The sequence below is a fragment of the Euphorbia lathyris genome, chromosome 2, assembly GCF_963576675.1.
Source record: "Euphorbia lathyris chromosome 2, ddEupLath1.1, whole genome shotgun sequence".
NCBI classification, from domain to species: domain Eukaryota; kingdom Viridiplantae; phylum Streptophyta; class Magnoliopsida; order Malpighiales; family Euphorbiaceae; genus Euphorbia; species Euphorbia lathyris.
The window spans coordinates 127,401,940-127,474,028 of NC_088911.1; the positions used below are offsets into that span (position 1 = coordinate 127,401,940).

General features: G+C 38.3%; 2 protein-coding genes and 2 non-coding genes across 6 annotated transcripts; 2 read left to right on the top strand and 2 right to left on the bottom strand.

Moving 5' to 3' along the window:
- Window positions 1–9,583: 9,583 nt before the first annotated feature.
- Window positions 9,584–17,254, top strand: LOC136219891 (uncharacterized). The gene is made up of 8 exons (XM_066007472.1): window positions 9,584–9,939; window positions 11,772–12,191; window positions 13,448–13,568; window positions 14,655–14,961; window positions 15,412–15,484; window positions 16,081–16,171; window positions 16,414–16,493; window positions 16,964–17,254. The coding sequence occupies exons 1-8, from the start codon at window positions 9,889–9,891 to the stop codon at window positions 17,096–17,098; spliced, it is 1,278 nt and encodes a 425-aa protein (XP_065863544.1). The 5' UTR covers window positions 9,584–9,888; the 3' UTR covers window positions 17,099–17,254.
- Window positions 17,255–18,032: 778 nt separating this feature from the next.
- On the bottom strand, window positions 18,033–24,758 carry LOC136219890 (uncharacterized). Of its 3 annotated transcripts, none has more exons than XM_066007471.1 (9): window positions 24,431–24,758; window positions 23,633–23,920; window positions 23,295–23,351; window positions 20,621–22,920; window positions 20,269–20,538; window positions 19,638–19,718; window positions 19,432–19,543; window positions 19,272–19,338; window positions 18,033–18,417 (listed from the first exon to the last, which is right to left on the bottom strand). In XM_066007471.1, exons 1-9 carry the CDS (start codon window positions 24,546–24,548, stop codon window positions 18,321–18,323), a joined length of 3,390 nt encoding a protein of 1,129 aa, XP_065863543.1. In that variant the 5' UTR covers window positions 24,549–24,758; the 3' UTR covers window positions 18,033–18,320. The 3 variants fall into 3 exon arrangements, with proteins under 3 accessions (XP_065863543.1, XP_065863541.1, XP_065863542.1); XM_066007469.1 differs by having other exon boundaries at window positions 23,633–23,992; XM_066007470.1 differs by lacking the exon at window positions 23,295–23,351 and having other exon boundaries at window positions 23,633–23,992.
- A 101-nt stretch (window positions 24,759–24,859) lies between these two features.
- On the top strand, window positions 24,860–24,931 carry TRNAP-AGG (transfer RNA proline (anticodon AGG)). The gene has a single exon. It is a non-coding gene; the product is annotated as a tRNA-Pro (tRNA).
- A 5,574-nt stretch (window positions 24,932–30,505) lies between these two features.
- On the bottom strand, window positions 30,506–30,612 carry LOC136221390 (small nucleolar RNA R71). The gene has a single exon (XR_010685155.1). It is a non-coding gene; the product is annotated as a small nucleolar RNA R71 (small nucleolar RNA).
- Window positions 30,613–72,089: the final 41,477 nt, after the last annotated feature.

Consider the following 72,089-nt stretch of genomic DNA (forward strand, 5'->3'; position numbering starts at 1 on the left):
TTAAATCGGATTTGGTTTTGAAATTGCTAGAATAAGAATTAGATTAGAGTATTACAAATGTTAGAAAATACTTCTGATTTAGGGATAAATTTACAAAACAGGAATGTTTAGTTCTTTTAGAAAAGTAAACAAATGTATTCGTTTGCATTAAGCAAAGAAAACAACTTTAAACTTTGTATAAATTATAACGATGAAATAAATGACGGTTCTTCTAATTTTAGGGCTTTGAACTGCAGTCAATCCTCCTACGGTCGGGTTAGATCGCTACCTTAACCAAATTGATACTCTACTGATGATATCAATTTGCCTAAGTGTTCAACAAAGTTTCCTTGTAAAGATTTTGAATTTAACTACGTTTTAATGAAAACACCAACATCCACTTCGGATCCTTTACCAAAGTGCTGCATAAAAATCTATCGAATGGAATGGACTTTATTAGATGAAATATAAATTTGATACAAGTTTACAGAGAACAAGGAGCATGAAAACATTCGACGGCGTGCAAGTGAACGGGTTGTCAATCCTTTCCTTGGGTTTCGTTAGAGTTTGTCAGACTCAGGGGCGGATTCTCTACTCAATCTTCTCGCTGTAACTTCGTAATAGGGATGCGGTCAGCCTCTACCAAAATGTAAACTAATATGAACAAATCTAAACACTACTGTGTTTGTAATTATTGAATAAACAATGTGTGTACATCATATTGCTTTTTACAGAAATGAAATCTAAATTATGAATCACTTGACTCGGAATTTCTGCATTAATTCTATACTAATCTCTTTCTTCTATATATTTCCAACTCTCCACCAACTCTTTATTTATAGATGTTGAAGAGTCGTGTCCGTTGTGAAGGGACGTATCCTCTGCGAAGAGATGTCTTTATCCACCCGAACGAACGCGTTTTGTCGAAAACGAAAGTGTGCGAATGGCTCTCCAGGAATTGCTGAACTTACCGAGAATAATTAATTCTCAGCCGAGAATGGGGGAGCAATTATTTGGTCTTCGGACGAAAGGAAGGAGCATTGGAAAACGCGTGTCGCGACCGAGAATTTGAGATTCTCGGTCGCGGCTTCACAAATTCTCTACCGAGAATTTGGCATTTTCTTCTGTTTCTGACTTCGTCTTTGTCCTCGTTTTGGTGTAATTGATCTTTGTCGTTTTTTATTCATTTTGTAGGGTTTTTATTCTGTTTTTAACCTCTTTTGTTCCTATTTGGATTTTACCAAATATTTAGGTACCTTACAAGAAAGAAACATATTCGAAAGTAAAAGTACTCAAAATAGATATAATTAGCACAAATTCGTAACAATACTGATGTAATTATTGATGATATATTAGGTATATTTTAGGCTTAACATATATCTTCTCTTTCCGCAGAAGTCACATTGGACATTCTGCTGAGTATTCCACCTTCACTGACTGGTACCTGAGTACACAGCTTTTGGATGGAACCTCTTCTTAGTCGATGTATTCAGCTGGTTCTGTATTGATGTGATATCCTTCCTCAGTTTCTTAGAATCTGATTGGACTTCAGAGACAAACCTATGCATGATTTTTAGATTTTCATCTTGCCTAGTGTTGTCCTGAAGGAGATGTCGGAGGTCACTGAGTTTGACCTCTTCAATCTCATCACATCGCCTGTTGAGTGCTCTTACTTTCTTATTACACTTTTTGATTAGTGTATAGAGATCACTCAGGGCATTAATCATTTCATTTCTGAGCAAGGGTAGAGATATTACCTCAGTTGTAGGTTCCTCATGATCAGATTCATCAGAGAGGTCAGCTTGCTCAGAGAGACAGTGGTCAGCAGATTCGTTAGCCATGAAACAGATGTTTGCTGACTTGGTGGCATCAGCTTCTGACGAGGTTGACTCATCACTATCACTCCATGTGGCCACCATTGCCTTCCTGCTTCCTTTCGTATCCCTCTTTAAGGTAGGACATATTGATTTGATGTGCCCAACTTGATGGCATTCAAAGCAAGTAACAGGCTTCGAGCTGTCCTTTTTGTGTCTGCTGTCGCTAGACTCAGCTTTGTATTTATCGTTTCTTTTGAATGGCCTTTTGTTGTTCTTGTCATTTTTCCTAAACAGCTTCTTCATCTTTTTGGTAAACATGGCCATCTCCTCATCATCTGATGAGTCAGCTTCGGTTGAGTCAGCTTTCATGACAAGAGATTTTTGTTTCTTGTCCTCAGTTTTTTCTTTAGCCTCAAAATTTTTCATAGAGATCTCATGGGTCAGCAGAGATCCGATGAGCTCATCATACTTGTACGTGGTCAGGTCCTGAGTGTTGAAACACCTTTCCACATGATTTTGATTTGACAAAATCATTTAAGTTAATCCATGATTAAGGGACAATTAAATTTAAGTGCTTTGATTTAATTGTACTAATATGTTTGTTCAATGTTGAGTATAAATATAAATACAAATAGAAATAAAAAGTAAGACAGGACGAAGTCAGCATGAGATCACAGCACAAGCTGAGTAGAGTGGAACTCAGCGTAAGAGAAGTTAAGTCATCTTCAGAACAGAAGCTTAAAGATCAAGAAGCTGAGTGGAACGGAACTCAGCATCAAGAGTAGAAAAGTCTGTCTGAGAACCATGTCTCGAAGAACGAAGCTGACCATGGAAGCTGAGTAAAAGAGAACTCAGTATCTGAATTGGCAACAATCAAAAGACAACGAATAACAAAGTCATGCCAAATGATCTTCAGGACAGCACCAATGATCTGTTAGCTAAAAGACAAGTCCAACAAACTGTCTGAACCAATAATAGGAACCTCGGAATTACGCACAGAAATGATTTCGAGATGCATGGGTCAAACGTCCGTTAGCTAAAAGACGAAACCTGTACAAGAAGACAAAACTGCAAGAAAAGGACAAGCCTGACACCTGAGGAAATTAGACGATAAGATTGGCCTGCAAGCCTGAAGCTGACCAGGGCCTTGTCTAAATTGATATTGAGTAAATAAGAGTGCTGAGTTGGAAGCTGACCACAAAAGTGTCAATTCCCAACTCATATGTAAAATAGTTCTAGTTAATATCTGACTAAAGATATCTTACGTTACAATCGGCCGTGCTGACCAAAGCTGAGTTGACAAACTTAAGAAAATAAATTAAGTCAGCTTAATTAAATTACGAAAAAGTTATATTAGTTCCTAACCCCCCCCCTCCCTTGGAACTAATCACACGGGACCAACACTGAGCTTCTTCAACGGCTGTCTTCTTTGCTTGCCAGCTCTTGGGGAGACTTCTTAGAATCTTCTTCATTTGCTCTTCTTCAGTGAAGTTCTTGCCAAGTCTCTTAAGCTCATTGATAATGTTGGTGAATCTTGCATTCATTTCCGAGATGTCTTCATTATCATTCATCTCGAACAGCTCGTACAGCTGCATATGTTGATTCACTTTGGACTCATTGACCTTACTAGTTCCTTTGTAGGTAACCTCCAGCTTCTTCCAGATTTCCTGTGCTGACTCGCAACCTGAAATCTTATTGTATTCTGCAGCATCTAACGCACAATGAAGCATATTGATAGCCGAAGCATTATTTTGTAATTTCTTAAGGTCATCATCTGACCACTTAGCCTCGCTTTTGACAGTTTTCACACCGTCAATGGTTTCATAGGGAACAAACGGGCCTTGGACTATAGCTAGCCATGCACTCATGTTTGTTTCCTGAATGAAGTTGTTCATCCTGTTCTTCCAAAATGTATAATTATATCCAAAGAACAGAGGAGGCCGACTAATAGATACTCCCTCAGGGAGTATTTGGGTTGTTTGATTTCCTGGAAGGAAACGAGTGCTGTTCTCAGCCATTTCAGGGATCAGCTCAAGATAGTTTTATCTTGAATAGTGAGCTACGGAGCTCTAATACCACTTGTTGGTCCGGTGTAACGTAGTAGGATTAGTTCCAAGGGGGGGGGGTTAGGAACTAATATAACTTTTTCACTTAATAATGCTGACTTAATTGAATGTTAGATATTTTAACTCAGCTTTTGGTCAGCAAGGATGAGTGAGATGTAAGGCAGCTTTAATCAGATACTGACTAGAGCTGTTTTAATATTGAGTTGGGAAATAACACTTTAAGTTAGTTTCCAACTTAGCACTCTTGTTACTCACCGTTGGATTTTACAGATTATTTACTGAGCAATTTTAAGCAAGCAACACATACATATATATATATATATATCAAGAGAAAGGGTTAGAGATTACTCAGCAGACTTATCCTGGTTCGGCCTCACCGCCTACATCCAGTCCCCAGAATCCTTCCGAGCTTTTTCAATCCTCTACTGAGCTCTTTAAAGGTAGAGCACAAACCGTTTACAATAGCAACTGAGTATGTAAGAGTACCATCCTCTATTCGTCTACTCAATCCTATCTACCACTAAACATTATAACCGAGTATTCAGATTTTCTCTACCATTGAGTACTATAACCGAGTACTCAGCTTCACTCTTCTAACCTTTTACAAATGATAAGAAATTGTTCTTAATATAACAAAGAACACTTTAGATGACAGAGTCAATCTAGACTTTTACACAATGATTGGAGTTTGGTGTAAGAGCTTACTTTTTCTATTCAGACAGCTTCTCTTTTGGATTTTCGACTTGGTGAAGATTTTGCTTGTCTGTATATCTCTTGTATGTGTCGTGTGTTTATCCAAGTGATGATTTGGCCTATTTATAGCAATCTTTGTGGCTTCAATCATTTGAATTCTGATATAGCCGTTGTATGATAAACGGTCTTCTTCGTCATCACATGGTCAGCTTCCAGAGCTGCAGGCCAATCCTGTCTTCTGTTTTCACCAGATGCCAGGTTTGCCAGTTTCGTTTTCTTGCACCAGGTTTGTCTTCTTGCGCCAGGTTTTGTCTTCTTGTCAAAAGTCAGACGTCCCATGCATCTTGAAAAGGTCTTTAAAACGGATTTCCAAGACTTCTGATTTGTGTCAGACCTTGTCTGTTAAGTTGACGGATCATTGACGCTGACTTGGTTGTTACTCAGCTTGACTCAGGGGCTTCACCTTCAAGCTTCTCTGAAGAAGACATTTCTTTCGTAAAGCTGAGTTGCGTTCTACTCAGCTTCTGCTATGTGACTTGCTCATGCTGACTTTGTCCTGTCTTTCTTTTATAGACCTTCAGTTCCTGTTCTCGTTAGTCAACTTACTCAACATTGAACAAACTCATTAGTACAATTAAGTCAAAGCACTTAAATTTAATTGTTTTAATCATGGGAATAATTTTGTTAAATCAAAATCATGTGGAAATGTGTTTCAACAGCATTGTCTCTTTTCTCCAATCACCGTCTCTCAGCAATAATAGCACAATTGGGGCATCCAATTTTATTTCACAACTTCTCTCTTAATAATAATTGGGATAAATTACAAATTTAGTGTTATGGTTATTCTAAGGGAGTAGATTTAGTCTTTACGTATAAAAAGTACAACTTTAAACCAAACATTTACTAGACAGCGTAATTTCAAACTTCTTTAACGAAATGTGTTCTTTTTTTCATTAATATAGGATGTGCAATTTCAAACCTTTTGGTGGTCAAAATGCTAGAAGTTTGAAGGCTAACCAGAACATAAAAAAACTCATCTTTCATTAATTAGATTCGAAATTGCACCGTCTGCTAAATATTTGACTTAGAGGCTAAATGTATTCTTTTTCAATAATCATAAGCTAAATTTGTTCTTTTCCAATGACCATTGCAGAATCAGGGCTGGGCCTAGCTAGGAGTGCGTCGGCCCTAGGGCCTGAGACTGGAGGAGGCCAAAAATATTTAATAGGTTTGTATATATAAATTAGGATGTATATACTTTATTTGTGATATATATAAAATAGTTACATATTTATAATTAATTTTTGTAATGCGATTTATTGTAATTTTATAACTAATTATATAAGCTAAAGCCACAATAGTTACATAAAAAGGCAAGTTTGTAAGTTACATAAGCTTCTATATGGTTTGAAGCAAACTGGAAGGCAATGGTACAAAGAATTCAACTGAGTTGATTTTAGAAGTCTTATCATAACTATGTCTTCTTCACTAAAGCCACAATTATATGTGATTTTTTTGTTATAGTTATATATCTGGATCATGCTTTAGCAACGGGTATATCAAAGTTTCTAATTATTGTAGTTAAGAATGAGCTTGATAAGGGTTTTACCATAAAATATCTAGGATATGTAAACTATTTCTTAGGTGTGCAACTTGCACGTTCTGCTGGTGGATTCTTTTTGTCACAGCAGAAATATATCTTGAAATGGTATATGATATGATGTTGGTTTACATACAATAAAAGAGGTCAATAGTCTTATGCCTAGTAGCATTCAGTTGAATGAGCAGTCCTCCCTAGATTCTTATCTTGAGAAATATAGAAGAATCATTGGTAGATTATTATATCTAGGATTTACACGACCATACATTTCATTCATAACACATCAACTAAAGTCAATTTATGATTGCTCCTACTAAGGTTCGTATGAATGTGACTTTACATGTCCTTAAGTACTTAAACGGAACATCTAAAATTAGGCTTCTTGTATCCTTCAAATAGTACTTTCAAGCTCAGTAACTATTGTGATTTATACTAGGGTAGATGTAAGAAAACTAGAAAATCAGTAACAATATATTATATGCTAATTAGGGATGTTTTGAGCTATTGGAATCAAAGAAGCAATCAATTGTTAGTCGGTCGTCAGCTGAAGCTGAATACAGAGCAATGGCAACAACAATCTATATGTTAACAAAGTCATTGTCAAGTTCACTGATGAAACCAGTTGTATGTAAGCATGGTCTATGCTATACTTCTACTCAAACTTAGTGTTGAAGTTAGATTTTAGTTTCATCGGTAAGAATAGCTAGTAGAAAGTTTGTATTTATTTTAGTGGGAGAGTTTGTTAATTGTTGTGGTATACTATGATCTACAGTGTGTTATAGTTTTCTGTTATTATAAATATCTCTATCTTAGTTTTTATGAGACAAACATGCTTAAGGTGTCGTTTGGTTCATAGAATAGAATGGAATGGAATAGAATAGTTATTTCAAAGGAATGGAATATCAAAGAATGTAATAGATGTTCCTTAAGAATGACTTTTCCTATATTTGATTGGTGGAATAAGATAGAATGGAATAGATAATTTTTTTATCCAAAAGACAACATTACCCTCAAATATAATTTTTTATTTCTTTTAAAATTTTAATTATTACTATAAATTATTCAAATATTTAATATATATTATTTTTAAAAATATAAAAAAAAACAGAAAAATGGGAAACATGAAACACGGAAAAAACGTTAAAAACACGAAAACCTGTAAAATATGGAAAACGTGAAAAAATGCAAAAAAAAATGTGAAAATTGTTAAAAACATGAAAACGTGTAAATACGGAAAAAACACGAAAACGTGAAAACACAAAAAGTGGAAAAATCTGAAAATCATGATGAGTAAAAAAATGTTAAAAACATAAAAACATGAAAAAAGTGAAAATCGCGAAAAGTAAAAAAATGTTAAAAGCGGAAAAATATGAAAAAAGCGGAAAAACACAAAAAACGTGAGGAAAAGCGAAAAACACGAAAAAGTGGAAAAAACATTAAAAACACAAAAATATCCAAATATTTTAAATGTTAAAAAACGAAAAATGTAAAAAAATACGTTTACAATGTTTGTTCATATTTTCGTATTTTTCTCGTTTTATCATGTTTTCGTATTATTCACGTTATTGTGTTTTTTTTTTGCGTTTTGTTTTTTAGTTTTTTCCCTTTTTTGTGTTTTGTGTTTTCTCACGTTATCGTCTTTTTTTGTGTTGTTCACATTTTCATGTTTATCTTGTTTTTCATGTTTTTTCACGTCTTTTTGTTTTTTGTTTTTTTACGTTTTTACTTTTTTTCGTGTTTTTGTATTTTTTTTTTGTATTTTGTCGTTTTTTCATGCTTTTCGATTTTTTGCGTTTTTTGCATTTTCATGTTTATTGCGTTTTTCACGTTTTGTCACATTTGTATTGTCGTTTTTTGTTACATTTTTGTATTTTTTGTTTTATTCACGTTTTTGTGTTTTCGTATTTTTTCATATTTTTGGGGTTTTCGTGTTTTTTGCATTTATTCACGTTTTCGTGTTATTCACGCTTTTTTCATGTTTTTTACGTTTTCGTGTTTTTTTACGTTTCCTCACCTTTTCGTTTTTTTGTATTTCTCTCATTTTCATGTTTATCGTGTTTTTCATGTCTTTTCACGTTTTTTTTCGATTTTTTCATATTCTCGTGTTTTTTTGCTTATTTTTGCGTTTTTCATGTTTGTCACATTTTTGTGTTGTCGTGTTTTTCACGTGTTTGTATTTTTTTCGTGTTATTCACATTTTGCGTTTTTCATATTTTTGCGTTTTTTGGGTTTTCGTGTTTGCTCATGTTTTCTTGTTATTCATGTTTTTTACATTTTTTTGTTTTTTTGCGTTTTCTTACGTTTCATTTTTTTTAGTTTTTTTTTATTTTCATGTTTATTGCGTTTTTCACGTTTTTGTGTTTTCATGTTTTTGCATTTTTTTTGTTTTTGTGTTTTTCGCGTTTGTTCATGTTTTTCACGTTTTTTATTTTGTGTTTTTTTTTTATTTTTTAACGTTTGTGCTATTCATATTTTTTTTGCATTTATAAAGTTTTCTCCATTTTTTCACATTTTTTAGGATATAAATTATATTTGAAAAAAAAATTAGGATTTAAGAAATTGGCTAGAGGGTAATTTTGGAAATAAATGATGATATTGATTAGGAATAGCTTATTCCTAAGTTAAATCAAGGAATTCCTATTCCTTAATTTATGGAATACACATTCCACGGAATAGTTATTCCGCATAAAAAAAGTTGAACCAAATGTTGGAATAGGAATGTTTAAGGAATAGTTATTCTATTCCCTCCCTATTCCATGAACCAAACAAGCCTTAAAAATGTATTTAATTAGAATTGAAAAACAAACTATTTTAAAAAGAAAAATGACTAATATTTAACTTTTTATTAGCAACAACTAACAATAACAATACATAATAAACAACGATAACGTAAACACAACCATTAATCATCAAATTTTAAATTAATGTAAATTTAATAATTATTATCTATAAGTAATGATGAACTAGGTGCAATAGACCTATAAGATGTATACCACTCAATTGGTGTAAAAAATAAGCAATTGCCATTTTTTCATTGGTAAAAATCCATTAGACCATAACACAATAAAAAGTTTCCTTAACTCTCTCTGGAAATAATACTCCCGATCAATAAAAATTATTTTAAATACCACTATATGAACATGATTGATGGAAAATATATATATATATATACACATGTGTCCTAAATTCATTGGTCAGGAGTATTATTGCAAGAGTAATCTAAAAAATTTATGAGCACCATTGACAAAAATAAATAAGCATGAAAATGGGCTTCCTAACAAAAGAAAAAAAAAAAAAAAGAAGCATGAAAATGGCCAAAAAAGAAATGCATACCAAAATAAGAAAGGTAGTACTGTAATTAATAATTTACAATAGATGAGAAAGTATGGCTGAGAAGGTAGATCCGTGCGGGGATGACAAAAGAAAACCTCAAGTGGTGAAGTGTATCGTAGACAAGGCAGCAACCAAGAAACTTCAATTGTCGTCATCTTACAGGCGACTTGTCTTGACTCTCCCACTCCAATTACCTCATGCCTTTATACCCATTAATTATTCTTCTTTATTCTTTGTACTAAACCATAGACGCCAAAATAGTCCCAATTTACCACAATAATACTCAAACAACCTGCGGCGTTTAATCACTGTCCTTTTCTCTCAATCTTTGCCTTCTTCCTCCTCTTGATTTTGCTCTCTTGAGATTTTGCAGCAGCGTCTTTGAGATTCCCCCTTAATTATGCAAGCAACTCAAGCAGTTACCATTGGAGTTTCAGAGGTTTCTTCGCAGGTTAGTCTTCAATTGAGATTGTTCATCTTTTTTTATTGGCTTGTCTTTTCTGGGTAAATGAAATTATGTTGCTTTTCTGGGTAAACATAGCTCAAAATCTCTAACTTTATCTACATTTACTTATTTTACTGCTGATATTATCTTTTCAGTCATGTTTGAGTATGGGTTCATGGAAAAGATCCGGGTTTTTTCGTGTATTTGTTTATTAGTTTGTAGAGCGAATCAGGGTTTTAGGATATTTTGAAGAATTGTGATCGATCACTATTGTGGAGTATTTTTTTGAACTCAAACCCCTATTCCTTGAACTTTATATCTATGAAGAATTTGCTTATGTTATGGTAGCATAAATTGAATTTGAGATTTGTTGATGATGACATATCAATAATACAGAACAATATTTCAATTGGTTTTGTTGGTTTCTATCTCAATTTCTGACCCTTAATCTGAACTATATATTATGTATCATGCACAAAAGGTTTTGTTTTTTCGTCTCGTGGTGTAAAAACGGGTTGTTGCGTCATAATCGTGTTATTTGATCAAACGTATTGTATATGCTATTAATGATACAAAAATAATAATCATGTCAAATGGGTGGTGTTAAGTGGATTGTCTCTGTGTCTGTAATTCGTGTTGTCGTGTCCGAATTTGATAACTTAGTGTTGATAAATGGTGAGGGCGAGCCTTGGCGCAACGGTAAACGTTGTTGTTGTGTGACCTCAAGTCTTGGAGTGGCTTCTTGCCAAATACACCCTTGTGGTGGGACCCTCCCCGGACCCTCGCTTAGCGGGGACGCGTAGTGCACCGGGCCGCCCTTTTAGTGTTGATAAATGGTCTTGGTGTGTATAATAATACACTGATGAACATTTGGTCAGTACTTTAGCACTTCTAAATTTAGAAGCGGACTGGTTTCTATGTGCAGCAGCTTAGTGTGAACTAATTGCAGTTAGGAATATCTTAATGTTTGTCATGGGTTAAGATTTGTTACAGAAAGTACTATTTCATGGCTTGAAACTTAGGAAAAGAACTTAGAGAGGGGAGAGAAGATAAGAGTAGCCTAATTTTTGAAGCCCCCTAAACTATAGTGCTGCTAACATTAACTTTATTTTTTGACATAAAAGTACTTTAACTTTACATACTTGACATTAATGAAAACCCGTTAAATTAACGAAAATATGAGGGTTATATAGATATTTGACCATAATTTTTAGTGACAGAGATAAAAAAGAGAGTAAATGATGTAGTCAAGCTTGTTCAAATCATCATTCCGTTAATTTCTTTAACAGATTCTTGTTGATTTGGCCTTTAATGTTACGCAAGTTAAAGTTTAAAGACTTTTATACAATAAATGAAATTTATGGACCGTAATATTAGTAGCGCTATAGCTCATAAGCCATGGATGTATTTTACTTGCGTGTTTTGGCATGCCGAGTTCTTGAATCTCATTGACCAGGTTGCTGATGCTTTTTCACTGACAGGGTGAGCTGAAACTTTGTGTCCTTTGACATAAAATCCTTAAACTTTACATTATTATTCAACATTAAAGTCCAATCAACAAAAACTCATTAAAAAGTTTAACGAAAATGATGAGGAGAAAATAGGTATTTGATCATAATTTTAGGTGATTGATATGGATAAAAAAAAGTCCATGATATTCAAACTTATCCAAATCACCATTTCATAAAAAAATTTAATGGATTTTTGTTCATTTGAACTTAATGTTCAGTATAAAGTTTAAGTATTTCTATGCAAGAAATGAAGTTTAGAGGTTAGTAGCGTTATAGTTCAGTAGCTATGGATACATTGACCAGACTACTGATGGTTTTCACTTACAGGGTGAGCTAAAACATGGGGAATCTTCAAGTGGAGAAGCTTCAATTCTAGGACCAAACGGAAGACGATTAGATCTTTCAGTTCAAATACCTCCTCGGCCTGTAGGTTTTGGCCCTAATCGAAGCGGAAAAGGTCCAATTCAGTCCCAGAATTCAAGTAAAGTTACTAATTCATCATCTGGTGGTCTGTTACGAGGTTTAAGCTTCAAGAAAAAAGCTGCTTTACCCGATGGTGAGAGAAGCTTTCTTCTCAATTCAGACTCTGAGATGCCTCCAAAAAGTCCTGTTATGGCCACTTTGAAATCTACATTTTCCTGGCAAAGATGTACTTCTCTTCCTCCTGCTAGACATGCATCAAACTTTTCTCCTTCAGTTTCCACACCTATCTCTGCAAGAATGCCTGGCGAATCTACTAAAACAACTGTAAGTTAAATCATACCCTTCCAGGTGCCTGCTATAGGCTAAAAAATCAAGGCTTACAGCATAGAATAGAGGTAGCAATTATCAGGTTAGTGTCGTGTCAATTATCGGGTTAGTGTGAAATGAGTAACTGTAACACAACCTAAAAAATGCCATGCCATAATCGTGTCAACTCAATCGGGTTAGTGTTGATTATGTGTCGTGTTTGCGGGTCATATATATATTAAATGTAACATTAAAAAAATAAGAGGATATAGTAATACTTCTAATTATTTATGTCATTATTAGCCGGTTAACCTTGACAACCTAAAGTTTGACCCAAAATCTTTTTATCAAAACCTTACTACCAATGAATCAATTGAACCAAAAGCTAAGTTGAGAGTTAAGGCCCAATAATAACTTTTATTATAATCTTTGACACTTACGAGTCACATGTAATTTTACTATCTTTATTAAGGACGACATGTAAAAACATGGGAGATGTGAGTCATGTCCTCAAGTGATAATTGTATTATTGTTACCTTTATTAAATAGGGTGATATGTAATAATTTTAAGGGTTAATTACAAGTACATGCCCTGTGGTTACACGGATTTACAGATGGACACCTGTAGTATTTTTCTTTGCAAAAGCAACACTGTGGTTGCAATATTTTGTATTTTGTTTTACTTTGCCAAATTTGGTCGATAACGACCTCAGAATGAAAATTTTGTATTTTTGTTTTACTGCGTAACCATATTTTTAATTTTTCAAAATCATCATTTTTGGAGTTTTCCCTCTCTAAACATTAGCTTTCTCTCTCATAAAAAACAACACCTAAATGACCTCAAATCTAAAAAGTTCAAGAATTAAATTTGGTTAAAATATCATTTAACTCTTGAAATTCTTTATTTCGAGGTCGTTATCGGCCAAATCCTGACAAAGTGAACCCAAATACAAAATTTTGCAAACCACATGGCTGATTTTGAAAAAAAAAAAAATACCGCAGGTACTCATCTGCAAATCGGCGAAACCATAGGGTATCTATATGTAATTAATCCTAATTTTAAATATTCGTGTCATTTTTTAGTTAACAAGACTAACACCCAACTTAAAAATTTACATGTCAATTTTGCATCAACCCAAAAATTACCTATTATATGTTCAATAAAATGTTAACCTACTAAATTCATGTCGTATTTTCGGATCGTGTACATAATTGCCACTTAGAGATGTTAATAAATGATAATACTAACTTTATGGGGCTAACCTCTTGTTCAGAAAGGAGCAATGCAGGAAACTGTTTCAAGGTCCCTCTCAGTATCCGGGAGAAATTTAGTAATTGTACGGTCTTTATCTTTCGCTACTCGCAATGAGGATATCGAGACAAATACTAATGATGGTATATAGTTCATACCTTTCACAACTCCATTATATATGTCAGTTTTTACTTTGCACACTTTTTTAGCATGTAATATTGGAAGTTTATATGAAAATCACTGATTATATCTTGTTATTTTCGGGAGAGAACTACTCGGATAAAAAGTTTATATACAAGAATGATGATAGGAAGTGGAGAAATAAACTAATTCCTGTAATTGTTTGTAAAATTATTCTATTACAATTAGTTACATTCACATTTGTTCATACCATAACACTTCTCTTCAAGCTGGAGCAAAGATAACACTTATGCCCAACTTGTTACAAATATAGGTAACTTGGCGTAGCTTTAGTGAAGACATCAACTAGTTGTTAGGAGAGATGAGACCATATGAAACGTCCGGAGATTATCACAAGACCACAAGTGATTGAAGGCTCAGATGTGGTGAGACAAAACACCATCTCTAGAAAAGGCGGAGTTAGTGTGGCCGCTCTCTGGGGCAGATTTGAAACTGCCTACCCAAATGTGGCTGCTTTCTAGAGAAGACCCGAAGTAGGATGTTGTCTGAGGCAAACCTGAAAAAGAAAATTAGATTAGATATCTCAAAATTGCTAAATTAGGAAGCTATGCGGCTCCTTGTATATATGAGGTAATCTTCCTTCTTTGAGGTATCTTTTGGGGGTGAGTTAGGTCTTTGTTTACATGATATCATAGCCTTATATTCAATGTTAGCTCACCTATGGATGGTTCTAGGAGTGAGGAAGGGTGTGTTAGATATCTCTCGTTGCTTGTGTATATGAGGAAATCCTCCAATTTTGAGGTACGTTCTGAGATAAATTAGGCCTTTGTTTACAGAAACTCAGCTCATACATCCAAAACATGAACCAAAATCCAAAAGCTCGACTAGGCTATGATACTGTCATTAAATTACACATGTTGGTCCGAATGAATTATATGACTAATTCCTAATATTTCTCCTCTAATTGCTCCCTTGTGATTGCTCCGTTATTTTCTCCCATTGCAGCTTAGTATGTTCACGCATATAGTCTACTGCTAGCCATGTATACATTAGGAGACTGATACATAAATTACTTTTTCCAAAAACAGATGAAATATCTTCTGCTCCACAAGTTGATGATGAAGAAATTCCTGAAGAGGAAGCTGTATGTAGGATTTGTCTTGATGAATGTGAAGAAAGAAACACATTAAAAATGGAGTGCAGTTGTAAAGGTGCCCTCCGACTTGTACACGAAGAATGTGCTATTAAGTGGTTTAGCACAAAGGGAAACAAGAATTGTGATGTTTGTGGCCTAGAGGTTAAAAACTTACCAGTAACTTTGCTTAGAGTGACAAGCTTTGCTCAAAGAAATAACAGGAATGATCAGAGGCAGCGTTTGAGTGCAGAATCAGTAAGGTAATACATCAATCATGTTTGAACAATTTGGGAGAACCGTCCATTTTGGAAACTACAACTCTGGGAAACTTGTACAAAATGTTTGGAGTCGTGTTTCTGTACTTCTAAAAAAAATTGGAAACTTGTTCCTAGAATGTAATGTGTTTTAAAAGAAGTGGATCAATGCTAATGGCAGCATGGCAGGGGAAGGCTTGCTCCCAACACACCCTTGTGGTGGGACCCCTCCCCAGACCCTCGCTTAGCGGAGACGCGTAGTGTACCGGGCCGCGCCAATGCTAATGGCAGCATGTTCATTAAATCTCTAATATTTTTAAGATCGCCTTATACAAATTTTCAAAATGAACTTTTTTTTTTCTTCCAAGTTATCCTGACATTCAGTTGCTTATAAAATGTTTGATTTTCTAATTTCTTCCAGTTTTGACCCTATTGCTTCATTTATATGTGATGCAGTGCCTGGCAGGACTTTGTTGTGCTCGTCTTAATTAGCACCATATGCTATTTCTTCTTCCTGGAGCAGCTATTGGTATGTTTTCCTGCTTCTATAAGCCTATTAACAGATTTAATTTTATACTACAGGTTACAATTGATATATATATATATGGTGTAAAGTACAAAAATGCCCTTATTGTTGTTAGTTTTCTTCCTAACGTTATAAATGTACAATTGAGAACCTAATGTTGGCAAACTAGGCCAACATCAAACTTCATTAAAAAAACTCAAATATTTTATTCACATGTTCTGCACCAGTTGCGTTTCAGGTTGATTCAGAAAGCAAGAGTTATGTAGTTTTTGCAATTTCAGAATAGGTTTGACGATGGAACGCCTTTACACTCTGAAAGAATATTTGAGTTTTCTTTTTATTTGTTTGTCCAATACGTGATAAGAATCCGGACAAGGTGGGATACACACAATACCACCTAAGTTTGTATAGGTGTCTTTGATTTGTTACTGGGAAGTAATAACATGGTGCACATGTGAACTAGAATACTAGGATTCATAACTGAGGAAAGATCTCCATTAATGATATCTGAAATCGGTCCAACTTCTAACGTTGGACCCTCAATTGTATTTCAGTGCAATTTAGCATAGAAATATTAACTCTGTTGGTAAATTTTGTAGATTGGTGATATGAAGAGTGATGCAATCATAATCTCTGCACCATTTGCGTTTACTTTGGGTCTTTTAGCATCTACCTTCTCTGTCATCCTAGGTAAGCTTAGTTTCACAGAATTTACAAGCTGTTTTGATTTGGATTGCCCTCTTTAACTGTTAATTTCCGACATGATAACACAATTTACAAAACACAATCTGCCTGACACAATCCGTTTCATACGATTACCATTTTTGTGACATTTATATCATATATAATTATGCATAGTATATAGATCATATAACACGATTATGACCAGACAATTCCTTTCGAGAATCCTAACTATATGCAATGACTTGCAGCAATCAGAGAGTACATATGGACATATGCTGCTCTTGAGTTTGCACTTGTGGCCATCTTTGTCCACCTACTATATAGCTTGGTGAGTGACATATCTGCCTTTTCATGAATCATACATAATATTATGCATAAATGGCACTGAATGATCAAAGTAGAGAAGCTGCTAGTTACTGTATCATATCTGCCTTTTCATGAATCATACATAATATTATGCATAAATGGCACTGAATGATCAAAGTAGAGAAGCTGCTAGTTACTGTATCATATCATTTTCGGGTAAATCATACTGACGATGACTCAAGTTTGGATAATGTTTCAATAAGGTTACAAAAAGTCCATTATGTATCAATAAAATAACTGATGTTTGCATTTTGAAATAATAAAACGGTAATGGTCCCTTAACTTTAGTCTTATTTTCTGTTGACCTTTAGTCTTAATACAGATTCTTTTTTATGAGTAATAGTGCATTGAAGGGTTTTAACTGGAAAACTGAAATGAGTTATTCATCATTCATTTAATTGATGAAATCCCGTATCGTATATGTTTTTGCAGCTTCAAATGAAGGCGATTTACGCTATCGTGATCTCATCCGTTTTGGGTTTTGGGATAGCTATGATCCTCAACTCATTGTACATTCAATATTATGCTTGGCGAGTTGAGGTTGCTCAGAATACAAGTCCGGTATAAAGGTCTGCAATTCATATTTAAGCATTTGCAGGTGGATTCATATGGTGTACATATTTCTTTTCTCAAATGTATTATCAAATCAACTTGAATATGGATAATGTAATTAATACCATTAACATTTTTGTTCTCCATGAGGAAATTATCTCGTTTCGCTTACTTCAGCTCTTGCTCAGCACACTGACCACTTCCACAGCAGCGGCAGAACCAGAGCCAAATGATTGGGGTTTGATTGATGGATAAAAATTAATAAGAAACAGTTTTTGGGGGGAATTAAGATCCAATTATGTACAATTCAGTCGCCAATTCCCATTAATATCAAATTTGGCACTTATTCTGGATATAAAGAAATTATAGATGGGACTTTTATGTTTAGCGACAGAAACTTCCGTTGGTAAGTTGTCACCTGTAAAGATATTATACTGTAAAGATATTAACATTAGTATTCTTCTCTTGAATCTAATGGAAGACATAAAGACTAGCAATCTCAACCATCAATTGCTTGTAACCTTGAACTGCGCAAAACATTAAACAATCTAACACACTCCAAATTTCAGCCTTGGCACCTGAAAGCGAACTAATATTTTGCAAATAGCCCCCCCATCTAATGACCATGAATATCATGAATTAACCTCCCCGAAAGAGCAGCCCGATTTGAGTCTCTTGTTGAACTTTATCAGCTCCATGGTTCCTATGGGTTAGGCTTTAAATATCAGCAGCAAAAATCTTGATCTTAGATGCTCAATCCTTAATAGAGATAGTTTCGCCTGCCAAAACAGCAGAGTTTCAAATATTTCTATTGAGGCCAACATCCAACTGTAAAAAACAATACCCCAGTTCTCAAGCACATGGCATTGAATTTTAGACTCAGTACTCAACTCTTCTAACTAGTTAAATGGAAGAAAAGAAAAAGGGGAGCGAGGTAACATGGCAAAGAAATCTACAAATCAAGTGCTTTTATTATATAAGCTTAAATATTTACACAAAGGACACACTAGGAAATTCATTAAAAATCACATAAAAAAATGCAAGGGAGAAATTCTTCCATACTCTCGGAGCAATACACCCGATTAATCAATTGATGGCACTTGTGCACACTTATTTTTTTAACAGCAATTATTTCACATGAAATGGCATATATCCTTCTTATAATTGGTCGGGTGTGTTGCTTTAGGAATATAGCAGAAATTCTCAAGGAAAGGTCGATGGAGACGAAAAACTATCTCTATCTCGGCTTTGTGACAGGAGTAAAACTGCCTCCACCTCTCTTTAGCCATATTGTTGAACGAGTCCTCTTCACTTGATCTGCAAAGAGCTGATACCTGTCATCCAAGAAGTCTGTTAGAAAAGCTAACCATATTATAGGTACTTTAATATGCAATCGATGAGGATCCTATGGTGGTTTTCGCAGCAACCAAGGCCACAAGTCTGGGTTGAAAATTAGATTCAATTAAGAGGTATCATTCAGCAAGAGCAAACATGCATAATAGCAGTTAGACAAGTCACCTATTCTGGAGTGAGCATGGACCGGTTCACTTCAAAAATCGAACTAGGCTGAACAAAAACGAACCAAATAAAGAGGAATTTATGAAACTGAACTAAAATGAATCACATTTCGGTTCAGTTTGGTCCAAACCGAACTAAATCGGTTTGGTTCGGATATAAATCCAACAGATTTTGTTTCTTCTTTAATAAATTTGATCTTAGAGTTTTGTAGTCCAATTTTAATACTCCCTCTGTTCCACAATAGATGTCTTTAAGGTTAATACACAATAATTAAGAAAAGTAATTAATTTTAACTAAAAGACTTTGTTACCCTTGTATTAATTGCATCAACTAATAAGTTTTTATCTATTCCCAAAATAATAAAAAAGGCAACTTAAATAAGGGTGTATTTGGTAAAAAGCAATTAATGTGCATGAATTGAATAAAAAGTCATGTATTATGAAACAAAAAAAAAATTCTCTAGAAACTTTTCTATTAAAAATGGTGAATTGAGTTCTGTTTTTATTTTTGTCGGCTTAAAACCGAACCGAAAACTGACCTACATGAAAAATACAAAGCGAACCAAACTATAAATTGGTTAGGTTTCGTTTTTCTTGTTTTCAGTTTTTGGTTCGAAGCTAACCCGAAAGTAGAATTCCAGCAGTACTACTCCAGTAAAGGCAGAACCTACCTTTCATATTCCAACTTCTGAGTAACAATTCCATTCAGTAGCAGCTCTGAACTGTAAACAGTTGCCCCTGATAGATGAAAGGTATAAAATCCCATTAAAAGTCTATCTATTACTTATATGGATATTGAGACGAGAAAAAAAGTAGTAGAAGTGTTAGAACCTTTTTTAAGAAAAGGTACACAAACTTCATAATCTTCTTCGCAAGATAAAATCAACATATCATCTGGCATTGTCTCATCCTTTAGAGCAGATCTGCCAACTCTCTCTACTGCCTGACAAGCATTTCACCAGACATTATATTACACAAGACAAAATCAAAAAACATAATTAAAAGTTAAATCAACCAACATATATAACAGTAAATACCTGGCCACAAACTGTTTTGACCAAACCTGCAATTATTTCTTTACTAGGCTTCGTATTAGGAGTGATCAGAACTTTTCGACCCTGCAGAAACATTATTTAGCACTAATTTGGCCTAAGGAACCAAGTTTAAATAGGAAAAGGAAAGAGAAAAAAAATTAGTAGGCCCAATATGTTGCACGGACATGGACACGGAAATGCACATGGACACGGAATCGGACACGGGAAACGTTATTTCTAAAACATAACCTTCATAAAATAGCCTACAAACAAAAATAAACATGGACACGAAATGGACACGGACACGGGTACGAAATGCAGAAACGCTACTAACTAGAAGTGTCCGTGCAACATAGGGCCCAATACATCCCTAGCCCCTCCAAGTTGGCCAAAAAAGCTTATTGCTCCCCAAATTTTGAAAACAACTAATTAGCCTCTTGAAGTTGCTTAAAGTAACATGATTAACCCCCTAAGTCCTACATGGCAGAGCAAAGTGGAGATTCAGAGACCAATATGTCATTTTAACAAGTTCAAAGGGTCAATAGCTCACTTTAAGCAAGTTCAGGGGCTAATGATATATCTCCAGAGTTCAAGGGGCTAATCAAATTATTTGGCCAAGTATCCAAAAAAGTACCTGCAGAAGTGGATGCTGACATGCGTGTGCTAATGAAACTTGCATGTTAAATCCAAGCTCCTTTTCCTTTTTCATGTCCCTCAATATGTATTTTTGCTCATCAATGTAATAGTTAGCACATCCAACATTCTCAAGCCATAAATGTGTTATCACTGGTTTGCCAGAAGCAATTGCTTCTAACATATTTCTTGTCCGCACAAATTTATCAGCGATGAAGTGTGTTGCATCTGTTATAGAGGATGCAATGGAAACTTTAAGCCGGTCTGCAATCTGCAAGACGATCCATAATACAATGTATAGTTAAAACAGCTTAAATCATCATACCTAAGTGCTTGAGCAAATAGGGAACTACCTTAGTCTGCTGCTTAATTATATCATCATCCAAGTGCTGGCTGAATAAGATTCGAACAGTAGCTAAATCTCGTCTTTTCCTTGTGTCTTTTGGAACAGAAACAGGTCCTTGCCTTGTGTCATATAAGCTACTAATTTCTTTCCTGACGAAAGAGTTTGACAGGCTTCTCTTACATGATCGCTTCAAATATTCATCGCCAACACAGACAGGTGATGCAGCATTCACAGGGGTCATGAACTCAACGGGGGAAGTACATGTTGATTTCGATGGTTCAGTTGCCTTCCTTGGTGATTTAACTGAACTTGCCTTCGCTTCATCTTGAGCAGATGGTGATAAGGATGCATCTTTCGTTCTACCGTGTATTTGTACTTCCTTTGATCTCCTTTGAACTTGAGAAATCTTTGTCCCATTCTCCTTTGATGCACGACGGTCCTCTACAGTTTGTGCTGTCGGTTCACCTTTGGAATTTGAGTACGCAGAAGAGAAGTCTGGACAAGCTGTTGCAGAGGAGCGTGTATACCTTTTTGTGTTTAAATCGCCAGACCTGGTTGATTTAGCACTCCACTGTGACCTTGTGTGCATACTCACAGACTTCCCCACATTCCCCAGGTGATCGGATGGCTTAGACTGAGCATCAAAGTTATCAGAATCATTAGGCTGACCTGACAACATTCGACAAGATCTTCTTCGTTTTGGACAACTGATGCCATCAGTAGTAGTTATTGATTTTGATTTCAACTTTTCAATGGAAAACAAATCAGAAGATTTCCCTTTAGTATCCAACACCTCAGCAGCCTCACTGTGCACAATTTCAGCACTTTTTAATTTAGAAACAACCGAAGTTTGCCTTGTTTGATAAGCAACAGGAGCAAATTCTTCTGGCAAGTTCCGTTTTCTAACAGACGCTCCAACTAAAGCAGTTCCTTCATGTCCACCAACATCATCAAGTGTGCTGCTTTCAAGCGGTCCTGCCATTTTAGGTGGCAGTTTATCCACCATCTTTATCCTATGGTTTTCTGCATCTGCTTTCGCCCTTTTTCTTCTAGTCATAACCCCATTCATACAGAACTTGTAGTTAACTTTCTCAGATTGGTTCTGACTATAAATTAAAGGTTGTTTTCTTGTCTTTGCTCCAACCACTTTTCTCCTAGATTGCCTTGTAGCAACCCCAATATCTCCATCTTCAGTAGAAGGCCGTTTTTTCTCATAACTCCTTTTAGCTTTGGTTCCCGTGTATCCTTTTTTTAAGTTCTTCGTATTTCCTGCCACACAATTAGCATCAGAATTGGCAATTCCATCCCCATACATCAAGGCTTCCATGGCTTCAGCAGCCATTTGAGTGTCCAAGCCCACAGTAAGCTCTTCTACAGCATCCAACTGCCCCACTGAAGTTGTTCTGTTACATTCTTCGCCGAACTCATCAACAAGATTCTTTGTAACGGTCAGTTTATCTTCTGATGCTTTCTTGTCATTCAGCTTTAAACTATCCACTGATATCTTTGAATCAGAATGAACATTTATCTCATCCTGGACATACGATTTTTCTTTACTATCTCTACATCCATCTGCTTGATTTCCTGCGGCCTTCAGTCGTTTTGTGACTGATTTTTTACCAACACTTTTACTGCCAAAAAATTCTTCCTTCCTTCTACAAAAGATATCTCCTCCTCCTTCATCTTCTCGTCCATCATCCCAGTCAAAAACTGTTGATTTGACATATGTTCCTCTTTGGTTGGATTTCCTGGCCAAACTTAGCGGCCCTTTTGCAGTAAATGGAAGATTTGATTTTCCCTTGTTACTATTTCCCAAACCGTATTCATCAAACAAAACCTTGTTCTCTTCGATCAACCTTTCTACACAGGCAAGTGCGTTGTCCTGTGTTAACTCTCCGGGTTCTTGGGAGTCAATATAGCTCAACCCTGCCACTTCAATATCAGAAGTTGGCATTTCAAGCATTTCATTCCCGCCCACATTAGTATCATCCATGGAAGGAAGCATCTCTTTTTCAACAAAGCAATCCCCAGAAAAGAGTTTTCCCACTGTAGGATTGCCAATCTCAGTGGTTTTCCCATTAATCAGTCCCTTTACTTCATCATTGTATCCTCCTGTATCACATACTTGATCGGCTTCCTCCAAGATTTCTGTCCCATTACTTTTGACAGCTTGTTTTTCTGAATTCTGATTATCAGTGAGAACAGAACAAGTTCCACTGTTGGTTTTCCCGGAAGCGGCTTTCCGAGCTGCTAAACCAGAGGCCCGGAAAGATGCTGCACGAACTGCTGTAAATCTTTGAACAGAACCTGAAGGACAAAACTTCAGAATGAACAGACAAGTATTGCATAAAAAGATTATTAAATAAATTCAAAACTTCCCCACTAAACTATAAAGAAACAATTAAAGAAAAAGAAGAGAAAATAAACAAACATTGTACATGCCACTAGCTACCAGTCATTTGGACCTATAGTTCTTAATGAGCAAACTTATTTTTGTTCCAATTAAAAAATTTAATTCCTTGTGTACAAAATAACAAATGATCTCTTAGTCAATGCTCCACCGAAAAACTGAAGTCCTTGGATGGGCAGCAACAGATGGTAGCAAAAATTAAACTAAAATCTCATAACAATATACAAGAAAAGACAAGATAGAATGATAAATGACAGGAAAGAAGACAAACCACGTTTTGGTGATTGGCTGACTTCAATTGTTTGAGTTTCAGTAGAAACATGAAGTCCTGAAATGCAAGGAGGGCATCACAGTTTTAGATTCCAAGGATGATAAACTCAATAACTTATTGTTGCAATCCCTACTTCAGTTCAACTATAACATTTTCAATGAATTCAAACTAAGAATTTCACAACGACACAACCCACTGAAAAAACTCACAATTACTCAGGAAAATAGAACAAACAAGTGTTTCCTTGCAAATCCTGCTTTCATACCAAACCATAATTAATGTAATTCTTTTGACTCCTATGCTGAATTTAACTTGCAAATGTTAAGAAGAATACTCACTGGAAGAACAATTTTCTTCACCGTCCTCGACCATTTTGTTCTTCTCAAGCTCCAAAGAAGTCTGCCTAATCATCTCCACATCTGATGATTCAGAATTGCCTCGTCTACAAGTATCAACATCTGCGAGCCCCTCATCACCATCCACAACTGCCGTTGTATCTGATCCTTCACCATCACTGTTAAACTCATCTAACAATTGAGTATCCATATGTTCAATCCAATCTGGATAATCCAACAATTGTGTTTCACCATCAAGATCTAACGCTTGGGTCTCAAATGCATCTTCAACTGGAACAGTATCATCAAGAAGTACATTACTTTGCCAAAATTGCATGTGGTTATAGTCCCCTTCTTTTTCCCCTATTTATGATCGTTATAGAAAATACACACACAAAAAAAGTGTTCGATGTTAATGAACATATTTGACCATAAAAGCACACAAATTTGCAAGCATATATTAGTACATTTAAACAACTACTTTAAAAAAAAAATATATGAGAAAGCAATATGAATGAACAAAGACTAGAAGTATGAGCCAAAATTCTTTGCCAATTGAAATGAACATGCTAAGACCTGAAAATTGGAAGATACTATAAAGAACAACACTTAATTAGATGCACATCTCAACTCTTCCGTAAGAATCATTTTATTACAATCGATTAGTACACTTATACATGCCTACTGCACGCTATAAGATCCACTAAATACGTATCAAATATTCGAGTTCAATAAAAATAAATATATAAATAAAAGAACTTCCTAAATCGAACACAATGCCCTGAAAAACCAGAACTTTACCAGGTAACGAAGTGTGAAAATTCTGAGAATCGATTGGCTGAGTATCGGTTAGATTGAAATTGTAATTCCAGTTATCCTCGGTTGGTTTAATTTCTGCATCATCGTCTCCAGTATCCATCGCCCAAATTCGTCAACAGAAAGAAGTGAAAAACCAAGCTAATTAAACCCTACAGAGGCCGCGAATATCAACAGAATATAAGAACTCAGAATTAAATTGATGGAATTGAAGCGAAAACATCAAAATCGCCAATTTGTCTCAGAAAGGGTGGCAGACAGAGTTAATTTAGGGTAGAGAAAGTGAGGGAAATTTTTGGAGGGAAAATTGACACAACTTAGTTACAGATGTTGCTGATGACTGATGGATGCTCGGACTCTACTTTGACTATTGTTAGAGTATATAAAATACAAATTGTAACCATTAACAAACGAGGGCATTTGGTCTAGTGGTATGATTCTCGCTTAGGGTGCGAGAGGTCCCGAGTTCAATTCTCGGAATGCCCCAAATTTTTTTTTTATCTATTTTTTTTCTCACGAAAATTACTGAGATCCTGTCCAAGTTACTCAACAAATATCTTTCCAGCTTTTACATTATTATCAAAATGGGACTCATCAAATAATTGAAAAAGACAGAAATTAATGATTAGAAGATTAATTAGGGTTTAAAAAATCACAGATTAATTAGAATTTAAAAAATCATGTGAAAAATATATTTTTATTCGTATTCTCATAACATGCTACAATATTAATAATATTAATAAAAATTATACTAATAATATTTTTTTAACATCAATTTTTATGATATTATTAATTTAATATGATAAAATTAAAAATTATTTAAAATTCAATATGTATAAAAAGTATTTATTTTTTTTAATAGTTATTTATTATCCAGTGAGGATTTTCTCTTGAAAAGATATCCATTAAAGATTGAATCATGAATTGTAATTTTATTTTTATTCGTATTCTCATAACATGCTACAATATTAATAATATTAATAAAAATTATACTAATAATATTTTTTTAACATCAATTTTTATGATATTATTAATTTAATATGATAAAATTAAAAATTATTTAAAATTCAATATGTATAAAAAGTATTTATTTTTTTTAATAGTTATTTATTATCCAGTGAGGATTTTCTCTTGAAAAGATATCCATTAAAGATTGAATCATGAATTGTAATTTTTATTTATGCATATATTTTCTTTTGAAAAGATATCCATTGACGATTGAATATATGAATTGTAGTTTTTATTTATGTATATATTTATTGGTTTTCTCTCTTATTAATTAACCATTTATGTTTCATTTCCATTACTCTCTTTTGAAAAATTGGTTTTTTTAAAGAATTTAGAGCTGCTTATAAACTTTCCACTGAAAAAATATTACAAGCAAAATTGGGTGGGTGTCCAAACCAGGACCCCCTATCAGACTCTAAAGCCACCACTCTTGCAAACACATGAGCATAGTGATTCACTGACCGACGAACAAAGAAAACCTCACAGTTACCTATATCACTAATAAGTGATTTGCAATCCCCTATTATATTGTCCAAAACCGAACTATTATTAGAGTGTCGCTTCAAGGCGTAAACCACTAATTAAGAGTCCAGCTCCACCAACGTACCATTCCATCTGCGGTCCTTGATCCAGCTTAATGCTTCACGGCAAGACAGTGCTTCAACGAGGGCCGGATCCAAGAGGCAGAAGAGTTGGCCATTTTTTGCTGCAACAAACCGACCAGAATCGTCACGAACTGTAGTGCCAAACCTGCGTACCATGCACTTCCAAAAATAGCACCATCAACATTAATCTTCAGTACACCATGAGGCGGAGAAAGCCAACTTGTTACCACCGTAGGGGCTAGGAACCCCTCTAAATCTCTGTGACTGTGTCGACTTCCAGCTCGTGAGAGAGGAGGCAGTCGAATTAAACACAACAGCAGCAGAAGACGAAGCCTGATTCCAAACCTTGTTATTTCTGTTCAGCCAGATACCCCCAACAAACAGCTGCTACCAGTTCGATTGCTTCCTGCTGCTGATTCTGCAGTGTAGATGCCCAGAAGGTCTGAAATGAATTAAAACTCAAGCCCCATCTGTCGATACGCGAGAGATCCCATACTCGTTGCACGCACGGGCACTCGACTAGAGCGTGGAAGGTGGTTTCCTCCATATGAAAGCATAACAGACAGTTAGAGCAAATCGAAACATGAGTGCGTTCCAGGTCGACAGACAGATGTTAGAGCTCTTCATAGGAAGTTGCAGACTTTAGGTGGGATTTTTAATTTCCAGATGCGATTCCAACCAACTGCATTATTTAGCACAAGGGGGGGATACACAGCCCGCTTCTAGGGATCTGTAACAAGCACGCACACTAAATCGGCTCGACCTCCCGTCAGACCAGCACCAGGCATCATCCACTTGTCTAAAGCTTAACGGGATTTCAGAGATCAGAGTCGCATCATGATCACAGAACAATCCACGAATCATATCCATATCACACATCGTTCTTCCAAGCACGCGGAGCATGTTAACAGTATCAAACATTATTCCCATCAACTTTACACTTTCGATAAAGGGATTATTATGGTCCAGTAGCCAGGGGTCCTCCCAAATATTAATGTCCGCTCCACTTCCTACCACCCTCCTAGCACGAGATCGAATAATTGTTTGAGATTCCAGCAGGCTACGCCATACAAAACCGGGATTCGAGTCTATATCAGCTTCTAGAAAGGAGCAATGAGGGTAGTACCTAGCTTTTAGGACCCGAGCTGTCAGTGAGGTTGGGCAAGTGAGAAGCTGCCACCCCTGCTTTGCGAGTAATGCAATGTTAAAATGATGAAGATTTTGGAACCCCAATCCTCCTGCCTCTTTTGGACTACACAGCCGCTCCCAAAACTTCTAGTGGATACCGCCACCCTGGTTACCACCCGAACCCCACCAGAAAGAATTCATCATCTTTTCTAACTCATTACACAGTGATTTAGGAAGGATAAATAGACTCATTCCATATGAAGAATTGTCTTTATAAGAACCTCCTTTCCTGCCCGTGATAAGAATTTTGCCTTCCAACTCCTGAGTCTTTATGCCACCCTGTCACGAATGAAGCTAAACACTTGGTTTCTGTTACGACCAACAATAGAGGGAAGTGTTGAAACACCTTTCCACATAATTTTGATTTGACAAAATTATTTAAGTATAATTAAAAACATATTCTAAACACACTAAGTTTAAATGCTTTGATTTATTCTACTAATGTGTTTGTTCAATGTTGAGTTAAATTGTTTATAAGACACAAGGATTAAAAGGCCCAAGCCCAATACAAGAGTCAAAGCCCAAGTCAAATGGTTCAATACAACTCGGCCCGCGTTTGTCAAAACGTTGTCGTTATGGACAAAACGCAACTCAGCGGAAGAAGGATCTAGAAGACCTTCAAGGAACAACTTCGGAACGAAGCTGCTGAGTTGATTCGACAAAGCGTACAAGACAGCAGTTGGCTAAGGAAAACTTCCAGATAAAGTGTTTCCACTTTGGGTAAAGTTCAGACGACACAGTATGCTGTCCAGTTGACTTTACCATAAAAGGAGAGACATTCTGTTGAGCTGACCGAGGATAGAAGATACTCAAATCTGATTGGCCGAGAGCTCTGAGCAAGTCAGGATGACAACGACAGGAAGCCGTTTCCCTCCAACGGTTATTTCGAAATTCAAAATGACCGATGCCTCAAGACGTCTCTATAAATAGTGCCATCAGAAGCTTCATTATACACAGAACTTGATCAAGCCATTACGCTGACCAAATTTCTACGCAAGTTCTGCAAGCAAGAAGCAAAGCAATCTTACACTAAATTTCATATTGTTAAGCCCAAAATATACCTAAAATATCATATATAAATACGTTAAATTTACATTAAAATCATGCTAATTATATTCATTTGGAATACTTTTACGTCTTTATTTACTTCTTTGATGCAAGGTACCTAAATATTTGGTAAAATCCAAATAGGAGCGAAAACGGAGCTAAAACGGAGCTAAAATGGAGGAAAAACCTTAAAAACGTACCGAGAATGCATATCAGCCAGAAGAACGCTCGAGGAGGACGAAAAACAGTCGAACACCAGGGAGGAAAACTCTTTGTCGTGACTGAGATTCTCAAAATCTCAGTCGCGACTTACGGAGGCCAGACTGGGGGAAAACAACGTATTCAAGCTCGCCCCTATATCCCCTATCGCGACTGAGATTTTCGGAATCTCAGTCGCGACAGCAAGTCTTCCTGCACACAAAACACATGCTTAATTCAGAAAAACGCGTCTGTTCGTTCGGATAAAAGCAACCCTTCACCAGCAGACACGACCCGTCATTTACAACCCTTCACCAACTATAAATAAGTGATCCATTTCAGAAATCAAGGTTGGTTAAGTTGGAAAAGTTAGAGAAATTAGAGAAGAAAGTTATTATGTTGAGTTTCTGATTCAGAAAAGAATCAGAAAGTTAGATTTCATTTCTGTAAGCAATCGTGTTGTACACGAATTGTATTTAGATTAGTTATAAACACAGTATTAGTTTAGTTTTCATTCTGATAGTGGACGAGACCAGTCTCTATTCCAAAGATCCAGCGAGAAGAATTGACGGCTGAAGCGCATATGGTTTGACGAGCCTACGAAGTTTGAGAGAAAGATTGACGACCTGGATCTCAAAGTCTTCGTTACAATGCTATCCAAGTTTCTACTTCTCTGTTAACTTGTGAAAATTCACATTTCAATTAATGATATACTTATTTATTCAATATATTCTTACTGTTGTTATTTTGATATTGTTCTGACAAAATGATTTTCAAAATGATATATTGGTGTTTTTATTAAAACGTTCTATTCCATCTTATTCTTATAAGAACTTTGTTGAACACTTAACAAATTTAGTTTTTATGGATGACATGATCGCTGATCGCGGCTTATCAGAAGTAAAACACTAGTTTGATTAAGGTAGGAATCGTCTCTACGCTAGAAGGATTTCTATGGTTCGAAGCCATTTAATTGAGTAAATTATTATATTGTTACATCTCCATAATCTCACAAAGTTAAAGTTGTTTACTTTGCTTTATGAAAATAAGATCTATTTCATTCCGATTACGGAAGTATCTGTTTTGTAATCAAAATTCCAAACGGAATTGTTCTCTAAACTCGATATAATCTTTCTATCTAATCCTAATTTACCAAAACCTATCCCATCAACTAAACGTATTTCTTTTATTAAACCTAAACACGTGATTAAACCGAATTAAATAAAGTTTTAGTTAAAAAGCATTCCCTGTGGGTTCGATATCTTTTATTAGTACAAGCGTATACCGTGCACTTGCGGAAATCGCTCAACAAGTTTTTGGCGCCGCTGCCGGGGAACGCCAAATTTTTCGACAAAATTTTAAATTTTTCGTGTTTTATTTCGAATCTAGGTTTAAACATACTTATTTAACTTTTATAATTTAATAATTTTCATATACTAATTTATTTATTTATCAAATTCTGTTGTGTAGGTAGTTTCGGTTCGTGCAAGATTTCAGGTTCATGCGCAGTTCTCGAAATTCAGGCATTGCACCAGACCCTATAGACCTAGAAATTGAGAAAACCATTAGGAAGAACAAGAAAAATAAGAAAAACAAAAATAAGACCCCAGTAAAAACACATACCGAGCCAGAAAAAATGACAGACCCACCAACACTTATGGAATACGTTAGGCCAGGTGTGGCCGGTGTAACCAATAGTATCGTTAGACCCAGAATCACCGCAAATCAATTTGAAATCAAGCCAGCTTTGCTTAATATGTTGCAAAATAATGTAACATTTTACGGGTTACCTAACGAAAATCCTAACACCCATTTAACAAATTTCCTAAAAATTTGTGACACTTTTAAAATTCCAGATGTGACTACAGAAGCAATCAAACTTCGCCTCTTTCCTTTCACTTTGAAGGATAGAGCCAAAGAATGGTTAACTTCTATGCCAGCCGCAACTTTTGCCACTTGGGAACAATTAGCCCAAGCGTTTTTATCTAAATATTTTCCTTTAGCAAAAACCGCAAGAGTCATAAATGAGTTAACATCTTTTTCTCAAAATGATAATGAGACCATTTATGAAACTTGGGAACGTTTTAAAGAACTTCAACGTTTATGCCCACACCACCAATTACCCGCTGAACTTTTAATGCAAACATTTTACAATGGACTGAATCATACAACTAGGGGTTCATTAGATGCTATGTCGGGAGGGCTATTTATGAAGAAAACATCAGCACAAGCGAGAGAACTTTTGGAGGAAATGGCAATCAACAGCAGTATGTGGCCCGCGGAACGTGGACATATGCTGGTGGCAAAACCATCATCCTCAACCTCATCGTCAGTTAAAGGTATAGTTGAACTTTATCCAGTCGCGATGCTACAAGCCCAATTTTATGCTTTATCACATAAAATTGACCAGTTTATGGCACCACGCGACACCAATGGTAATCCAATCCAAACGGATGTGGATTACGAAAATATGAGTGAGATTGAACTGGTAAATTTTGTCCAAGGGCAAAACCAAACTAATAATCCTTATTCTAATACTTATAATTCTGGATGGAGGAATCATCCTAACTTTAATTGGAAAGATAACAGTAACAATAATATCAGTGCTAATCAAAATCGTACCACTAATTATTAAAATCAGTCAAGAGATACGATTAGCACTTTATCTTCTAAAATCGACAAGTTTATAGATGCTATCAGTGGAAAAATAAGTAATCACGATGATGGTTTTAAACGGATCGAAAATAAATTCGATCAGCTTATTAAAAACCACTCATCTAGCATCCATAATTTGGAGGTTCAAATTGGTCAACTTGCTAAATCAATTCCATCCCGAAAAGAGGGAAGTCTTCCCAGCCATACGGAAGAAAATCCGAAAGAGCAGGTGAAGGCTATTACTCTTCGTTCAGGAAAAAATTATCAAGGGCCTGAAATGCCAAAAGATGCAACATTACAAGGAACTGATTTACCGAAGTCCAAAGAAGATATCTTAAACACAAATATACCATTTGACACAGGTACTAAAACTTTTGTACCCAAACCACCTTTTCCACACAAAGTCCGAAATAAGGACTATGATAAACAACTTCTAACGTTTTTGGATAAACTTAAAAATTTGCATATCAATTTAACGTTTATGGATGCAATAACACAAATTCCTAAGTATGGTAAGTTTTTAAAGGATTTGATTTCAAAGAAAATCAGTTGGGAAGGAATTTCATCTATTTCGTTAACTGAAGACTGTAGTTCAATAGTATCAAGTAATTTTCCCACTAAACTCAAGGATCCCAGATGTTTTACTATTCCGTGTAAGTTGGGAGATATTGAATTCCCAAGCTGTCTTTGTGATTTAGGAGCAAGTATAAACTTAATGCCATTGTCTATTTTTAACAAGTTAGGTTTAGAAGAAGATATCAAACGTACCAATATGGTTTTGCAATTAGCGGATCAAACCACTAAGAGGCCATATGGTATAATTGAAGATGTTTTAGTCAAAGTCGATAAATTTATTTTTCCTACCGATTTTGTTATCTTAGACTTTGCATATGATGTAAATTGCCCTTTAATTTTTGGCAGACCGTTTATGAACACGGGACGCGCTCTAGTAGATGTGTCGGAAGGGAAGGTAGTTTCAAGGATAGGAGAAGATAAGGTCGAGTTTAACATGAACAAAGCGATGAAATACCCTATGGAGGAATTCGCTTGTATGAAACTTGATTTAGTCGAGGAATGTGTCAATGATATAATTCAAAGTGAAGAAATAATTGAACCTATAATAGATGAGGAATTAGATGATAAGGACCCAGAGCCTTTGATTCGAGAAGATGGACCAGTTCCACCTTCAATTGTAACACCCCCTAAATTAGAACTTAAAGAGTTACCCAGTCATTTAAGGTACGCTTTCTTAGGCGAAGGCGATTCTCTACCTATAATTATTTCTAACAAATTAACAAGCGATCAAGAAGAAAAATTGAAGCATGTTGTTAGAAATAGGATAAGAAGTATGGGATGGAAAATTTCAGACTTAAAAGGAATTAATCCTAGTATAGTAATGCATAGAATTCATTTAGAAGAAGATAAGCCACCTAAAGCGGATAGGCAAAGACGCTTAAATCCGAACATGAAGGAAGTAGTCAAAAATGAGATTACTAAACTTTTAGACAATGGAATCATTTATCTGATCTCGGATAGTGAGTGGGTTAGTCCAATCCATTGTGTACCTAAAAAGGGAGGCATAACTGTTGTAAGAAATGATGAAGGTGAACTGATACCTACACGAACCACCACTGGTTGGAGGGTTTGTATAGACTATAGGAACCTAAACAAAGCAACCAGGAAAGATCATTTTCCTCTACCTTTCATTGATCAAATGATCGAAAGGATAGCCGGTCATGCATTTTACTGTTTTCTAGACGGTTATTCCGGATTCTTTCAAATTTACATTTACCCGGATGACCAAGACAAAACAACCTTCACATGTCCTTACGGAACATTTGCATATAGGAGAATGCCTTTTGGTCTATGTAATGCACCAGCAACTTTTCAACGATGTATGACAGCAATATTTAATGACTTCATTGAAGACATAATGGAAGTTTTCATGGATGATTTTTCAGTTTATGGAGATTCTTTCGATGCATGTTTACAAAACTTAGATAAAGTATTGTCTAGATGTGAGGAAACGAATTTAGTTTTAAATTGGGAAAATTGTCATTTCATGGTAGATGAAGGAATTGTTTTAGGTCATAAAATTTCTGAAAAAGGTTTAGAAGTGGACAGAGCAAAGACTTCAGTTATAGAAAAATTACCCCCACCAACCACTGTTAAGGGAGTAAGATCATTTTTAGGTCATGCAGGTTTTTACAGACGGTTTATAAAGAACTTTTCTGTAATTTCCAAACCACTTACTAATTTGCTTATGAAGGATTCAACTTTTGATTTTAATAAAGATTGTTTACAAGCTTTCAATACTTTGAAAACGGCTTTAGTCAGTACACCAATAATATCAAAACCCGATTGGAATCTACCTTTCGAAATTATGTGTGATGCGAGTGACTTAGCTGTAGGATGTGTATTAGGTCAAAGGAAGGATAAGAAACTTCATGTTATATATTATGCGAGTCACACATTGTCCGGTGCACAACTAAATTACACCACAACTGAAAAAGAAATGTTAGCAGTAGTTTTTGCATGTGATAAGTTCCGATCTTATTTGTTAGGATCTAAAGTTATTATTTATACTGATCATGCAGCTTTACGATATTTATTTGCTAAGAAAGATGCAAAACCACGTCTTATTAGATGGGTTTTACTATTGCAAGAATTTGACATTGAGATTAAAGACAAAAAGGGAGTTGAAAACCTGGTCGCCGATCATCTATCAAGACTTGAGGATGAAAATGGTCCCATCGGTGAAACATCAGGCATTCGAGATGATTTCCCCGATGAACATCTCATGCAATTACAAAGTGTCATAACTCCATGGTATGCGGATATAGCCAATTACTTAGCTGCACATGTTGTGCCAGATGGATTGACTTACCAGCAAAAGAAGAAATTCTTTTCAGAAGTTAAGAAATATTTTTGGGAAGATCCATTCTTGTTCAAAACATGCGGTGATGGAATATTTAGGAGATGTGTTAGTGAGTTTGAACATGACTCTATAATGATAGAATGTCATGCTAGCGCTTACGGAGGTCATAATAGCGTAAGCAAAACAGCAGCTAGAATACTTGAATGCAGATTCTTTTGGCCTACTCTGTTTAAAGATGTCCGTTCATTTATTCTCCGCTGTGATAAATGTCAAAGAACGGGGAATATAGGAAGGAGAGATTAGATGCCTCTTAAGAACATATTGGAAGTTGAAATCTTCGACGTATGGGGAATTGATTTCATGGGTCCTTTTCCTTTTTCTTTTGGCAAAAATTATATATTAGTAGCCGTAGATTATGTTTCAAAGTGGGTTGAAGCAATTGCAACCCTGACAAATGATTCTAAAGTAGTTGTTAAGTTTTTAAATTCAATATTCTGTCGATTTGGAGTTCCTAGAGTTATGGTAAGCGACGGTGGTACTCACTTCGTAAATAGAGCTTTTGAGTCACTTATGAAAAAATATAGAGTACACCATCGTATCTCTACACCGTACCATCCTCAAACGAATGGTCAAGCAGAAATTTCAAATAGAGAACTCAAATGGATACTTGAGAAAACAGTTTCGTCTTCTAGAAGAGACTGGGCACATAAACTTGACGATGCACTATGGGCATACCATACTGCATTTAAAACACCTATCGGGATGACACCTTATAGATTAGTCTATGGTAAAGCTTGTCATTTGCCGGTTGAATTAGAACATAAAGCATATTGGGCTATAAAAACCCTTAATTATGATTTGCAGAGCGCAGGGAAAAAGCGTTTGTTTGACTTAAACGAGTTGGATGAATTACGCTATTTGTCCTACGAAAATGCGAGCAATTATAAGGAGAAAATTAAAAAGTGGCATGATGCCAAAATCAAAATTAAAAACTTTAATGTTGGAGATAAGGTCTTACTTTTTAATTCTAGATTAAAATTATTTTCAGGTAAACTAAAATCTAGATGGGCTGGACCATTTTTGGTTGTTCAAACATTTGATTACGGAACATTGGAGCTAGAAAAGTCTAATGGCGACCGATTTAAGGTCAATGGTAATCGTTGCAAAATTTATTTCGACGGAGCTCCAATTCAAGCAATTGAATCCGTGGATAAATTTTATAAAATTTAATTTCTTTGATTTTTATGTTTTTAATTTATAGTTTTCTTATCTTATGTTTCCTTGTTAATTTATTTTCTTTTTAATTTATTTATTTTATTTTTATTTTTAACTTATTTACTTTAATTTTTATTTTTATATGTTTATCATTAAGTACAAATGAGTTTTATTCACATTAAAATTTTAATTTAGTTATGTTTTGAAAATTTTCATTAAGTGTTAAGTGTTATTTAGAAATTATACATGCAGAAATCTCAGTTGAGATTTTCTATGTTCCAGGATTTGGAAATCTCAGTTGAGATTCCGAAAATCTCAGTTGAGAAATTTTCCGTCTTTTTACATTTGAAATAATTGTAAGTGATTACAGTCTTCTTTCTTTAAAATTTTCTGTCAGTTGAATCGAAGAGGTATCACTTTGACACCTATTTCTTTCTAACAGACATAACCTTTCACTTATAGTTCTTATATATTCTTGTAGGATCAGACTTCTTCCATTTCACTTCATCTTTCTAAATTTCTTTCTCAAGATCTCAAATCCTACAGACTTCATTTTTCTTTTCTATCACAAACATGACTAAGTCTTTGAAGAACATTCAAAAACAAAATCCTTCTCGAAAGGAGAAAGTTGATATCTCCGATAGACATGGAGCATGGTTTCCCATTTATAACCATGACGAGGGGAAACGTTTTATGCAATTCAGATATGCTCAGTTCTTTGGCATGATGTATCTGGACGAGTTTCTGAACGAGGAACTCGGGATAAGCGAAGCAATTGATCGCTATCTGACTAATTTGGGTTGGACCAAATTTGTTCATATGAAATTTCCTATTATTGGAAATTGGGTTCTGGAATTTTTCTCCACAGTTAGGTTCGTCAACAAGAGACGTGTTCGTCTCAGTTTTCGTTGTGAGGGGAAGGTATTTACTTTTGGCTATCCAGAACTTCACAATTGGTTTGGATTTCCACCCCGAGACACAACTCAACACCATCCTGGAAGGGATATGACTTTGATAACATTGGGATATTATCACGAGGACCAAAAGAGATAATCGCCTTAAGTGTGCCACGTAGCAAAGGAGGCTGGCTGGCGGATCTCCCTGGATTGGCTCTAAGAGATCCGCTAGCGGATCTCTAAGGCGAATCTCTCCATTCACCTTGATAACGGCTGGCCGCCGTCTCTGCCATAAATGATCATTAAACGAATCATTAATTGTCTTAACCGCCAGGTTAAGAGTAACTTGTAACCGCCATTAAATGAGCATTAATGGAGACTTTCTAGTTACCTAGAGGTTACGAATTTCCCAACTATATATAGCCTATCTTTCTAGGCTATCAAGGTACACTTACTTTCTTACATTCTCTAAGCTTCGTCAATATAGTTTATTCTCCATATATTCTACTGACTTTGGCATCGGAGTGTCCCCGGCCGATCCCAACGGCGCCTCACAGGGACGTGATCCGATCAGAAGTTTCTCCTGTGTTATCAATTGGTGCGGTGATCGTGGAATCCTTGATCAAATAAAGGATTTTTTCGTTCATATTGAAACATCATGACCAATGAAGGACCAAATCCCTCCTCTGGGATTGAATCACCGATAATTACACCATCTAGTGCTGGACGCACAAGCACAACTGCTCCTACAATAAATATTGATGGAAATATGCCCACTGCCTCTTTCATCGATATGTGTGCTCAGGATATTGAGGCACGATATGGGCTTGAGATAGGGAACCGCCTACGGGCATCCATGACTGTCCCTCCGTATTGGAGTAGGATATCTACGACATCTGTCTCGTCCTTACCTCCTTTAAACTTTGGTCTGGGACCAGGTGCCCATGGCTCTTCATTCCTTCAAGCTCATAATACTGATTCCATGATAACTACTACAGCATCAGGTGACGGACGACAGGTTATCAGGGAGTTATTTCCAGGCGAGGGAAGTCGAAGGAATGATACGGACCCTCCTGGCGGATCGGGGGTTCCAAGGTTTAATCTTGATGGACCAAATGTACCCAGGCGTCCGCGGACAAATTCGTCTCTTGGCGGATTTAAGGAGCCCATGCGTAAAAAACATAAAAAGGATAAAAATAGGCGAACAGGATCCCCACGCCGTGGCAGATCACCTCCATCTACTGGTCGTAGAAGAAGTAAAAGGCCAGAAATAACATCTCATATAGGTGGACCACCGCCACACCCATCTTCGGGAACTATTGGACACACCTCGTCTGGAGGCCAGCAAGGAGGAAATGGTCCAACTCCACCAGGCAGAGGAGGTGGTGGAGGAGATGGGGGAGGAAGGGCAGGGAGCGGACGTGGTAATGCAGGAAGACATTCGCCATCAGATCTATCGTCTGAGTCAAGTTCTTCCTCTTCTTCTTCTCCAAGCAGATCGCCACGAAGGGGTCGCCCCAGGGTGGATCCGAAGAATTTTGATGATAGAGTGAGGGCCCTAGTACTCCAAATGAACGAAGAAAATGCTAGGCACAATCCATTCGCCAATAGGGATTCGCCTTTTGCAGCCTGGATCGAGGCAGAGGAAACCGACAGAGCTTTCAAGATTCCCAATCTTGCAATATACACAGGCAAAGATAATCCGGAGGCTCATGTTCGAAAATACCGAATCTTGGCCAGACTCAATCGAGCCACCGAGCCCGTGCTTTGCAAAATGTTTGTCACCACGCTAGGAGGTCCAGCTTATTTGTGGTTTCAATCTTTACCTCCAGGCTCGATAAACAGCTTCGATCAATTGAGCAGGGAATTTTGTGCAAAATTTGCTAGCTGCATCCCTGCAGTGGTGAAATCCGGAAAGCTTTTCGAATTAAAGCAGAAGGCGAATGAACCCCTCCGAGATTATGTGGATACTTTCAACCAGTTGTGTATACAAATAGTTGATGTCGATATTTCCGTAGCTGTGGAATGTTTCGTGAGAAACACTACCTGTAAAAGTTTACAAGAGGACCTCATCCGCAAAAAGCCTACTAGCATGGCAGAGTTGATGGAGCGTTGCAAAGACTTTATAGAGGTTGACGATATTCGCCGAGGTTCTCCATCATCGCCAAAAAAGGACAAAGGCGAATCTCGTCCCCGGGATCGGGACAGAGACAAACGTCAGGATTCTTCTTCTCGGAACAAACGAAGGGATTCTAGGAACAAATCGATGTTTGTCACTTCCTTCACACCTCTCAATGCTTCTAAGAGCGAGGTTCTTATGTGGATCGAGAATAGTCAGCACAAACGGAGCATTTCATACCCCGAGCCAAAAGGAGGGGAGTACACCAATAAAGGAAAGAATCCTAAAAATTATTGCAAGTATCACAGGAAAAATGGCCATGATACAGACGCTTGCTGGGAATTAGCTCGAGAAATTGAGCGACTCATTGAAAGATGAAAATTGGATCGGTTCATCCAAACAGAAGGAAAAGAAGATGATAGATCCGAGGAGGACCCAACGAAGAAAGGAAAGGGTACCATCAATGTCATAGCAGGCGGACCTGGCTATCAGCCAGCATTGAAAAAGGCAAAGACAACCACCCTTGATAGGACATCATTAAACCGCCCTTTCTCGGATGCAGGTCCTGAGATTCCACCCCATGCGGACGCACTGGTCGTCACTATGACGGTTGAAGGTTGGGAGATGAAGAGGGTAATGATTGATACAGGAAGTTCATGTAATGTCATTACCCGAGGAGCATTCGCCAGACTCCGGATTGACCCCGTCCAGGTGGAGCCAACAGTGGTTGACGTTTTGGGAGTGACAGGTCATACCGATGAAAGGCCAAGTAACTTTGGATTGTGAGCTTGTTGATAATGATCAAGTTTGGAGAGGAGATTTGGAGTTCTCGATCTTGGATGGACAATTAGCTTATAACATTATCCTCGGATGACCTTTTATCTCCGAAGTTGTAGCTCTTATCTCTATTCGCCATTTGACACTTTACATTCCCACGGTCAAGGGAGGTGTGATGGTCAAAGGTTGTCAAAAGGTGGCCCAAGAAACATATTCGGCATCCTTAATGATCCGCCCTTAATCTAAAGAAGAGGAAGATGAAGAGGAGCGTGTCATAATGGCCCTAGGCGAAACCGAAATGTACTTTGTGGCAGAGGAGAAGCAGGTGCGAATAGCTAAGGGGCTACAAGGCAAGATCAGAGATGCAATCACCAAAGTACTTTGTGAAGCTGAAGATGTCTTTACATGGAAGGACGAAGTTCTCCCGGGAATTAGCCCAGATGTGATCACCCATAAGCTCAACATCGATAAAGATGCAGTTCCTGTGGCTCAGAAGCGGAGAAATCATGGTCCAGAAAGGCAAAAAGTGATAGAAGAAGAAATCGCCAAGCTCCAAAAGGCGGATGCCATTGAGGAAGTACTTTACACTCTGTGGTTGGCGAACGTAGTGCTAGTCAAGAAAGCTGGCGGATCTTACCGCATGTGCATTGACTTTACGGATCTCAATAAAGCTTGCCCTAAGGATAATTATCCTTTGCCATGCATAGACATGCTTGTAGATGGAACTGCTGGTCACGCAATGTACTCATTTATTGACGTGAAGTCAAGCTATCATCAAATCCCGATGGAGCCCTCAGACAGGATCAAGACCTCGTTCGTAACGCATCAAGCGACTTATTGTTTTAAAGTCATGCCCTTCGGGCTCAAAAACGCAGGAGCTATCTATCAGAGGATGATGAACAAGATATTCGCGGACAGTAAGAATGATAATTATTCTGTCTATGTAGATGACATGATCATTAAAAGCACAACTGTAGAGAAGCATGCATAGGATATAAGGGGGGTACTGGATGTACTTCGCCGCCACAATATCAAGCTGAATCCAGAGAAATGCACTTTCGGGGCAACCTATGGCAAATGTCTAGGATTCATGATCAGCGAAAGAGGAATTAGCCCAAATCCTGACAAAGTTAAAGCAGTCCTAGAAATGCAATCGCCTCGGAATATCAGAGAAGTACAACGCCTCAATGGGCGTATCATAGCCTTGGGCAGGTTTATCTCTTGCTCAGCTCGCAGATGTCAGCCTTTTTTCGAAATCATTAAGAGGCAAAAAGCGTTTGAGTGGAATGAAGATTGTCAAAATGCCTTTGAAGGAATCAAACGGTTCCTTACAAAACCACCCATGATGAGCCGACCTTTGAAAGGGGAGGATCTATACATGTACATGTCAGTCACGGATAAAGCCGTATGCACAGTCATGGTACGAGAAGAAGATGGCCAACAATTCCCCATTTATTACGTGAGCAAAGTTTTGAAAGATGCCGAAACCAGATATTCGAAGCTGGACAAAATGGCATTAGCTGTCGTAACCACGGCTATTCGCCTTAGGCCATATTTTCAGGCGCACACTATAATAGTTCGAACCAATATACCAATGAGAAAGGTATTACAGAAGCCGGACATTTCGGGAAGGTTGATGGAATGGGCGATTCGCCTAGGCGAATTCGATGTAAGGTATGAAACCAGGTCATCTTTGAAAAGTCAGGTCCTGGCGGACTTCGTGAATGAATTCACTGATGAGGGGATATCTCATCCCAAGCCTCCATTAGAAGAGTGGTCGATGTATACCGATGGAGCTTCCTCTGCAGATGGAGCTGGTGTGGGAGTTGTGATCAAAGGTCCCCACTACATAAGACTGCGATACGCAGCAAAGTTAAATTTCCATGCTACTAATAATGCTGCTGAGTACGAAGCTCTGATATTGGGCTTACGTTTACTTCAAGAAATCACCCCGGAGCAGATCGTGATCTACAGCGATTCTAAACTAATGGTCAACCAAGTAATCAAGAATTACGAGGTGAAGGACGAGGTTCTGGCCAAGTATGTAGCAGAAGTCAAAAAGATTCTGGATAACCTTGAAGCTAAAGAAACTAAGTGGGAATTGGTTCACATACCAAGGGAATCCAATACAGAGGCTGATCAATTGGCCAAAATGGCTTCTAGTGAAGTAAACTGGGCGGATCCAGATTGTCCCTTCGAAGTAAAAATGGCTCCAGCATTTGCTGCTGAAGAAGTGTCCGTACTCACAACGGCGGAAGATGATTGGAGGACAGTCATCCGCCAATATCTACTAAATGGAGCATTACCTGAAGACAAGGAAGAGGCTAGGAGGATTGTCAGGAGATCAGCTTACTTCTCCTTGATCAATGATGGTCTTTACAGAAAATCCTTTAGTCATCCTTGGCTGAAATGCATTCTACCAGAAGAAGGGCAACAGATCCTCAAGGAGCTACATGAGGGATCTTGTGGGTCGCATGAAGCATCCGCCACGATCTTGAGGAAATCCAGGATAACAGGTTTCTACTGGCCCACAGTTGAGTTAGATGCCCAAAGCTTGGTAGAATCTTGTCACAGTTGTCAGATTCATGCAAATGAGTCACACACTATCAAACACATTCAAAGGCCAATCATTGAAGGCCGTCCGTTCGCCCTTTGGGGAATAGACATTGTTGGCCCATTTCCTCCAACTCGTCGGCAAAAGAGGTATGTAATAGTAGCGGTCGACCATTTCACCAAATGGGTAGAAGCCGAGGCTGTTTCCTCCATTACAGCAGAACAGATAGTGGAGTTTGTCAAGGACAACATCGTGGGAAGATATGGCATTCCACATACCATCATCACTGACAACGGGACACAGTTTAACTGTGGCAAATTCAAGGCTTTTTGTGAAGGATTGGGCATCCTAAACAGATTCGCCTCCGTTTATTATCCCCAGTCCAATGGAATGACCGAAGTAACCAATCGAACGATTGTAAAAGGGATAAAAAAGAGGTTGGAAGAACACGACAAAAAATGGGCGGACCAGCTTACAAGTGTTTTGTGGGCCTATCGTACCACCCCAAGAACTGCTATGGGAGAAACACCATTCGCCCTTTCTCATGGAGTGGAGGCCGTAATCCCCGTTGAAATACAAGTCCCCAGTGATCGAGTGGCCTTTTATTGTGAAAAAGACAACGATAAGCGATTAAGGGAGCATCTGGATCAGGTTGAGGATCGCAGGAATCAATCCTACGTGCGCATGGCAGCATATAAACAGCGGATCACATCCTATCATGATAAAAATGCCAAGCTTGTGGATCTAAAGATAGGAGATCTTGTGCTTCGCAAGGCTGATAAAGTCCAATCTCGAGAAGGCAAGGGCAAGTTGGGGATCAACTGGATAGGTCCATACCAGATAGTGGAGAAGGTTGGACCAGCCACATTCAAAATACAAGATATGGAGGGCAATACGCTGCCACGCACGTGGAATCTCCAAAACCTCCGCAAATACTTTGTTAGAAAATGAAGTATGTCCATGGTCTTGAGTACTCTTTTTCCTTTAACAAGCTTTTTCCCATGTGGTTTTTCTTGTTAAAGGTTTTAACGAGGCTCATTTATAAAGACCTATTCGCTGTAATAAGGTGTTTCTCTCATTAATAAACATTGTTGGTTTTATTATTCATGTTCTTTTTATAGTTTACTGCTGCAATATTAATATTCCAGTCTTAAAAAGAGGGGGAGGCACCCAACGCTCTCCACATTCGCAATGCATCGTTATCTTAAAGCACATAAGAGGATCAATCTTATGGGCGGATCCGTCTTTGGGCGGATCCCAATCTCCAGTAAGAGTTAAAACGATCCTTGGACGCAAGGTCTTTACACTCTCTTATCCTTCTCAGAAAGGAATTCACAAGTCCTACGGGCGGATCATTTCACCTCAAAGATAGGTAGCAAATTGAACCCCTGGGCAGCTTTACTTCCTCTAAAAAGGAATAGAACAGCTTCAAACCTTCACAAAGGTTCATACAATGGAGTATGGCTGGCCACCTACTCCAAACTAAAATCCTAAACGTGCTTATATTTAAAAATACTTCTTTACGCAAATGTAAGGATAAAATAAATAAATAGCAGCATAATTGTACTTAGAAGGTTTTTTACGAATATCTCTAAGTAAAAGCTAAATAATAAGGGCATCCCCTTCTGTGCTTCCTTCGCCCACAATACTCGCTGGAGGATCCTTCTTCTCCACAGTCACAGATCCTCCATCAGGAGATACCTCCTTATCCCCTTTTGGTCCCGAATCATCCTTAGATGGCATCTCCTTCACATACCAAGGTTTGTTTTCCTGCAGGGTTCCCTTCATCCATCTCCGTACATAGTTGCGGAGGTATTCATTGGCATCGGGCATCTTCTTGAACTTCTCCACGTCCTCTGGTTCGGGGACGGTGAACTCAGGATCTGTGAAATCAATTCCAGGGTGGGCCAAGGAGAAATACGCCATAAGCATCTCTCCATAAAAAAATGCTTGTTCACCCGCTGTGTATTCAGCCTCCCCGAGAGCATCTTCGTGGCTTTTAGCATCAGCAGCTATCTTTGCCTTTAAACTTTGTATCTCCTCGTCTCGGAGAACTAGAGCAGCTGTGGGGGAAGCTAGGTTCGCATTGGCGGTGGCAATAGCGAAATTGGCACTCGCTATATCTTTCTCTAACTTTTCGATAGTCGCCCTATCCGCCACGTTCTGGATGAGCCCATTTTCCAAAGTACGCAAGCGGGCGTACAGCTGTGAAAGACAAAAGGATTTAGTCCAAGGGCAAAATGGAAGTAAGAGAAATCATCAATACCCATATTCTCTTGATACTCACCGAGAGGAGCTCCGATTTTCCCTTATGGACATGGATTGATCCAAGGATTTGGTCGTAATCCCTTTGTACCTCTCCCACCTGTCTTAAAGCCTCGTCCAAATCATTCAGGAGAGATTCATTCTCAAAGGATCCCTGGGCCCCAAACTTGGCAGACCAATATCCTCCAATATCGGGCTTCGCCATCTGCGCAAATAGAAAAAGCCATACGCCGCTTTAAAATCGGATGAGCAGGAAACAAAATCAAGAGACGAATTACCTGAACCATTTTCTCAGCAGGTTTGGCGGACCTAATCGCGTCCGCCATTATCTTGGTACTACTAACAGTATTGGGCCGCCTCTTCTTCAGTGGTGGATCAACAGCTGTCTCTATAGGGCGCTTGCCCGTATCAGGTTGAGGGTTAGCCGCTTGGCTTTTCTTGCGTGCTTCATCTTCTAGAAACTTCCTGCGCGTCTCTGTAAGAGCATGGTTTGCCTTAGATACACCCCTGCCAAAAAAAAGACATCAAAATAATCAAGACTCCAGAAGTAGCAGAAAGGTATCTTGATCAAACTGAGTAATTTTTGAATAAACGAATTGATCTTCCACTCGGCGGATCAGAGGAATGTCACTCATCATGAAGGCTAAGGCATCCGCATACGTCCATGCATCCGCCTTAATCTGCTTCATGAGATCCGCCACCTCTTCATCACTGTGTGTTAAGATTCGCATGTCACCCGCCATATGTAGCGGACGAGAGTTCCAGACGGAAGGAAAACCTAACGGTTCATCCTCCTTTATCTTCACGTAGAAGAAACTCTCATCCCAGCTATGAACGTTGGACATTTTGTCGTAAAAGGGCGAATAGACACCAAATTTGGCAAATGTAAGATAAGACTCCGACTTCCTCTTGGAGGGCTTGTGAAAGGCTCTAAAGATACGGCCATTATACGCTACGCCCAAATTTGACGCAAGATAACAATCTAAAGCCATGTCAAGCCAGCCATTAGGGTGTAGCTGACTGACGGCAATGTCAAAATACGAGAGGATATCCGCCAACATCTTGGGAAGAGGAAGGCGAAACCCTCTCTCAACGTGACTACAAAATACGGTAAAGAAGTCTTTTGGCGGATTAGAGGGACGTTGATGAGAAGCTGCGAGTTGGGTTTCATAATTTTTGATCCACGGAAAACGATCCGATAGATTCGCCAAATCCGCGGCACTCATGCGAGATTGCGTGGACTCCGCTCGAGGATTCTTTTTCCTAACGGGAAAAGAGGAGGAGGCCATTGAACCTAGAAACCGGTTACGAGCACCGGCCGGAGCAGCACCGGAAAAGAAAGAAGGGTTTCTGGTGGAACGAGTCTGGTAACGATTAGGCGCCGAGTTATTAAACTCAGCTAAACCAGAATTAATCACACCAACAGAAGATTGAGAATTTTCCGACGAAGATGTGGTCCAACTAAAATCTACTTCAATCTTAAGAGGAGGTGTCGAATTAAAAAGTTCAGAAGTTGACCCAGAGGATGAAGATGAACTTCTAAACATTCAGGATAAAAGAAAAAGCACTTACATGGAAATGTAGAAGCTTGAGTAGGATCTCTGAAATTTCTGGGGGAAAGCTTCGAAGACGGAAGAAGATGAAAAATGAGGAAGAAAGAGAAACTCCGAAGATGAAGAAGGTTTTTTAGCGTTCCTAGGGCAGTGTGTTATTACACGTGTCGGCCATCAAGGGGCGTTGAACAGAGTGCACATTAATGAGGAAGCATATGACGGCGTGCAGAAGTCCAAAAGCCCTAAAGGACTTTAAAGGCATTTGGGGGGGGGGGGGCTTCTGATAACATTGGGATATTATCACGAGGACCAAAAGAGATAATCGCCTTAAGTGTGCCACGTAGCAAAGGAGGCTGGCTGGCGGATCTCCCTGGATTGGCTCTAAGAGATCCGCTAGCGGATCTCTAAGGCGAATCTCTCCATTCACCTTGATAACGGCTGGCCGCCATCTCTGCCATAAATGATCATTAAACGAATCATTAATTGTCTTAACCGCCAGGTTAAGAGTAACTTGTAACCGCCATTAAATGAGCATTAATGGAGACTTTCTAGTTACCTAGAGGTTACGAATTTCCCAACTATATATAGCCTATCTTTCTAGGCTATCAAGGTACACTTACTTTCTTACATTCTCTAAGCTTCGTCAATATAGTTTATTCTCCATATATTCTACTGACTTTGGCATCGGAGTGTCCCCGGCCGATCCCAACGGCGCCTCACAGGGACGTGATCCGATCAGAAGTTTCTCCCGTGTTATCAGACTTCTAGAGACATATGGAGGATGCTAACAGGATTTAGGCGATTCAATCCATGTCTTGCCTTCAACAAATCCATTAATTCTAATTCCATGTTGTATCTGCATAAGTTCCTCTGTCACAGCCTTTTTGGTCGAGTCAGTAGCAATGTTGTGAAAGATACTGATCTTTATGTGTTGGGCGACATTTTCCGAGACAACTCAGTTAACTCCTCAAAGATTTTAATGGAGGGGTTAGTTGCTGCTTCCCGTTCGAAGAAACGGAAGATTGGGTTCTCCAACATCATATGTGGAATAATTTTAGGAGCCAAGGGAACCATTTCTGTTCCTTGGACTGATACAGAACCATACCCGATTTTAGACTACGAGTTCTTGGAGAACGAGGGACTTGTTAAACGAGTTTTCTGTTCTGGTCCAACATTCCTTTCTGCACCAGAGAGGCAAGTCTTCGTTCAAACGAAGATTAAAAGGGCCAATGCACGTCGTCTGTCATCTACTTAGGGATATATTTTATGCGTTTCTGTTTGTTGTTTTTAATATATATATGAGTGATTGTTTGTAAATTATGTTTTTATAATGTTTCTATATAGATGTATATTATGGTATTGTTTACAAAAGATAAATAAAAGTGCATTAATTCTTTAGTTTATTTCTTTTATCTTAAGGAACAACCTTTGGGTTTCCTTTAATTTAATGTTTTAGTTTTGTTTATCTCAGTTTCAGGGATTAATGTTCACATTTTGGTACTTAATTTTAAGAGGAATTGGTTTAGAAGTATTAAAATCATAAAAAACAGTCCCCATTTTACCCAGATTTTTCAGAATCTCAGTTGAGATTTCGAATTCTCAGTTGAGACAGCAGGAGGAAAATTTTTCAGGCAAAATTTCGCCCCTTCCCTTCTCTCTGTCGCGACTGAGATTTTGAAAATCTCAATCGCGACTTGCGCCTTACAGTCACGGGATTGGGCGAAATTTTCACCATCTTTTCCTATTCCTACACTAATTACTTACCTATTCATCTATCCTAATCAATACCTATTACTTACACCTATATATATCACCTATTTTTTTCACCAATCAATCATCTTTTCTCTTCCCAATAACAAGATTCACTCCTCTTCCCCATAAATTTTTACCCTATTCATCTTCTTCTTCCCCAATTCACCACCATTCTCTTTCATTCTAACTTTCATCCTTTCAAATTTTCTTCACCTATTTCACCCAAATTTCATCTATTTTCACCCTAAATTCACAAAAAAAAAAACAATATGCCTAGACAAAAGACCGTTGCAAACAAAGCCAAGGCCACCGAGATCAATAGATTACGGGTTCAATATGACGCACCGTTCGATATCACGTCGGAAGCCGAAGGACGCAAATATCGCCGGTTTTCTAATGTCCTCGTAGAGTTCGTGGATTTGCCTTTTCTTGACACCGATACGGTAAATACACTTTCTTTTACCGAGCGTATTGATGAATTTCTTACCGTTCTTGGTTGAAAACGATTTGCTAGTATGCGTTTTCCTAGTCTTAAAATGCATATTATTGAATTTTTGGTTACTCTAACCTATGACAAGAAGAAAGGAGTTATCTCTTTTCAGAGTGATGGAGTTCGTTATGATGTTGGATATGCGGCCATGAACCGTTGGTTTGGTTTTCCTACTCGAAATTTTTATTCAAAGCCAAAGCCTTTTGATTCACACACGGTTTGGAATACTTTAACCGGTTTAGATGTTTTTAGTCCAAAGAATACATCTAGTAAGCTAATTAAGGATGATTGTGTATTCTTCTTTCACAAGTTTTTATCATTCTCCTTATTTGGTCGGGTTGAAAGTTCAAAAGTGCAAGTTCGTGATTTGGTTGTGTTTGATGCTATTTTTAAGGGTTTGACAATTGATAGTATTGAGATGATATTTACTAATTTAGTTCGAGCTTCCAAGTCCCGCAATAAGCAAGTGCCTATGGGTAATTTGATTACCGGCATTGTTTTGGGCGCTCGAGGTGAATTAGCGGATTATCAAAATATGTCTCATGTTGGTTTACCTTCATTGGATCTCACGACACTTCAAAGAGGCAATTTATTGAAGAAGTTGGGACCACCCGCTTTTATATCTTATGCGGATCGCACAAGACGTGTTTTTGCTACGATGAGTAGTGAAGCCTCGGGTTCTCAAGGTTTAGGTGCCCAAGATGATGATGAGGAGGATGAAGAGGAATTTGATGAAGAAGAGGAAGAAGAGGAGAATGTTGATGTTAATGCCACCGAGCAAGCAAATATGGAACCAAATGAAGAAGAACAAGTTGGATGGCAACGTGTTTTGACACAAATGAACGAGTATAACCGTCACATGAATTTGCGGTTAGATGAAGTCGTTGCCAATAATGCCGAAATGAGTTCAAGGATCACTACGTTGAGTCGTGAGCACAAGTCTACTCGTCGCCGGATGCTCTCTTTCTTCCGACGTCAAGGAGTTGCGACTACGCCTTCTCCACCACCATCACCTTGATAGGTTTTATCGTTTCTCTCTTTAACTCATTTTCGTTATTATTATTATGTTTTATTCGGTTTGGTACAATATTTTTACTTATGTTTGGTACAATTATCTTTATTATTAATGTTTGAATGTTATGGTACTATATTTTTCATTTTTAATTCGTATGATTTATTTCGTACTATTTTTCGTGTTTTATCGCTTTTTGCACCAATGAGGACATGGTCCAAATTAAGTGTGGGAGGAGGTATTTCATATCCATTTTATTTTTAAGTACGAATGAATGCAACGAATGAGAATGAATGCTATTTATTTTTAAATGCATGTTGTTATTCAATTTTAAGTAAAGTACTTTTTCACAAATAATAGCAATTTTTCATAAAGGATAATTTTTTTTTTTTTTTAAACAAAATATTTCATATGTTTTCAAACACTTTAACTTTCAAAATAATGTTAAGCATATTTTAAGGTTATCATTATTGATAGAAATAAATATTTCTATACGGGCTATATTTTTACAAATATTTTTACAAATCTCCGATGCGATTTTATCAAAAAAAAAAAACGTTTCGAGTAAATGTATATAAGTAAAATTTCTTTAGTTTCAAATCTCTACTTTATATCATGAATTCATGATAAATATAAATCTTATTTTCAATTTTCAATTAGGTTTATAGGCATAAATCGAACTAACAACTTTAGCTTTTTAGCTCGATATTATTTTTCGTCTTACATTAAAAACCAATTGAAGTTTTTAAGGAAACTTTAGCCATAATACATGTTGAATTTCAAGTCAATATAGGATGAATGTGCTATTTTTCTTTCCCAATTTTATTTTCATATTAAATCAAGTAGTCGTATTCTTAACTTTTGGCCACGATTGAGACCAACCTTATCACAATCGAGGTATGAAAGGGAAGAAAATTAAGTATCGTTTACTTTTGGCCACGATTGCGACCACCCTTATCACGGTCGAGGTATGAAAGGAACGTTAAAAAATTAAAGCAAAATTAAACGTGTTTAAAGTTTTAAGTAACGATTGCGTCCACCCATGGCATGGTCGGTACCTCTTAAACGAACACGAAAGCAAATAAACTGCGTATAAAGTTACGATCGAGACCACCCTTATCTTGGGCGTAACTAAGCAAATACATTAAACCTAAGTCCTTAAATCCATATTTGAAATAGTTTAGGTTTGGGAAAGGAAATTTTGTGCTTAGAAATGCCTTGAGACGAAAGATTCGAAAACATGCGTGCTTACACCGTCCTGAATACTTTAATATAAAAATTAAAATACAAGACGAGTAATATATTTCTTTTACACTAGCTAGTTTGATACTTTGCGTATAAATTTGCCATGAAAAGTTTATCTTTCGGTTTAACTAATTTAAAAAGGAATATATGGATATATGTTCTATTTTATAAAGAGATTGATTAAAGAATAAATTCAGTGAAATTTTGCTCGGGACTAGCAAAAACTTAAGTGTGGGAGTTTGTTAAGCCCAAAATATACCTAAAATATCATATATAAATACGTTAAATTTACATTAAAATCATGCTAATTATATTCATTTGGAATACTTTTACGTCTTTATTTACTTCTTTGATGCAAGGTACCTAAATATTTGGTAAAATCCAAATAGGAGCGAAAACGAAGCTAAAACGGAGCTAAAATGGAGGAAAAACCTTAAAAACGTACCGAGAATGCATATCAGCCAGAAGAACGCTCGAGGAGGACGAAAAACAGTCGAACGCCAGGGAGGAAAACTCTCTGTCGCGACTGAGATTCTCAAAATCTCAGTCGCGACTTACGGAGGCCAGACCGGGGGAAAACAACGTATTCAAGCTCGCCCCTATACCCCCTGTCGCGACTGAGATTTTCGGAATCTCAGTCACGACAGCAAGTCTTCCTGCACACAAAACACATGTTTAATTCAGAAAAACGCGTCTGTTCATTCGGATAAAAGCAACCCTTCACCAGCAGACACGACCCGTCATTTACAACCCTTCACCAACTATAAATAAGTGATCCATTTCAGAAATCAAGGTTGGTTAAGTTGGAAAAGTTAGAGAAATTAGAGAAGAAAGTTGCTATGTTGAGTTTCTAATTCAGAAAAGAATCAGAAAGTTAGATTTCATTTCTGTAAGCAATCGTGTTGTACACGAATTGTATTTAGATTAGTTATAAACACAGTAGTAGTTTAGTTTTCATTCTGATAGTGGACGAGACCAGTCTCTATTCCAAAGATCCAGCGAGAAGAATTGACGGCTGAAGCGCATATGGTTTGACGAGCCTACGAAGTTTGAGAGAAAGATTGACGACCCGGATCTCAAAGTCTTCGTTACAATGCTATCCAAGTTTCTACTTCTCTGTTAACTTGTGAAAATTCACATTTCAATTAATGATATACTTATTTATTCAATATATTCTTACTGTTGTTATTTTGATATTGTTCTGACAAAATGATTTTCAAAATGATATATTGGTGATTTTATTAAAACGTTCTATTCCATCTTATTCTTATAAGAACTTTGTTGAACACTTAACAAATTTAGTTTTTATGGATGACATGATCGCTGATCGCGGCTTATCAGAAGTAAAACACTAGTTTGATTAAGGTAGGAATCGTCTCTACGCTAGAGGGATTTCTATGGTTCGAAGCCATTTAATTGAGTAAATTATTATATTGTTACATCTCCATAATCTCACAAAGTTAAAGTTGTTTACTTTGCTTTATGAAAATAAGATCTATTTCATTCCGATTACGGAAGTATCTGTTTTGTAATCAAAATTCCAAACGGAATTGTTCTCTAAACTCGATATAATCTTTCTATCTAATCCTAATTTACCAAAACCTATTCCATCAACTAAACGTATTTCTTTTATTAAACCTAAACACGTGATTAAACCGAATTAAATAAAGTTTTAGTTAAAAAGCGTTTCCTGTGGGTTCGATATCTTTTATTAATACAAGCGTATACCGTGCACTTGCGGAAATCGCTCAACACATATCTTTTGTGTAAAAGTCTAGAGTGATTATTCAATCATCTAAGGTGTCTTAGCAATCATTGTTTAGGACAAACACTTATCATTTCTAGAGATTAGAAAGGAGAGGCTGAGTACTCGGTTATAGTACTCAGCGAGAGATTAGGATTGAGTAGAGGTATAGAGGAAGGTACTCTTGTTATACTCAGTTGCTAAGATTGTAAAAGGTTTGAGGCTCTACCTTTAAAGAGCTTAGTAGAGGATTTGAAATCTCGGAACGTGTTCCGGGGACAGGACGTAGGCTTAGAAGCCGAACCTGGATAAATCTACTGAGTAACGTATTTCTTACCTTAAACTCCTTATATATATTGCTTGCTTAAATAACCAAAAACTGACCAAGTAAAGAGGTCAAGCTAAGTTGTGCGCATCGAACATCTAAGCTCAGGAATAGACTTTAAGTGCTATCTCCTGACTCAAGTTAAGAAACTGACCTAGTCACCAGTTGACTAAGCCAGTATCTTACTGATTACTCAGCGCCGCTGTTAAAACCTTTTCTCTTAAGAAAAGAAGTCTGCCCTAAGATTCAAAAAAGTTTAAATAGTTCCTAACCCCCCCCTTGGAACTATACTTGTAACGTTATAAGGGACCAACAAGTGGTATCAGAGCTTAAAAGCTCACTGTAAAAGGTTTAACAACCTTGAGCTGATCCCCACTATGGGCGAAAACAGTACTCGGTTTCTCCCAGGAAACCAAACAACTCAGATATTGCTTGAGGGGCTGTCCATCACTCGGCCTCCCCTATTCTTCGGGTCTAACTATACCTTCTGGAAGAATAGGATGAAAAATTGTATTCAGGCTACAAATATGAGTGCCTGGCTATCTATAGTGCAAGGCCCATTTGTACTTGTCGAAGTTGTGGCTGGCCTAACAGTTGTAAAAGCTGAGGCCAAATGGACAGAGGATGATCTCAAGAAGCTTCAAAATCACGCTTCGGCTATTAATATGCTTCACTGTGCGCTCGATGCTGCAGAATATAATAAAATTTCAGGTTGTGAGTCGGCGCAAGAGATCTGGAAGAAGCTGGAGGTCACCTATGAAGGAACCAGTAAAGTAAAGGAGTCCAAGGTGAACCAGCAGATAAGACTGTACGAGCTGTTTGAGATGAACAATGATGAGGGCATATCTAACATGAATGCAAGGTTTACCAACATCATAAATGAGCTCAAGAGACTTGGGAAGATCTTCACTGAGGAAGAACAAGTCAAAAAGATACTCAGGAGTCTTCCTAAAGACTGGCAAGCAAACAAGACCGCTGTTGAGGAAGCTCAGGATTTAACCACCTACAAATATGACGAACTCATCGGCTCGTTGCTGACCCATAAGATATCTATGAAAAACTTCGAGGTGAAGGAAAAATCTGAAGACAAGAAGCAGAAATCTCTTGTCATGAAAGCTGACTCCACTGATGGGAGCTCAACAGATGATGAGGAGATGGCTATGTTCACAAGGAAGATGAAAAGGCTCTTCAGGAAGAATGACAAATATTCTAAGAAGCCTTACAGAAAGTTTGATAAGTATAAAGCTGACTCCAACGACAGAAAATACAAGAAAGACAACTCAAAGCCCATTACATGCTTTGAGTGTCATCAAACTGGCCATATAAAGTCAAGCTGCCCCACGCTGAGGAAAGATAAGAAGAACGGTAAAAAGGCAATGGTGGCTACATGGAGCGATAATGATGAGTCTTCATCAACAGAAGCTGAGGCCACCGAGTCAGTGAAGATATGCTTCATGGCTGACGAACTTGCTGAGCCGTGTGTCTCTGAGCATGCTGAACCCTCCGTTACATCTGACGATGAGGAGCAATCAAATGAGGTAATATCACTTTCCCAGCTCAGAAATGAAATGGGTAATGCCCTGAGTGATCTCTATACACTTGTCAAAAAGTGTAATAAGAAAATTAGAGCACTCAGCAGGCGTTGTGATGAGGTTGAAGAGGTCAAGCTGAGTGACCTCAGATACCTTCTTCAGGACAACTCAACTTTGCATGATAATATGAAGATCATACATGAGTCTGTCTCTGAAGTCCAATCAGTTTCAAAGAAACTGAGAAAGGACGTCACAACTATCCAGAACCAATTAAAGGTTCCAAATAAAAGAAACATTCCTCTGAGAACTCAGTACCAAGGTACTCAGCAGAGATGGAATCCCCAGCGGAATGTCCAGTGTGACTTCTGTGGGAAGAAAGGTCACACCACAAAGGTGTGCTGGCATGCTCAGCACTGGGGTGCTGACCAGTCAGTGAGACAACCTAAACAGAAGGTCAGATGTGACTTCTGTGGAAAGAATGGCCATACTGTCCATGTATGTCGCCATAAAATAAAATATGATGCTTTACCTGTTGCACCTAACAAGCAAGGACCCAAAAAGAATTGGGTACCTAAAAGCAACTAGTTACAATGCAGGTAAGCCTGAGATGTGCTGAGAAGTCAAAGATGTGGTATATTGACAGCGCATGCTCGAGGCATATGACTGGTGATGAAACTCAGTTCATCACGTTTGAGCATAAACGAGGAGGAAGCGTAAGTTTTGGAGACAACAAGAAGGGTAAGATAGTAGGGTCAGGAACCATTGGAGGTAATCCTACTATTGAATCTGTCTCCCTAGTCAGCGGACTCAAATATAACTTACTCAGCGTAGCTCAGCTATGTGACAATAGGAGAAAAGTTATATTTGATGCTACTGGATGTAAAATATATGAGGGTAAATCAAATGAGTTAATTTTAACTGCCCCTCGCATAGATAATGTCTTTATGCTAGACTTAGAGAAAAAGTTTTCAAAAACTGTATGCTTAGTATCAAAGGAAGAAAATTCCTGGCCATGGCACAGGAGACTTGGTCATGTAAGCATGGACCTCCTGGCCAAATTAGCAAGAAAGCAATTGGTTGAGGGACTGCCTGAACTTAAATTTGAAAAAGATCAATTATGCCACGCCTGCCAAGCTGGAAAACAAACCAAACAATCTTTTCACAGCAAAAATATTGTCTCAACTAAGCGTCCGTTAGAGTTACTACACTTGGATCTCTTCGGTCCAGTCCAGCCGCTGAGTCTGGGTGGAAGAAGATTTTCCGTGGTCATTATAGATGACTTCTCTCGGTACACTTGGGTCATCTTGCTGAGTAGCAAGGATGAGACCTTTGAGACATTTTCAAATTTGGTTAGAAAAATTGAAAATGATAAAGACCTAAAATTGGCTCACATCGGAAGTGATAATGGTGGAGAATTCAAAAACCAAAAGTTTGTTGAATTCTGTGAAGCCAGCAGCATTGACCACAACTTTTCTGCTCCTAGAACACCTCAACAAAATGGGGTTATTGAAAGGAAGAACGGAACTCTGGTTGAAATAGCCAGGACAATGCTGGATGAGCATAGGCTTCCAAAGTATTTTTGGGGAGAGGCTGTTAACACAGCGTGCTATATTCTTAATAGGGCTCTAGTTAGACCTATATTAAAGAAAACCCCCTATGAACTTTGGAAAGGACGAAAGCCCAACATTGGATACTTTCGTTCCTTTGGCTGTAAATGTTTTATTTTGAATACCAAAGATAGCTTAGCAAAGTTTGACTCAAAAGCTGATGAGGCTATCTTTTTAGGCTACTCAACAAACAGCAAAGCATACAGAGTTTTCAATAAACGAACTCAAGTTTTAGAAGAGTCAGTACATGTCGAGTTCGACGAGACTAACCCTGCAGGTAGATACCAGCTACTGACCGAGGATGATCCACACTCAGTAACCGCTGACCAAGAACCAGCTGCTGAGTCATTCACTAAAAGGCTGACCAAGAGTAAGAGTGAACCTAAGATTGTTTTCACTGACCAGTCTACTTCTGCAGAGATTGTTGAAACACAGACAGCACAAGACATAAATCTACCTAAAGAGATAAGGATTCCAAGAGGGCACTCAGAGAGTGCAATCCTTGATTCTGCTAGGAATACCCTGATGACGAGGAATCAACTCAAGAGGTACCTCAGCAATGTAGTCTTCGTCTCAGTTCAGGAACCTAAGAACTTCGCTGATGCTGAGGAAGATGAATTCTGGATGAGCGCAATGCAAGAGGAACTCGACCAATTCAGAAGAAACGATGTATGGGAGCTAGTGCCACATCCAAGGAGTCAGAAGACCATTGGAACAAGATGGGTCTTCCGCAACAAACTGGATGAGCAAGGAAATGTAGTCAGGAACAAAGCAAGGCTTGTAGCTCAGGGCTACAGTCAGCAAGAAGGTATTGACTACGGTGAGACCTTTGCCCCAGTGGCAAGGCTAGAAGCTATTAGGATCTTATGTGCATATGCATCTCACATGAACTTTAAATTATTCCAAATGGATGTTAAGAGTGCATTTCTTAATGGAGTTATAAACGAGGAAGTTTATGTTAATCAACCTCCAGGGTTTGAGGATCCAAAATTCCCAAACCACGTTTATAAACTTAAAAAGGCTCTGTACGGCCTCAAGCAAGCACCACGTGCTTGGTATGAGAGGCTGACCAGTTTCCTGCTGACTAGAAATTATGTCAGGGGCAAAGCTGATACAACCTTATTCATTAAGAGAAAGGGTAAAGATACCCTGCTGGCTCAAATTTATGTTGATGATATAATATTTGGTGCAACTAACGAATCAATGTGCAAGGAATTTAGCAAACAAATGCAGACTAAGTTTGAAATGTCGATGATGGGAGAACTCGACTTCTTCCTCGGACTTCAAATAAAACAAGGAAAGAATGGCATCTTCATCAGTCAAGCTAAATATGCCAAGGAGATATTAAAGAAATATGATTTGGAAAATTGCAAGCCAATATCCACTCCCATGGGCACTGACACTGTCCTCTGCACTGACGAGAATGGTAAGTCAGTAGACAGCAAATTGTATCGAGGTATGATAGGCTCTCTACTTTACTTAACAACCAGTAGACCGGAGATTCAGTTTTCAGTATGCTACTGTGCAAGATATCAATCTAACCCTAAGGAATCTCATTACATAGCTGTAAAAAGAATCCTTAGATACTTGCAAAGCTCAGTGAACGCAGGTTTATGGTATCCCAACACACATGGCTTTACACTCGTTGGATACACTGACGCTGACTATGGTCGAGACAAGCTAGAACGGAAAAGCACCTCTAGAGGATGTCATTTCTTAGGAAGCTATCTTGTATCTTGGTTCAGCAAGAAGCAGGCGTCAGTAGCCTTGTCTACCACTGAAGCTGAGTACATTGCTGCTGGTCATTATGTTGCTCAAGTCCTATGGATTAAGCAACAGCTTGAAGACTATGGTGTTCAAACAAAGACAATTGAGGTCAAATGCGACAACAAAAGTGCAATTGATCTATCAAAGAACCCAATTCAACACAGCAGAATGAAGCATGTCAGCATAAGGCATCACTTCATTAGAGACCATGTACTCAAAGGTGAGATAAAGCTGACTTACGTCCCAACGGATGAGCAGCTTGCGGATATCTTCACAAAGCCACTGGCTCGTGAATAGTTCAGCATACTGAGAGAAGCCATTGGTATGTTTAATCCTCTTCAGTAAATTCATGTTCTAAAATGTAAATTTATCCTGAGTGAATTACTATGCTGAATGATTTACACAAATGCATGCTGAGTGATTGTTATGCTGAGTACTTAACACAAAATACACATCAATACTGAGTCTATATGCACACCGAGTAGTAAATCTTAAACTGAGAAATCATCCTTTCATATACTACTGACCACTCAGAATCCAAAACGCTTAGTATTCTAAACGCTGAGTGTTAGATCCGTTGCACTTAATGCTTAAGCACGCGAATAGCCACCTAGGATGTCGTACGCGCCGAATGTGTCATAAATGCCAGGATCTTTGTCGGTTGACAATCCCAAGGCAAAACTGACACATGGATTCGATAAGATCCACACTTCACCGCTATAAATAATGGGTAAATCCCCATTCTTTATCTTCTTTACACCTACCGAATTCTAAGGCAAAGAGCTTTCTCTTTAAAAACTCTCAAAGCTTCCCAAACTTGTTATGAAATTATGACTCAAGTTTTCGTCAACATCTCCGGTGCCGGTCACCCTAAAACTACCAAGGTCACTACACCGAGTAAAGGAAAAACTGGGCAAGCTACCTCCTCCAAAGAAAAACCGACCAAAATCAGAACCTATATCAAGGTTTTTGATAATATTACCGAATGGAAGGTGGACTTCTCACGATGGGTCTCTGAGTCCTTCGAGACTTCCGAGCAACCCTTCTGCGAATGGATATCGCAAAATGGATGGCCCGAGCTGTTCTCCATTAGGGATCACACCTATCCTGACCTAGTAAGGGAATTCTACAAGAACCTCCAAGTCGCTGATGATAACCAGGACTGTCTGGCAACAGTAGTAAGGGGGAAAACGATTTTCATCAATCCCACCTATCTGGCAAACTTGCTGAAGTTGAAAAATGAAGGAGCAAAGCTGAGAAGATCTGGAGATCAGGACAATACTGGGTACGTAGTCACCTTCTGTAAACTTGAAGGCCACTCAGGAGAAGTCTCCAGTTCCTCTATGGGCTAGCACCAAAAGATGGCTCACTATCTGCTGAGTTACTTCATCTACCCCAAGATCAACTGCACCACCTCAGCAACGAACTTCGAGCAATGCTTCATATGGCATATGCTGACATATAAGCCGATCAACATGCCAGTATTCCTCATTGTTGGCTTCCTAAGGAGTACAGAAACTCTAAGACTGGGATCGCTCATCACCAGGATCCTCATTGATCATCAGATAGACCTAACTGATGAAGTTAAAGCTAGAGGATCTGAAATCACAGTAGCTTCGCTGAGGGCTTTAAAGTTCAATCAGCCTCTGAAGAAAGGAAAAACTGCTGCTGCTGATGAACAATAAGCTGAGGAAACAGCTGTCCTGAAGAAAGGGAGAAGAACTAAAGGCTCCAGCTGCCCATAAGAGGAAAGCTGTTGAGACCACTTCAAAGAAGGCTGAGCCTAAGGCAAAGAAGCCTAAGTCAGTTGCTGAACCAGGTCAGGAGAGACCTAAGTCAGCTGAGAAAAGGAGCAGGCAAGATGAGCCTGAAACTGAGGACAGAACTGATGCTGATGTACAGCCTCAAAAGAAGCAGAAGTCTTCTACACTGACTCCCATTGATGCTATTCCTACTGACGTTGTTGTGCCTGGTGACTCCCACTACACACAGTGTCTAGGAACTGTAGCTGAGGAACAAGAAGATGAGGTGCATCTGGATGATCAGTTCATTGCACAAGTTGAGGAAGAACTTGATGGTGACAGTTCAGAAGATGACGAAGAAGAAGAGGTCAGCGGTCAGGATGACGCTGAGGATAATGAGGAGACAACCAGTGAGGTTGAAGCTGAGCAAGCCAATACTGAGTTGGCTGCTGGAGAAGAACAAGAACATGACCAACACAATGTTGATCAAGTACATGAGCAAGCTGACCAGCTTAACGCTGAACAAGAAGAAACTTCTCCATCTCACTCAGGAGAATCTATTCAAGCTGACACTCCTCCTCGCAGAAGAAGATTGGTTAAGGCAAGTCAGAAGACAGTCAGCGACATTCCTGTTCCACAACCAACTCTTCCTGACTTCGTTATTCAGAAGCCAACCCAGGACCCTTCTACAGTTAAGCTAAAATTTTTCAAAAGACAACCAACCTCTACTACATCGGCATCTATCGAAAAGCAAGCCTCTGTTTCTTCACCAAAGGAACACGCCGACTTGAATGCTTCCGCCAACTCAACAAGTCAAGTTGAGCCGATTGCTGTAAATGCTGTTACTCCAAGCATTGTGCTGACTCCAAACATATCTGCCCCCGTCAGCACTGACAGTATTCGAATTTCTTCTTCTCCACTCAACATATCTGCCGATCAATCAGTTCTACTAGAACCTCAAGTGCAGATTGGAACCACACTACCAGTCACTGACCACGTCATTTCCTTGACTCCTCTTCCCACCGGTCATACTGATGTCACTGAATGCTCTCAAAGTTACCTAAATTCCACTGAGTCTGGCAAAAGAATAATCGAATCAGTGCAAGCTTTGATCAAAGACCTTCAACAAGCTACTCCTCCTGCTACTGGGTCTTCCACTATTGAGACAACTCAGCTTTCCCAAGTCACTCAGCTTCTCAACGAAGTTAAGGGATTCAAGGATTTGCTAAACGTCATCATTACCTTTCAAGCATAGCAAGCTAAGCAGGATTCCATCGCAAAGCTGGCTGAGATCCAGCTGACAACTGTTCAACACTTAAACGTTCTACAACAACAAGTTCAGACCTTGTCAGCTGCGAACACACGCTATGCAACTTCTGATGAAGTAAAGATGCTCTTTGCTCAGCTTCACACCGAGCAACTCAAAACTAATAAGCAAATAGTTTCTTATTCTCAGTGCTCAGTAGAGCAAATTGGTGAGGCTGTTCGATTGCTGAATCTAAATAAGCAAGAGATGGATACTGATGCTATGAAACAAAATGAAATGCTATCCATCACCAGACAAACCTTCAATCACATACGTCACAGCAATGTTCAGCGTCAATACTATGACACATACTTACTCAAAACATTCCATTAAGTCATTGCTGGTCTGACCGATGCACTTACATGGATAGGCAAAGCTGAAGCCTTCACTGTCAGCATGATCAGCGCTGCTGAGCTTAATATACCCGCCGAGGTCTCAGATAATGGAGTGGCTATTTTTGATGGTGTCAATGAAAGCGCCGATAGACTTAAAGCGCTGTCCACAAAACTGACCAGAGCCGTCTTAACCGACTCCTTTAGGATTCCTCCTCCCGATGCTGACAAAACGGGGGAGAAAGCACAAGCGAGAACACAGCATGAGTCTAGTCAGTCCAAACAGAAGAAAAAGAAATAGATATAGGCTAGCTCAGTATAGGCTAAGTATGTAGTCTAAATGCCTGTCTTTAACTTTTGTTTGTAAACGCTGACTACCTATATTAAATATCAATACTTGCATCTTCTGTTCAAACTCTGAGTTATGAATTATTTTTATACGATGCTGTGTATTATGTCATTATGTATCTTCAATTAAATCAGTTATGTTTAATACTTATAAAATTGATTGATTGAATCAAATGCTGATAACATGTTTGACACTGACCTATATGTTTATAAAACATTGTCTTATAAAACTCATTGAACAACAAACCACTCAGCGCCCTCTGAATGATAAAACCTTCCACTTAAACACTGAGTAAAATAGAATATGTTCCATGAGCTGACCTATATCTGAAAACTGACCTTAGACTTACTCGATTAAACCTTTAAATGTTTAGAGTAAAACTAAGTCAGTAGCTCAACCCTTACGGGGGAGTTTGCTAAGTTATATTAGGTCAACTATCATGGGGGAGCTCAACACTGAGTTCCTCGCTGAATAGTTTTGCCAACATCAAAATGGGGGAGTTTGTTGAAACACCTTTCCACATAATTTTGATTTGACAAAATTGTTTAAGTATAATTAAAAACATATTCTAAACACACTAAGTTTAAATGCTTTGATTTATTCTACTAATGTGTTTGTTCAATGTTGAGTTAAATTGTTTATAAGACACAAGGATTAAAAGGCCCAAGCCCAATACAAGAGTCAAAGCCCAAGTCAAATGGTTCAATACAACTCGGCCCGCGTTTGTCAAAACGTTGTCGTTATGGACAAAACGCAACTCAGCGGAAGAAGGATCTAGAAGACCTTCAAGGAACAACTTCGGAACGAAGCTGCTGAGTTGATTCGACAAAGCGTACAAGACAGCAACTGGCTAAGGAAAATTTCCAGACAAAGTGTTTCCACTTTGGGTAAAGTTCAGACGACACAGTATGCTGTCCAGTTGACTTTACCATAAAAGGAGAGACATTCTGCTGAGCTGACCAAAAGCTGACTGAGGACAGAAGATACTCAAATCTGATTGGTCGAGAGCTCTGAGCAAGTCAGGATGACAACGACAGGAAGCCATTTCCCTCCAACGGTTATTTCGAAATTCGAAATGACCGATGCCTTAAGACGTCTCTATAAATAGTGCCATCAGAAGCTTCATTATACACAGAACTTGATCAAGCCATTACGCTGACCAAATTTCTATGCAAGTTCTGCAAGCAAGAAGCAAAGCAATCTTACACTAAATTTCATATCTTTCGTGTAAAAGTCTAGAGTGATTATTCAATCATCTAAGGTGTCTTAGCAATCATTGTTTAGGACAAACACTTATCATTTCTAGAGATTAGAAAGGAGAGACTGAGTACTCGGTTATAGTACTCAGCGAGAGATTAGGATTGAGTAGAGGTATAGAGGAAGGTACTCTTGTTATACTCAGTTGCTAAGATTGTAAAAGGTTTGAGGCTCTACCTTTAAAGAGCTCAGTAGAGGATTTGAAATCTCGGAACGTGTTCCGGGGACAGGACGTAGGCTTAGAAGCCGAACCTGGATAAATCTGCTGAGTAACGTATTTCTTACCTTAAACTCCTTATATATATTGCTTGCTTAAATAACCAAAAACTGACCAAGTAAAGAGGTCAAGCTGAGTTGTGCGCATCGAACATCTAAGCTCAGGAATAGACTTTAAGTGCTATCTCCTGACTCAAGTTAAGAAACTGACCTAGTCACCAGTTGACTAAGCCAGTATCTTACTGATTACTCAGCGCCGCTGTTAAAACCTTTTCTCTTAAGAAAAGAAGTCTGCCCTAAGATTCAAAAAAGTTTAAATAGTTCCTAACCCCCCCTTGGAACTATACTTGTAACGTTATAAGGGACCAACAGGAAGCCCCAGGTACCGACCAGGACAATTAGCCACTGCCACGCCCAGTAAGGAGCTAAGTGAGTTGCGGACACTTTGCGAACAATTCTTACTAAAAGATAGGGACTCTTTTCATAATTTACCTTTTGTCCGGAGGCGAGCTCATATTGCAGCAAACAATTCTTCACCCTCTGTCCCTCCTCTGTAGTGGCTCTAAAAAACAAGTAACTATCATCAGCGAAAAACAAATGGGTAATTGGTGGCGCCAACCTAGCCACATCGCACCCATACACCAAACCCTGCTCTTCCAGCTGTGTTAATGAAGCAGAGAGCCCCTCAGCACAAAGGAGAAAAAGTTAAGGTGAAAGTGGATCTCCTTGACGTAGCCCTCTGGTAGGGGATATAGGCCCCACAATATGACTCCCGCAAACGATGTTGTATGAGGCTTGCGTAACACACTGCATAACTAACTCAATCCACCTGTCTGCAAAGCCCATCTTCCTCGTCATCAGCCTCAGAAATTCCCATTCAACCCTATCATAGGCTTTAGCCATATCTAGCTTTAAAGATGCAAATCCAATATGACCATGTGTTTTCTTGTTGAGATAGTGGTTAATCTCGTAGGCTGACATAATATTATCCGTGATAAGACGACCTGGGACAAAAGCACTCTGATATGGGGAAATAATAAGCTCAAGCACACCCTTCAACCTATTAGCAATGGTTTTAGCTAGGATTTTGTAGATTACATTACATAATGCTATAGGTCGAAGGTCAGTGACCCTCTCCGGTTTAGTCTTCTTTGGGATTAGGATTCAATTTGTATCGTGAATCTCAGGCGGAAAGACACCCGAATTGAGCCAGTGCAAACATGACGTAACCACATCCAAACCCACCAAGTCCCAGTATTATTGATAAAAGTAAGGGTTAAAGCCATCTGGGCTCGGGCTTTTATCCGGGTGCATGGAGAAAACCGCACTTTTAATCTCCTCCGCTTTAAAAGGTCGAAAGAGCATTTCATTAATTTCAGGCGTAACTTTGGCATGAAGATTTTCTAAAATACCATCCGATAAACACCCATCAGAGGAGAATATGTCAGAGAAGTAATTGGATAAAAGGGAATTCAAACCCGATGACCAGCCGACCCACTCACCATCCACATTCAGTAGCTGGGTAATCGTGTTCTTCTTTTTTTTCCTATTCGCGGCTGCGTGGAAGAATCGATAATTTAAATCACCCGTCTTGAGCCACTTCTTCTTCACCCGTTGACACCAAAATGTCTCCTGTTGAAGTAAGAGATCGTCCAACACAGCTCTGGCTGCTCAAAACTATTCCTGACCAGCCCTATCAGTATGTTGTTTGAATGAGTGGAGGCATCTCTTACAATCGCGGATATGCTGTCGAAACTTAGTCCGAATTTGCACCCCCCCCCATTCAAACTAGGCAGCGCCACATACCCTGTATTTCTCTAATAAGTCTGAACTAACGGAAATATCCCATCCCGGTCGCACTTTGGGCCCACAATCTGGCTCTCTAAGCCACGCATTGTCAAAGCAAAAGCCATATTGAACTGTAATCGAAGCTCCAATTAGTGATAATATCAAAGCCGAAGGATCCGAATAAGCCGCATCCTCGTTAAGAACCGATGCCATTGGAAAAAGTGACATCCAATCTGCCGAGGCCATTACTCTATCAAGATTTTCTTCGATACATGCATTAGAACCACGCCCTCTCTCCCATGTGTACTGATACCCAGACATTTTTACTTCAGACAGTCCACAGAAGTTAACCGTTTCATTAAAGCCATTTATCAGGGCCTCCGGGTGACGGTTGCCACCCTTTTTCTCCTCTTGACAAAGCAAATCATTAAAGTCTCCAAGGATAATCCATGGTGTATTAGAAGCCACACTCAATGATCGCAGAAGGTCCCACGAATCTCTTCTCCAAGAGCGTTCAGGGAACCCATAAAAACCGGTTAATCGATACTCCGGCAAACCTTGAGAATAAATAGTGATATCAATAAATTTAGTTGAATATGCACGTAAGCTAACCGTATTCTTAGTTTTCCACAATAGGGCAAGGCCACCCCCAGTATTAACTGGATCAACAATAAACAAGCCATCATAATGAATTTGCTTCTTTATTAATTCAACTTTTGCGTGGTTACACTTCACTTCCATCAAAAAAATAACAATAGGATTAAAACGAGAAACAAAAATTTTCAAATGATGAACTGTACGGGCGTTTCCCAGTCCCCGACAGTTCCAACTCAAGATGTTCATGATGCGTTGCGGGACTGGACCCCAGCCCTTGCTTTAGGTTGACCTGCACTTACCCCCTCCTTTGTTGGTATAAGACTCTCAACAGCTTTCAAATTCACCGAAGCTAGCACTTGTGCTTCAGACTCCTAGCCACAGTCCTAACACCGACGTTTAGGGTCAATAATCTCAATACCTTCCTCTTCCGTTGCCACTGGCTGATCAAGCAGCTTGTTATTCTGCTCCTGAGCATTTTTTTGACATGTCACAGCCTTCACACCCCCTTGTGCATCATCTGAATTCTGAACCGGATTAGACAGAGAGGTCGCTGCCATCTGTTGAACAACTTGAGCAATCTTCGAAGCCTGAAACCTCGATGTAGATGACTAGGGCAGTGAGGAGTCACTACCTCTTCCCATACTATTCTGATTTATATTACCCACCGGCAGAGAAGCGAGTAAATAATGCAACGGTGGTGGACCATTCAACCGCCTATTTGATGCCCTCATCCAAGGCCCAAACACCCATTCTACTGATTTAGAATCCGCTACCTCCAAGAGGGCGGGGCAAAATTTACCCGCATGCCCAATACAACCACACACAAAGCAAAATGTTGGCAACTTCTCATATTTAAATAGGACCCAGGAAACCGAACTGATAAGCCCAAAATATATCTAAAATAACCTACATAATTATGTCAGTTTCGTGTTAAAAATATGTTAATTATATTCTTTTAGAAAGATTTTACGTTGGTATTTGTTTTTATTATGCAAAGTGCTAATTTATTTGGAAAAATCCAAATAGGAGCTAAAACGAAGTAAAAACGAGAGAGAAATCAAGTTTTCACTAAAAGATGCGTACGAGATTTAGAGGCTGCACCAGAGACTAAGCAATCAACCCAATGAAGAAACGCAAAGTCTCTATCGCGACCGAGATTTCCATAATCTCGGTCGCGACACGCGTTTTCATGGGACATAAACGTGAATTCCAGCTACATTCTCCCTCACTCCAAAGTCGCGACAGAGATTCTCAATATCTCTACAGAAACAACAACTTATTCAGACACATTTTACATGTTTTAATTTTGAAACAACGCATTCTTTCATCCGGATAGAGACGAATCTTCACCTAAGGACACGTCCCTTCAATACAACTCTTCAACAACTATAAATAAAGGATACATTTCAGCATTCAAGAGAGTTAGAGATTTTAGTTTCGATTTTGTAAAAAGCATACTTGTTAGACAAGTTGTTCAAATAGTTAGATACAAGATACGGTTATTATAGTTTACGTTGGAGTTTTGTTCGAAGACGAGTTTATACTCTGTAGTGACCGAGTAGGTTCTATTCCGAGGATTCAGCGAGAGGAACTAGTGTAGGAGGCGCCACAGGGTCGGACAAACCTACGAAGTTGAGGAAAGGATTGACAACCCGAAACTCAATTAGTTAAAATGCTAGCCAAGCTTCTTCTTCTTTGTTAACTTGTGACTTTCAAATCAAACTAATGAATTATCTTTTCAATACAATTCTTTCTTTACTGTTGTTATTTTAAGTCTGATCTAGCGGTATTCTTAAAGTAATTTATTTGGTGTTTTCATAAAAACGTTTATAAACAAATCTTATATTTTCCATGAAAACTTTGTTGAACACTTAAGCAAATTCGGATTTATATTTAGTCATTGCGAGAGATCGATTAATCGGATATAAACACCAAATTTGATTAAGGTTTTCAGTCTTAAGCCGAGAGGAAAGATTGACTACAGTTCAAAGCCCATTAAATTGAATTAACTAATAAATTGTTATATCTTAATAATCAGATCAAAGTTATAAGTTGTTTTCTTACTTAGTGTAAATAAGCCTTGGATACTACTTTAATTTAAACATAATTTCTATAAATTGTAATTTAAACTATTGGCAAAATTAGAATCAGAATCCATACCATTTAAACCATGTAACGATTTTTCTATTAACCTCGAGAAAACAAATTTAATCAAAATTATAAATTTTTATTTATCAAAACGTTCCCTGTGAGATCGAGATCTTTTTATTACTACAAGCGAAAGTCGTGCACTTACGAAAATCGCTCAACACGAACCTCCAACCTTACTGATCTTCATCTTACGTTTCAAAGGCTTGAACACATTGAGGGAAACACGAATTCTCATATAAGTCTTTGAGGGGCCCGAGAAGTTATTAGGGTCTCCTTTGACAAAAGATCCTAAAATATTCCCAATACTGCCAGCAACTGACTCAGACATAAAACCTACTGGGAGGTCAAAGACCTGCACCCAGAACTCCACATGTGTCATGACCATTTCATCCGGGTTCTGATCCTGGCTGACACCCGCCATCACTAGCAACTGCTGATCGAAAGTCCACGGACCTCCCTTCAGTACCCTATCGCGTTCAAATGGGTGGAAAAAGTCGAACCTGAATGAAAGGAACATACCCTTGGAGGGCCTCCACACATCAGCCAGCATGCTCTTCATGAAAGGAACTTTCACTACGTGGTCAGTAACGAAAGATCCGAGGAAACTCCAAGCCGGTGGACGTTCCACAACTGCAAGCTCATTCAGTTGTAAAACCAGTTCAGGAATGGCACCCTCCTCGACGGTAACTAAGGCACTTTGATTAGGGAACTCAACCATATTCATGTGGCGGTGGACTACTGCAAAACGGAACCGGTGGCGGTGAGGGAAAGGCGACTACTCGACAAAAGCGAGAATTTTAGTTGGAACCAGACTCTTCAGCTGAGAGAGATTCTTAATACCTCTGGAAAATTGGTTTAATAACCGTAGAGTTTAACAAAAGCATAATTAATATTAGTTTTTGTGATGATATTACTAGAAGAAATTATTTTATTGACAAAAAATTAAAAACTCATTATACTAATTGTAAAACGAAAATGAAGTATGATTTTTCATGTAATTTTCTCTATTTATTTGGGCATATATAATTTTTTTTCTCAACATATACTTAAGTATATTAATAATTTTTGGGCCCCTCAGAGCACTGGGTCCTAGGCCGGTGCACCTCTGGCATAGGCCTTGGGTAATTATGTTTATTGAGTAGACAGTTCACCAATTGTCACATTTTTCATACTAGGTTTAGATGTTGTCCTATTTACTAGATTTTCATATTTATCGTGCATTCAGGTTGGACAATCATCCTTCCATCCAATCATTTCAATATATTGTATAAAGGGTATTTATACTGGTTGGACAATCGTCCTTCCATCCAACCATTTCAATATATTGTATAAAAAGAAAACTGAAAAGTTAGAGCATTTATTATATTTGTAGATATATTTTTATATTTTGTCTTTTTTTTTTGCAAGTGGTCCCCACAAAAGGTTGCAACATTATTGGTGCTTCTTGATGGTGAGTCACACATCAATTGCTAATTGTCACATCAAGAGTCCTCTAACTGTACGTCATGCTTTTGATATGTCCAACTCCTTTTATCTTGAAACAATGTCTATGGTTGGCAATCATTTGGAATTGAAACTTGTCCATTTTTTCTAATGGTTAGACAGTATTTTATAAATTTATGAAATTGCAAAATGGTCCTTAAATTGGACCACTAGAAATGCACTAAGAATTGGATAAAAATAAACTAGAATCAAGTAATTTTTTTTTTTTACAAATGTTGATGTCATGTGGTGGAAAATGCCTTTAATAATCCTAGATTTGATTTGTCCGCCACATTGTCCTCTTATTTTAATTATAAATGTTATACAACTAGTTATGTCTTTGTTCATATTTTCACGTTTTTTAATGGTAAGAATCTTAACTATAATAAAACCACCTAATAATTAAATTTTATTTAGTGCGTTGATTTTTAATCTAATTGGTTGAATTTTAATGAAACATATTAAATTTTAATTTCAATTATATTTAAATAAATTTTTCTTAGATTTAATTAATTGAGTTAAATTAACTCGTTTAATAAATGGGCGGTCTCATCTCCACCTATTTACTAAATCAGGAATTTTCACATGCACCTTAATGAGCAAGTGAATTTGCTCATTCACCATTAAATATAGGCTTATTAAATCTAAGTCTCGGGATGCTTTGAATCTCCATCTTAGGATTCTAATAAACCTAGATCTAATGGTGAATGAGCAAATTCTACATGCTCATTAAGGTGCATGTGATCAAGACTGTTACTAAATAAGTCATCCAACTCATTTATTAAATGGGTTGGGTTAACTCATATATTAAATGAGTTGGATCAACCCATTTATCTTTTTTTTAGTGAAAGGATGGGACGTGCAGGAAGGGCTGGACATCCCAACTATGTTGGCACCCCCAACACACTTCCTACAACCCGTATATTATTAGAAAAAATGAAAAAAATACAAAGAATGAGAGATTAGAGGAGAGAAAACAGAAAAGTCAAAGAAAACGAATATGGCCTAGGTTACAGATATCATCAAATACTAAGGATTGACAGAAAAGGGGGGCATTCGTCCACCAAGTGAGAGCAGTAGCCGTTTTGGCGAAGTTGGTGAGACGATCCGCAACATGGTTTCCCTCTCTATAAATATGTGTAATTCTAGATTGCATAGCTGAAAAGCGATTGAGGCATCTGACCCAATCTTGGCTGACCTTCCACAGAACCTCACTTGAACCGGAATTGAGCATGGATACTGCGTATAAAGAATCTGATTCTATCCAAAGGTTCCGCCAGTTCCTATCCCAGGTCGTGTCTACTGCAAAAATGATAGCCAGAAGTTCTGCTACATGGGCATAAGAATCCAAAATGGGGAAAGAAAAACACCCCTTAACGAAGCCTCTGTAATTCCTGAATATCCCACCCGCACCCCCGTTGCCAAGCGCACCAGAAACTGCTCCATCTGTATTAACTTTGGTCCAACCCACAGCCGACGGACACCATCGGACTACCAGGATATCAGGCGCAGGAGGCGGACGCTCGCAGTAGGGGAATTCGCTGATAAAATGCCACAAACGCTGCTGTAAAATTTGGATCGAAGGGAGCTCGTCTTCAAAGACGGCTTTATTCTGACTTTTCCAGATAAACCATAAGCATGTAATAACAGCATAGTTCCACCCTCTTCTCAGCCCTCTTCTAATGCGTACAGAACGGATATTCAGTAGAAGCTCCACAAAAGTCATTCCACGACAGAAAACCACCCCAAACGAGGTAAAAACCAAGTGCCAAAGACTTGTAGAAATCGAGCAGGTGACAAATAGGTGATTCAATGATTCAACCCCACTTTTGCACAGCTCACAGCGGGAGGCGAGTGAGAAGCCGCGCACCTGGAGGCTAGCTTGAACCGAAATCCGATTATTGATTAACATCCAACAAACGATAGCTCTTCTAGGGGGGACATACGAGTTCCACAGAAATCTATGCCAAGAGACCATCGGAGCATGCCTTATGAACCTATACAGATCTCGCGCCGTAAGCTTCCCTAAGTCCGCAGGCTTCCAAACACAAGCATCAGAACCATCGTGGTTTTGGCGAACTTCCTGAACATTATACTGCACATGCTCGGGCAACCATTGCTGGTCCGTCTAAGCACCATCCTCCCTGAAATCACTGATCGTCTCGACAAGTCCTCGCTGTAATTTACTCGGGATCCCCAGCTGATCTGCAATAGTTGGGGAAATCCAGAGACCAGACCAGAAGTTCAGATTAGAGGGCATCCCGAACCACCACATAACCTCATCACTGATCAGCTTAATGGTATTCCGCGTGGAAGTCCAGACAGACAAATTACTAATGTAATTCTGTGGAATGCCTGAAAGCTCAAAGAATCTCAATCGAAGGGGCTTTGGGACGAAGGAGTCATTCTGAATCAAGTCCCAGCTGAATTTCCCAAGCAGAGTTGTATTAAAGGACCTGAAATCCTTAATGCCGAGACCCCCTCATCCGTACGATTACAGCAAATCTTCTAAGGTACAGTTATCAGCTTACGACAATCTCTGTCTCTGGTCCATAGAAAATTCCTGACGGCTCTGTTAATCTTCGTAAGCAGGGAAATCGGCCACTTATAGATAAAAAAACGAGTGTATTAACGCGCCTGTCATTACCGATTTGATAAGGGTAAGGCGACCAGCAAAAGATAAAGTTTTCCCTCGCCAGAGACTGAATTTAGTAAGGAATTTGTCAGCTAAAGAATGCAAATACCGAGCCCTTGGAGCCCCCTGAAAAAGCGGAACTCCTAGATAGTTAAATGGAAGGGAGGCTTGCCGTATGCTTAATATCTCTATCAACCTGTTCCGACGGCCAGCGCTGATATAAGAGCTAAAAATCACCTCCGATTTCTCTCAATTAACCAATTGACCCGATATGGACGCGTAGAAGGCGAAGACTTCCTTACCGCAGTTCATATTCCTGGTCGTAGCCCCGCCAAACAGAAGCATATCGTCAGCATACAAAAGGTGAGACGGGAAATTGGAGTTTCTAGTATAGCTCATAGGAGTGAATCTTCCTTCTTGCACAAGATACACCATCCAACGGCTGAAAAAATCCTCCGCCAACCCAAACAGCAATGGCGATAACGGGTCCCCTTGATGCACACCACAGGAACAGCGAAAATAGCCTTTGCTACAGCTTCTAAGGGCAATCGAGATTCGAGCCGATCTGAGGATTTCCAAGATCCAATTCATGAATTGCAAAGAAAACCTGAATGCCTCTAAAACCGCCAACAAGAAGTTCCAGTCCAGGGTGTCGAACGCCTTTCTGATATCTATTTTCAAAGCCATATTCCCTCCAAAACATTTCTTTCTGAGCATTTTAACACCTTTAGAGGCTGCTGCAATACAATGGTGGACACTTCTGCCATGAATAAACCCAAATTGATTTTCTGAAACAATGCTCGAAGCAATTGGAGCTAACCTATCAGAGAGAATTTTAGAAATAATTTTGTAGTTAAAATTGCCCATAGCAATTGGTCTAAATTGATGAATTTCATTGGCGCCTTCAATCTTTGGAAGCAGCGTCATCAGGCTGGAGTTCATGCCAGGCAACATACACCCCGAATCAAAAAAGCTTTGAACCATCCTGCACACGTCCTTGCCAATAATGCCCCAGAAATGCTGATAAAACACGCCTCCGTACCCATCCGGGCCAGGCGAACTATCACGGCTCATGTCAAACACAGTATCCCGAACCTCCTCATCAGAAGGACGACGCAAAAGCTGGTTGTTGGCCTCAACGGAAACACAGGATGGAATGACCTCAGTAATAGCTGTGTAATCGGTATTAAGCAAACTCTCGGTAAATAAAGAGTAGTAATCCACTACGTGTTGCGTGATAGTGTTTTCATCATTGCATAAACTCCCATCAATAACTAAAGAGTCCAGAGATGACCGAACCTTTCAAAATTTAATTGAACGGTGGAAAAAGCTTGAGTTTCGGTCTCATGCAGCTAAC

Coding starts and splice junctions, on each gene's coding strand:
- LOC136219891 (XM_066007472.1), top strand. CDS start 9,889: ATGCAAGCAACTCAAGCAGTTACCATTGGAGTTTCAGAGGTTTCTTCG. Junction 9,940..11,771: donor TTTCAGAGGTTTCTTCGCAG/GTTAGTCTTCAA, acceptor TTTCACTTACAG/GGTGAGCTAAAACATGGGGA. Junction 16,172..16,413: donor TACCTTCTCTGTCATCCTAG/GTAAGCTTAGTT, acceptor AATGACTTGCAG/CAATCAGAGAGTACATATGG.
- LOC136219890 (XM_066007469.1), bottom strand. CDS start 24,548: ATGGATACTGGAGACGATGATGCAGAAATTAAACCAACCGAGGATAAC. Junction 23,993..24,430: donor TTTTCACACTTCGTTACCTG/GTAAAGTTCTGG, acceptor GATCATAAATAG/GGGAAAAAGAAGGGGACTAT. Junction 19,339..19,431: donor TGTACCTTTTCTTAAAAAAG/GTTCTAACACTT, acceptor TTCATCTATCAG/GGGCAACTGTTTACAGTTCA.